Source organism: Nicotiana sylvestris, chromosome 3 (assembly GCF_000393655.2).
Source record: "Nicotiana sylvestris chromosome 3, ASM39365v2, whole genome shotgun sequence".
Taxonomy (NCBI): Eukaryota; Viridiplantae; Streptophyta; class Magnoliopsida; order Solanales; family Solanaceae; genus Nicotiana; species Nicotiana sylvestris.
Window position 1 is genome coordinate 211,604,091 of NC_091059.1, and position 67,111 is coordinate 211,671,201.

The 67,111-nt window shown below is 38.1% G+C and overlaps 3 protein-coding genes across 4 annotated transcripts; 2 read left to right on the forward strand and 1 right to left on the reverse strand.

The window, feature by feature from the left end:
* The first annotated feature begins 32,789 nt into the window (after window positions 1-32,789).
* Window positions 32,790-37,107, forward strand: LOC104242422 (pentatricopeptide repeat-containing protein At1g80880, mitochondrial). Of its 2 annotated transcripts, XM_070171448.1 has the most exons (4): window positions 32,790-33,445; window positions 34,082-35,661; window positions 36,177-36,436; window positions 36,524-37,107. In XM_070171448.1, the coding sequence occupies exons 1-2, from the start codon at window positions 32,847-32,849 to the stop codon at window positions 35,124-35,126; spliced, it is 1,644 nt and encodes a 547-aa protein (XP_070027549.1). In that variant the 5' UTR covers window positions 32,790-32,846; the 3' UTR covers window positions 35,127-35,661; window positions 36,177-36,436; window positions 36,524-37,107. The 2 variants fall into 2 exon arrangements, with proteins under 2 accessions (XP_070027549.1, XP_009795772.1); XM_009797470.2 differs by having other exon boundaries at window positions 34,082-36,436.
* On the forward strand, window positions 36,283-36,870 carry LOC104242412 (early nodulin-like protein 17). The gene is made up of 2 exons (XM_009797463.2): window positions 36,283-36,436; window positions 36,524-36,870. Exons 1-2 carry the CDS (start codon window positions 36,283-36,285, stop codon window positions 36,868-36,870), a joined length of 501 nt encoding a protein of 166 aa, XP_009795765.1.
* A 7,233-nt stretch (window positions 37,108-44,340) lies between the features above and the next one.
* Window positions 44,341-46,947, reverse strand: LOC104242404 (putative receptor-like protein kinase At1g80870). Its single transcript, XM_009797452.2, has one exon. The coding sequence runs from the start codon at window positions 46,592-46,594 to the stop codon at window positions 44,465-44,467; it is 2,130 nt and encodes a 709-aa protein (XP_009795754.1). The 5' UTR covers window positions 46,595-46,947; the 3' UTR covers window positions 44,341-44,464.
* Between the last annotated feature and the right edge of the window lie 20,164 nt (window positions 46,948-67,111).

Below are 67,111 nucleotides of genomic sequence, written 5' to 3' on the forward strand. Positions count from 1 at the left end.
TCACATGATTTAATTAATGGCCAATTTTCTGCAATGTTCCCTATCTCAACAATTCAAACAGTAAATATCATCACTAGTCCTCAAAACATATAAGATTATCGTGGAATTTACTACTCCAGAAGGTTAATTAGTTAACAGTTTATCATGTCAAGTATAATACTATACTAACCAATTAAAACAAAACTGAAACTTAAACTAATAAAATTTAAATGAGTAGAAGACATCCTTATAATTCCAAACTTCATTTACTTGCCATGTTGAAGCTTTTCATGACATGAATTTACAGATATGTACCTGATATTGGAAGCAAAAGAAAATGATGATGAGAATCAGCAGCAATAATAACAGTACAATAGCAACAACTGCCCAGCAACAGTAACAACCCAGTAACAGACCGGTGGAGTAGTAATCCCAAAAACAAAAGCTTTAAGCTTTAAATGAAACAACAACCATTAATACTAATTTCAAACAAAGAAAGAAAGCAGTAGATTTTTTTTAGTTTTATTTTTATTTTGAAAGCTTAAATATTTTTCAGAATTTTTCTCTCTTCTATTCTCTGTCCGTTTTTTCTCTCTATCTGTATGTGTATTTTTTTTCGTATCTCTCTCTATTTCTGTTCTTGTCTTGTGTTCAAGACTTCATATATATATAATCACATCCCATAAATCTTTTAATCAATTAAATCAATACTTTTTCTCTACCCAACCCATTATCTTTCCACTCATCCACATTACATTAAATAAACATATCACACCACCCCATTATATTTTGTCCCCCATGCTTCATTTAAAATAATGCAAGATTCCCCCTTTAAATTAAATTTTGTCCCCCCTTTATATTAAACAACTATGTCACAACCCACCCCATTTCATTTTGTCCCTCATGCTTCAAATAAACAATTACAAAATGTACAATTCCTAAACTACCCCCTCTGACCTTACTGAAATTACCAAACTACCCCTGAACGTACTACAAATTTACCAAACTACCCATCAGCTATAACACATCAATTAATCAAACTTAACCAAAATATAGACAATATGATCAATTTCTAACAATGTTCAAACAACAATATGAACACGGATGAACATCATAACAACAATATCACATGAACATGATTTTAACAACATTTCAACAACAAATCACATGAACACAAATTGAACAACAAAGAACAACTAAAATTTGATTGAACAATATTTTAGCAACAAACAATCCTATTTTCGGATTCAACACCAACAACAAACAAAGTATGAAGATTTCTAAATTCAATCATATTGAACTTAAAATCAACTCTAACAACATTACAACAAACAATTCTTATATTAAACTTAAACAAGATTATGAGACAAATTCAAGAAATAATCATAAGTGATAAACAAGAAATCAAACTATACAAATTTCGGATTCAAGAACAATCAAACAAAGTATGAACATGAATGAGTCTATTTTAACACAACAAACATGACGGATTAAATGATTAAACCAACATTAATAATTTCTGGAAAATATATAACAACATGAAACAAATTGAAGAAATAATCAATTAAATTTCAATTTGAATCTAACAAACATCAAACTAACAAATATTTATTCTAACAACAATACAAACATGAAATAAACATGAAAAATAACTAATTAACTTCCATTTGAAATATAAAAATTAATTTAACAAAACATATGAACATGACTAAAAAAAATATATCTAACCATAGACATGAACAAAACAAACATTTGCCGATTTTAGATTCGAAAATATCAAAACAAAATACGGACAAAATAAAACTCAAAATCTACCAACCGGATTGAAACGACGAACAAACGACCAACCAACAACGAACTCGAACAGTGATCGACGACATCGACCAAAACTCATCCATGTACGCGAACTCGACTGGAGTTGACGCCGAAGTGAAGCAATAGTCGATGCAGCAGCGTGGTTTGTTTTCAACTGTTCGACGTGCACATAGGGTCGTGTGGGCTGGGAGCAGCTGCTTAGTATAAGGAGGAGAAACAGCATCAACGAGCCTCGATGAAGGCAGAAACAACAGTAGCTCGACGGAGGAAGTAGCGGCGATAGCCGCGGCGACGAAGAGAAGACGTAGTCGCGGCAGTAGCCATGAAACGCGAGAAGCAGTAGAAGAAAGTTGAAGCAATAGCAGCGACAACCATGGCAGCAGCACGATGGAGACGATCCGAAGCAAACGAAGAAGATGAAGAAAGCGTTGGACGTAGCAAGGTCGACGGACTGTGGCGGACGCAGCTGAAGCAGCTATGGTCGTCGACCTGCTGCTGTGTTCAACGACTAAGGTCGTCGATGAGGAACAGCAACAGTCGACGCAGCAGAAACTGTGCTTGAGCAGCAACAATATCCATGGCCGACGATGAGGAAGGTGAAGCAGAAGCAGCAGTGCTTGGTTCGTTTTTTGTCCGAGTTTCAGGACTATTTGATGTTGATTTTCAGCTGAGTCTTCGAGTCTTCGAGTTTTGGGTTCATTTTAGTGATGCTTTGGAGTAGAGGAAAGAAGAAGAAACGAGGTGGAGGAGGGCAGTCACGGACGTCGAGCTCAAACTCGAGCTTGGCGTCGAACGATGAAGATGAAGTCGCGATGATGGTCGTTTGGTCGGAGGCAGAAGCAACTGGTTGAGGGCAGCCATGGATGGGGTGTGAAGAAGCTTGGAGAAGAAGAAGCAAAGGGAAGGGGGGGCGGATTGGTTTAGTGTTTAGGGTTTCTTGTCTTTTAATTTTTTGTTTTGTTTTGTAAAATGTAAGACAAAGGGGTTTAGGTCTTTTGGGTTATGGACTGGGTCGACCCAGTTCGAAATGGACTGGGTCGTAGTGAAGATTGGGCCATTTTTTGGGCATGTGGCTTGAAATTGAAGAAGAGGCCCAATTCCGACTTTCTTTATATTTTCGCTCTTTTTTCTTCTTTTATTTCTCTAAAACTAAATTATAAAAATACTTAAACTATTATTAAGAATTAAATTAAGTTATAAAAGCGCAAATTAACTCCCAATAACAATTAACGCACAATTAAGTAATAATTAAGCATAAAATTGTATATTTGGACATTAAATGCTAAAAATGCAAACGATGCCTATTTTTGTAATTTTTAATTTTTGTAAAACAAATTTAATTAGTAACAATTATAGAATTAAATCCTACATGCAAATGCGACATATTTTTGTATTTTTTATTAATTTAACAAATAAACAAACACAGACAAATACAAATAATTATCCAAAATATCACAAAATCTCACAAAATTTCACACCAAGGAAAATCATTTTATTTTGAATTTTTTGGGAGTAATTCTCATATAGGGCAAAAATCACGTGCTTACAATTGAAAGAGAGAAATCAAATATCAAAAGTTTTGGAAGAGGAGTGAGTAAGCGGGATTTTTGGGTTAGAAAGATTTTGGGCATCAGTGGGTAAGGGAGAATTCTTACGGTGGATAAGTACAAATTTGGGTAATTGTTAAAGAAAGAGAGAATATGTTTTTTTAATCCTTTGGAAAAGGAAGAGAATCTTAAACGTAGGGGGATTATGTGAACTGATATGCTATATTTAAGGTATGTTGCATTTTCTTTTCTTATGATTTTGTATATAACTAGTAAATATAAGTATATAAAGTAAATAACAAGGAATCTAGTAAAGGTAGTATATATGTTTCTAATATAGTATAGCTAGGTAAAAGTCCCATCTTTTTTCCTTCTATCTTTTTCACATCATCTCTTTCCTTTTTCCCATAGTAAAAACTAAGGGTGTCTAACGAGCCGGGTTGACCCGTAACCGGACCGGCCCAGACCGGAAAAAAACGGACCGGCCCGGTACATAGGGGACGGGTGGGGCTGGGTAGGAGGGGTAGAGAGGGTTGGTCCGTTTATTTTTTTTAACGGTTAATCGGACCGGTCAAACCCGGTCCACGTGAACAGTACCGTGTACCGGTTTAACCGGCCCGGACCAGACCGGTACAACGGCTAAATCTTTTTTTTTTTAAATCTGTGGAGCCGACTAACCGTTGGCAACGGTCACTCCTGGCAGGGATCCGTTGCTTAACACCCTTAATTACATTAATAGCCTCTTTTTTCTTTAAAATTTAACCTTTTTTCAATTTACAAAATTAACCTTCTCTAAAACTATAAATACCCTGTGAGCACGTGATTTTTGTTTCTCGGAAGCTATTCCAAAAGAAATCGAAAAATAAATAAAACAAGTTGCTTTCGGGTACAATTTTAAGAATTTGCGTGACATTTTGATAATTGTTTTGTCCGTAAATGCTCACCTTGATATCGTCAAAAAATACATGTAGCATGCATTTAGGAAAATGGTACATTTGGGAATTAATCAACCGCTATCTGGTTTTTAAAAGCGAAAATCACAAAAATAAGTGTTTTATTCTATTTTGTTGTCATGGTAATTTTATTGAATGCTTAATTCGTGCGATAATTGTTGTTTGGTGTTAATTAATATTTATGTAGTCTACTTTTCGTTTTAGGAATTTTTTTGGGTTTAATTATAAGAAAAAAATACCCGTTTTGGGCCAAAAAATGCAACCCAAATCCAGGCCCAAAACAACTAGACCCGGTCCAATTTGGTCAGACCGTGAGACGCCCCAAACGACATCGTATCAACCTTCTTTAATCAAAACCGTTGGTTTAAATCAATCCAACGGCCAGGATTCCATCTCCATACCCATTTCAAACCCGACCTACTTACTCGGATCAACCCGGCCCTTCATTAAAACCAAACGACCCCGTTTCTATACCAAACGACCCCGTCCTGTCCCTCACCAATTAATCTAAGCCGCTGAGATCATTTGATCTAAAAGCTCAGATTAATTACCACACTCCGTATATAAGCCTCTCATCACACCCCACGCCCCCATCCGAACACCCTCCCTTCATCGTCCCAAACACAAACCCAAACCCTCAGTCCGAACCCTAGCCGCCCCTGTGCACTCTCACCGTGAACCCGGAGGCAACGACGCTGGTGACCACCAAAGTAACACCCCTGATGCACCTCACCACCCTGAACACGGATCCGTTACCCCTTGCCTCGAATCATTCCCCATCGTCTCGAATCTTCGTTTGAAGGTTCGAGCAAAACCCCGATCTACACCAACCCACCCCAAATTCACACCAGCCATTACCCTAGCCTCACTCGTGACTAAACCAAGCTTGGTTTGGTCTGAATCTACCCACAAATACCAAAACCCCAAATCTGACTGTTCGAACCCTAGAACACAAGAATTTTTGGAATCCGGTCAGATTAAACAGAAGGTCGGGGTCTAATAGACCTTAATCGAAGTGTTCTCGGTCGAGAACACCTTGATTAAGATCTGTTTGACCTCAAATGGGCAAATCCAGCTCGGGCCTGGGTCGTCTGTTTTTAAGCTTTTCAGAATAAGTTCACTTTTCCTTTTCTGTTGTTTGTTTTAGTTTATTTTAGTTTATCGGCATGGTTAATTAGTTTGTTTGTTTATTTCTGGGATTTTCTGTCAGCTGTTCTCCATCTCCGTAGGACCTTTTATTCGGTCGATTGTTATTCTGTTTATGGTTGAATACGTATAGTGATATACATATTTCAAATTGATTAATATAGTCGAATTGATAATGCATGTAGTTTCCCTGTATCGTGTAAAATTGTCAACGACAGTTGATGCCTTATTTGTGTTGTTTGTTTGATCGACTGTTTGTTCTATGTTATGATTAGTGTAGTCGATTAGATAAATGATGTCGATTAGTTTCATAAGACTGAATGTACAAAGATTTTGATTTGTATAGCTTCATATGACTGATCGAATCATTATCGTTTAGTTGATTGCTTGACATTATCTGTGAATGGATTGTAGCTGCACTATAATAACTAGAAATTCAGTTTGGGGCAGCTTGAATTTGAACTTGCAAAAGTTCAAAATGTCCCACTGCTGCAGTGGGGTAATACAATAATAATTAGGAGCTAACAAGGGTAGTTTGGGGTGGGAAAAAAGCAGAAATAAGTAGTTTAAGATGGGCTGACAATAGGGTACTAAAATAGCATTAAACTAATACCATAGTGGGGAACAAAACTTGATAGCATAGGTTTAATTTAAAGGCTGTCAGCTGCCCATACCATTGAGGCACAAAACACTTGTTAATGGGGTATGGGAAGAGTTAAAGAGCTGGAGGAAACGAGGCAGCCTGGGGCTGGCTTGTATTCAGCCTATAAAAGGGCTCATTTAAGGGAGTTTGAGGGGTTAGAGATCAAAGGTTAAAAAAGGGTTAGACATCAGAGTTTAAGGGCAGAAAAATCAGATATTAAGGTAGAGGAAAAAGACTTCAGAATTGAAAAGGAAAGGAACAAGAGTGTGAGGGCTGTTTGATCCTCATTCTAGGTTAAGCTTTACATCAAAAGCTTCAACTTGTCTTTGACTTTGAGTGTTTAACAAAAATCAGAAATCCCTGTTGCTTGCCCCTGTTTAGTTTTCTGCTTGCTGAGTACTGTTCCATTAGGTTACTCCTGGTTTTCTGTTTTTGGTTCAAACCTGTCGTTGGTTTCCCTGTTTGGCTGTCATTGGATTTTTCTGGCTGGGGTTTGTCTTTTGGTTCTTGAATCTGCCTACTGGGTTTGTTTGGTTGCTGAGTGCTGCTTGTGTTGTTGTTGCATTGCTGCTATCACTACTGACTTCTTTTCTACTGTATCTTTGTTCTTCTACCAGGTACACAACTTTATCATGGCTGTTGTAGGTCTGAAAATTTGAAGCATGAATATGAGATGAAGAACTGAAATTTTAACGTTTGGTTTCATGTATTCTGAAATTTTAAGTTGTGTAAAAGGATATATAGTTTCATTTGTTAGAAGCATGTAGTAGTTTTGCTATGTACAATTGAGTATCAAGCAGTAATAGTATATAGAACTCCTCGCATGTCATTCTACAATAACCAATAATGTAATGATAGCATTCTGTTATTTCAGCTCATTTCTGTGCAAAGCATGTTTCAAATACGTATAAAGGCTTTAGGCTAATTAATCAGTAGTTTAAACTGTTTTAATTAACAGGTTTGTTTATTTAGAGGCATAAAAGGAGTTTTGTAGTTGTCGATTCCATTTCTGCCTTATTGTGAATACTAAAAATGTAAAAGTAAGCCGCAGGTCGGACGTAAAAAATATATATATAGAAATGGCCCCGGTCCAGTTCCGTGCCCGGTATGCTGGACCTGGGCCCCCAAACTGTGCTAGCCCCCATATTCCCGTCTATCTTCGATGTTAACTATTTAGGTTTGAAATTTCTTTTAATAATAACTCTCAAGCATGTAAATAAATTAGGTATCTTTTTCTTTCATTATTAGAGACAAATTCAACAGAAAACATAGCCACTATAGGACGACCTTTTAAATAAAATGAGACGAGCCTCGCCAAATAAAAATGCTAGTCGCGGGGCCCTCAATAATTGGTCAAAATAAATACTTAGAATTTGGGATGGACTGTTTAGTGAATTTCACTGTTTTCCCCAAAGATAATAACGCGCTAGACTCTTTAGGCGCGATTTAATTAATCTTACCTTCTTAAAACTCGGGTGCGCATTTCATGCGACCCAAATCCAAATCCCAAAACATTGAATAAAAATGTGTTCCGGATTGCGGGTGCATTTCATGTGACGCAATCCAAAGACATGTTTTAAACGATGTTCACATTCTTTTTTTTTAAAAAAATATATAATAATAAAAGCGGTAAAGAGTAAAAACTTGCACATGAACGCATAATTATATATAAAATCAGATAAACAAGCCGAATATGATAGTTGAGCGATCGTGCTAGAACCACGGAACTCGGGAATGCCTAACACCTTCTCCCGGGTTAACAGAATTCCTTATCCGGATTTCTGGTTTGCGGACTGTAATACAGAGTCATTCTTTCCCTCGATTCGGGATTAAATTGGTGACTTGGGACACCCTAAATCTCCCAAGTGGCGACTCTGAAATAAACAAACAAATCCCGTTTCGATTGTCTTTTAATTGGAAAAACTCCTTCACCCCTCGCGGGGGCGGGAAAAGGAGATGTGACAGCTCTGGCGACTCTGCTGGGGACTTCGACCCAGAACCACTGGTTCAGGGTTAGAAATCGAGCTTAGAATAAATTGTTATGTTCAGCTTTATCTGATTTTGTTACATGATCTGTGCTTAATGTGCTAACTAACTGCTTTTACCGCTTTGATATTTTGTGAACTGTATATAAATTGTGCCGAAACCCATATCCTCTCCGTGTCTTCTGAATCATGAAGAAGGGTGTACTTCGTACGACTTCTTTTCTGTATAGTGTCAAATCCCAATTTAGAACGAGGTTCGGACAAGTTGCTAAGCCGGTAAAGCTTCTGTATTCCCGGTACGCTGCCCCCCCCCGGCTCGAGCTGTCCGCTCGGGTAAGCCAGGTCTAGAACAAACACCTAGGTTCTGAACCTAGTATAACAAAGTCACATGCCGGATCCCTAGTAGGAACGCTTATCTGCATCATGTGCATTTTTGACTTAGGGGACTCAACACAGGGGTTGGGTCCATCTAGGAATAGCAACCGGAAACATAAAAGACCATCCTGGTGCATCTTAGTCAATGCTGTGCATTTATTTGTTTTAGACTTGCATGACGACCGGCTTTGAATATTGAAAAAAAAGGAAAATAGCAGTGTATAAGGTTAATCTTCTGTTTTGAAAAAAGAACAATGTCCAAATAGTGTCGAAACTCTGACGAAATTTTGAGAAAAATATTTTATTTTTAATATAGTTGTTTTATTCAAAAAAAAAAAAAAGGGTCTATCATTTTTTAGTTTGTCTGGTCTGCAGAAATGGAAAATGAAAAAATAATTTGTTCTGTTATGGGAAAAGAGTCTTGATTTTTGTTTTAGTTTATTTGCCAACGAAAGCGAAAATAGTTTTTTTGATAGTTTGTTTAATTGGTCGAACTACGCCGGTTTGATTCTCACCAGGTGTGAGATACATAGGCAACCCTCATCGGGTCCAACCTCCCCTTTTGCTAAAAATAACCAAATCATGTCAAATGTTAATTTCATCAGAAAAATAAATCAAGTCAGGCTGTTTCGCCATAAATTGCCGAGTATTTCCGAAAGGGACGCCGGAAGGCTGAATTTGCACAAAAAACGGCCATTTTTGCGATTTTGACCGGTAGACCCACACAACCTTAAAATCTTCGTCCCTGAAGTGCTGAAAGGCCGTATTTGAAAATCGAGTCATTCATCTTCAAAATTCAAAAAACAATCGAATATAGATAGTTCTATTTTGAGTCTAATAAAAGTTTTCTTTCTTTAATTACCTTAATAAATGTGCAGGATGAGCACAAATCGAAATGAACCGTTCTCAGTCTTTAGCGAGGTCCCTCTGCAACTCCACATGTGGTGGAATGATCTGGAAGCCAATAGTAAAGAGATAGTGGGAAGAGTATTGGGAGGTTTTGTCAATCTGCTGAATATCAAGCCAAGGACAGATATCCTCGAATCTCTAATACCGTTATGGGACCCAACCCGCAATGTATTCTATTTTGTTGACTTTGAACTTTCACCTACACTAGAGGAAGTCGCCGGATATGCGGGGTTGAATGGGAAACTAAGAGGGCAGTATTTACTTTCACCAAGACCAGTATCTCCGCACGCGTTCTTGGATTTGCTAAGCATTAGTCGGAAGGTGCAGAATGATGATTTGTCGAAGGGATGTTGTACTCTCCAATTCTTGTATCAACGGTACGGAATTCCTCAGGGTTTGGAAGAACCAAACCTCGGATTAATTCACACTGGGAACAGAATCAAGTGGGAAGCAAGACGTACTTTGGCATTTATCACAACATTTCTGGGAGTTGTGGTCTGTCCCCGCAAAGATAAAAAAATAGAGATAGGCCTTGTAGGGATGGCCGATGTTGCAATCAAAAGAACCGACAGTACTGTGGTTCCTTTGATTTTGTCCGAAATCTACCGAGCTTTAACTATATGCCGAGAAGGAGGCAAGTTCTTTCAGGGATGCAATCTGTTACTCCAGCTGTGGATGCAAGAACACCTCCATCACCGAGTGGGATACATGAACCACGGGTTGACTGAGAGAAACTGCATTAGCGGCTTTGAGAAACGAATGACAGGCGTCATATTTCCCGAAGGCGTCGAAGCATGGCTTGCACAATTGAGGTCAACAACAGCCGACCAAGTTGAATGGGCATTTGGGTGGTTGAATGATACTGAGGTAATATACATGGCGGCCGAGGAATGTCATGTTCTTTTGATGGGACTTCGTAGCATCCAACCATATGCTCCTCATCGGGTACTGCGCCAACTAGGAAGATTTCAGGTAATTCCCACTGATGAGGATCTAAGCAAGCACGCCATTGAGTTGAGTCCAGGAGTCGTGTTCCCCGAAGGAAAAATTAGAAAGCTGTGGCACGAATGTAGATTCCTTGAACCCAAGACTATGGTTCGAGAGCTGGCTAAGGGTGAGGTAGACCCAAAATACGATGTTTGGTTCGAGAGAAGGTTCCAGATTTGTCAGAGACCTGCTAAAAGAGCTCATGTCCAACAATTTACGGATGATTCGCAGGAGCAGTGAGGCTGGTTAAGGAAGGGGGAAGGATACCGGGCTGAAATCGGGAAGCTAAAGCGACAAGTTGAAAGGCTTACATTTGAGAACAACGTGCAAGTCACCTCTGAGCAGGGTGAAAAGAACAAATTAGCCAAAGAAAACCAGACACTAAAAGCCCGCATTCGCCAAGTCAGTAAGAGTAACAGCGACCGACAGAAATGTCGCTCCGACGAAAGATTGATAGCAGAGTTGAGAAATCAGGTCAGCAAAAGCCGAGAAGAATTAGAGAGATCGGAAGCTTGCATAGCAAGAATAAAGGTCAGATGGGCAAAAGGTACAATGGCCCGGAGGAAGCATCTGCAACAAGTCATAAGGGATTCTGAAATGAGCATCGGGATATTAAGGAAAACGAACTCCACTCTTCAGGAGCGGATCTTCAAACAAGCACGAGATGCCCAAGCTGACAGAAGGCGCTGTTACGATGCGATGACCAGAATGGAAAGACAAATGGAGAAGTTCCAGGATCGACTCGCCGACAATGCTCAAGCACTGGGATTAAAGAACCGGCGAATAGAGCAATTGTTCGTTGAGAGGGACAACATTCGAGGAAGGATTGATGATATTGGGCACTACATCTACAGGAGATGCCTAGCATGTGAGCAAATACCTCGGGATACCCTCCTTGCTTCCACCATGGGCTACGTCCACCGGATCATGAATGAGTTGAAGAGCTTGCAGAGAGGCCTTACACCAAAGTCTACGGAAATGCCGAACGATGCCTCGCGAGCCCCTAAGTTGGAATTTTAATGTATCCCTAGTTCGAGTCTTATTTGTTGGCTTTATTGTCTTCCCATATGTTGTTTTCTTTTTCTTTTCATCGAGTCAGGTTAAGAATTTTGGAATCTATACTATTGTTGTTCTTTGTTTAAGATAAGTAATTTGTAATAGCAAATTTTGGTGATGAATTGAATGATTCCAAAAGAATTTTTGTGTCTTTACTTTGGGGCAGAACTACGCCCGGTCTGATTCACGCGGGGACGTGATACGTAGGCAATCCACATAAGATTCGACCGCCACTAAAAGAAAAGAAAGGAAAAGAAAAAAAAAGGAAAGAATAATGGAAAGAAATATAGGGGTTCCCAAAGCACTTTAAAGGTGCAAATAAGCAAGCCGGGATGACGCATGTGTTTGAAACAAAGCATGTTAGAAATGGTTAACTGCCTAGGAGCATTGCATCCCCAATGTGCTATTATCAAATCTGTTAAACTCTAACGCTAACAAGTTTGTTGTTTTCCACAAATACCAGACAGTTAGTTATTAAAGCATTCTAGCAACACACCCTTATCAAACCAGATCCAAAGGACCAGTACCAACAAGCATGACTACTTCAGAAAATAGTACCGAGGAAGAAAGGCCGGTAAGCCAGTTGTTGAAAGAAGTGATGGAGAAGATAGAAAGGATGGGACTGGAGATGAATGCAATGAAGTTAGCTTTGGCCAAAGCACAAAAGAGCCCTGAACCACTAGGGCATATGCCGGAATACCCTCACTCTGTCCCTTCAATAAGCCTCCCGAATCACCGCTATCATCAGGAGAGAAGCCCCCATGATTCCCAAGCTCCACCACCCCATCAACCTCGCCCAACACCAAATGTTCCCACTTTTATGGGACCCACATCAGCTACCCTGCAAAGATCAACCAGCGAGCCGTTGTTTCAGGCTCACGATACACAATACTATCCCCCTGAACCCACATTCAATGCACCAGAACCCCATACCTACAATCCGCACTTGGAGGTACCGACTGAGATTGAAAAGCCGGTTAAGGTCCCAAAGCAAGATGAGGTAATGAGGAAGTTCAAAAGCCTGGAGCAATCCTTTAGGAGCCTGCATGGATTGGGCAACTAGGTCAGCGTGGCCTACAAGGATCTATGCCCTTTCCCGGACGTCCAACTCCCGGCTGGGTTCAAGATGCCTAAGTTTTATTTATATGAAGGGCACGGTGATCCTATGGCACATTTGTGGGGCTTTTGTAGCAAAATGAGGGGGGCAGGCGGAAAAGATGAGCTACTGATATCTTATTTCGGTCAAAGCTTGAGTGGATCGGCATTGGAATGGTATACCAGGCAGGATTCCAGCAGATGGTACACTTGGGATGATCTAGCGTAGGCTTTCGCGGGTCACTTTCAATACAATCTCGAGATAGTCCCCGACCGTCTCACATTGCTGAGGACCGGAAAGAAACCTGGGGAAAGCTTTCGTAAGTTTGGTTTCTGCTGGAGAGAACAGGCAACCAGAGTTGATCCTACCATGAGAGAGGGAGAAATGGTGGACTACTTCCTGCAAACGCTAGATCCAACTTACTTTGGTCACTTGGTGACGATCGTTGGAAAATCCTTCAATGAAGTAGTAAAGATAGGGGTTATGATCGAGGAGGGGCTGAGGTCTGATAAAATCCTGAATTACTCAGCACTCAAGGCGACGACCCAAGCTATTCAGAACGGCACGTGAGGTGCGCTGGGAAGGAAGAAGAAAGAAGAAGTCGCCACGGTTGAGGCAGGCCGTTGGTCCAGGTCCGGCAAACCATACTACAACCAACCCAGACCCCACAGGCCAAACTACCCATACAGCCCACCACAACACTACTATCCACCTCAAGAACCACACTTCTCCGTGCACCAAGCCTAAACATACACTCAGCCTCCGGTTCGCCCGCAATGGCGTGCGCCGGCTCCCCAAAACACATATGCACCCCCACAAAGCACCTACCCTCCACCACAAAACACCTATCCTCCACCAAGAGGATACAGGAACCCTCCAGGGGCGGGCTTTCGAGGAAATCACGCTACTAGAAATGACAGGTTACAGAGACAGAGAGCTTTTACTGAGTTGGGAGAGACCTATACCGCCGTGTTCCACAAATTGAGATGGCTAGGTTTGGTGAGTCCTGTTGATCCTAGAGAGCCAAACCCCCCACCCCAAAATTTGGACCGATCGATAAGCTGCAATTACTGCTCGGGAATGCTGGGGCATGATACCGAAAAATGTTGGAGGTTGAGGCAGGCAATACAAGATCTTATTGATGCCAACAAGATCGAGGTCCAGGCACTGGAGGCACCTAACATCAACAAGAACCCATTGCCAACACACCACGAAGCTTACATGATCGAGTTGGTGTATGAGGGAGGAGAGCCGAGGAAGCCCTCACAGACAGTGATGATGATCCAGGCCGCTCCAAAAGAAGAATCGACCGGCAGAAGACCATGGGTACAGTTGAAGAGGGAGGTGTCAAGCCAGTGGTGATATTGGGAAATAGTCCATCCACCGCAACAAAGAAACCAGATCCAGCCAAATTGGTAATATCAGGGACATCACCCACACCCGCAGTTGTGTTGAAAGGGGTATGCAGGGAACTGGTCACCATAAAGCCGGTAGTCCAATTGCCAATGATTGATAGCAAGGCCGTACCTTGGAAGTATGAAAAGGCAGTGGTGATGTACAAGGGAAAACAAGTGGAGGAGGATAGTTGTAAGGCGCAGGGACTGACTCGATCAGGATGGTGTTTTGCTCCAGTGGAGTTGAGAAAACCCAACCCAGCTGCAACAAATAAACCTGTGTCAGAAGAAGAAACTGAGGAATTCTTGAAGAAGATGAAAGTGCAGGATTACTCTGTGGTCGAACAGTTGAAGAAAACACCGGCCCAGATCTCGCTGTTATCATTATTGATAGATTCAGATGAACATCGTCGGACCCTGATGAAGATACTGAATGAAGCTCATGTGCCTAACGAGATTTCAGTAAACGACCTTGAAACGATTTCCAACAAAATTTTTGAGGTGAACAGGGTAACATTCTCAGATGATGATCTGCCAGTGGAGGGAACGGAACATAATAAAGCTCTCTACTTAACTGTCAAATGTGAAGATTTGGCAGTTACTCGGGCATTGGTGGATAACGGCTCAAGTGCCAATATTTGTCCATTATCCACCCTGAACCAGTTGAAGATCGACCATGGAAGAATCCACAAGAACAACATTTGCGTCCGAGGATTTGACGGAAATGGAACAGCCACCATGGGGGATATTATACTTGAGTTGACCATCGGTCAGGTCCAGTTTACCATGGAATTTCAGGTATTAGATGTCGCGGTATCTTATAACCTTCTGTTGGGACGACCGTGGATCCACGCAGCTAAAGCAGTGCCATCCACCTTGCATCAAATGGTCAAGTTCGAGTGGGATAGACAAGAGGTCGTACTGCACGGCGAGGACACTGCCTGCACCATGGAAGGCGCCATTGTGCCCTTCATAGAGACCAATGATGACAAAGGTCCCTGGGTTTACCAGATTTTCGATGCAGTGTTGGCAAACAAGATTTCCGAGGGTGAGATCATTCAGCACCCTAGGGTAGCTTCCGCAATGGTCATGATGGTTTCAGAAATGCTGGGTAATGGGTTTGTGCCGGGAAAAGGCCTGGGGGCTGAGCTTCAGGGGATTGTCCAACTTGTCTCCTTGCCCAAGAATTTGGAGACCTTTGGACTGGGGTTCGAATCGACTGCGGCAGATGTAAAGCGAGCGCGGAAAATGAAGAAGAGAGTTTGGTTTCTTCCCAAACCAATACCGCGTCTCTCAAGATCCTTTATTAGAGCAAGTGCCAAGGGGTCACCGGTCCCAAAAATTCTTGGACCATTGATTGGGATGGACGGGGATTTGAATTAGAGTTTCAAAAGGCTGTTCGCTGATGTCAATATGGTAGAAGTTGGAGAGGGTTCCAGCAGAGCAGACATACAGTTTGTGGGGCCTGGGGCCAAAATCAACAATTGGACGGTTACTCATCTTCCTATCCGGGGGGAGTCCTGGTAGTAGGCTTTGATTTTTGCTTTCTTGTTTCGGATTATTCCAGGGTGTAATACAAATCTCATTTTATTTTGTAAAAGTGTGAACCCTGTTATCCCGCATTTTTAATAAAATTCTCTTCTCTTGTCTCATTTTAATTTTGTTTTGTTCTTTTTTCTTTCTGAACAATTCTCTTTTTACTGGTTCTAATGACATGGAATGCACAGCGGATCTTCGACCTAGTCTAATAAATCAATCCGACTCCGACTTAATGATACAAGAGGTCGATTGTGACGATGAGTCTGAATATGACGAGGATGAAGCCTTCGAAGAAATAAACCGAGAACTGTGCCAATTTGAAGAGAAACCCAAGCCTAATCTGAATGACACTGAGTCTGTGAATCTAGGGGATGCAGATAATGTCAGAGAAACCAAAATCAGCATCCACATTGAGCCAAACGTCAGGGAGGAATTAATCAAAACCCTCATGGAGTTCAAAGATGCTTTTGCATGGTCATATGATGATATGCCGAGATTAAGCACCAATCTAGTGGTTCACAAATTGCCCACTGACCCGGCATACCCTCCGGTCAAGCAAAAGCTGAGAAAGTTTAAAACAGAGATGAGTGTGAAGATCAAAGAAGAGGTGACTAAGCAGCTGCAGGCGAAGGTTATTCGGGTCACTCGATATCCCGATTTGTTGGCCAATGTGGTACCAGTGCCAAATAAGGATGGGAAAATCAGGGTATGCGTCGACTACCGCAATCTCAACAAAGCAAGTCCTAAGGATAATTTTCCATTGCCCAACATCCATATCCTGATCGATAATTGCGCTGGGCGCGAGATCGGATCCTTTGTGGACTGCTATACAGGATATCATCAGATCTTAATGGACGAAGAAGATGCGGAAAAGACAGCTTTCATTACACCATGGGGAACTTACTGCTACCGGGTAATGCCATTCGGACTGAAGAATGTTGGGGCAACGTACATGCGAGTAATGACTACTGTGTTTTACGACATGATATACAAAGAAATTGAAGTGTAGGTAGATGATGTGATCATAAAGTCTTGGCGTCAGGAAGACCATGTAGCATACCTAAGGAGATTTTTTCAAAGACTTCGAATGTATGATATTAAGCTCAACCCGGCCAAATGCGCCTTTGAGGTTCCATCAGGAAAGCTGTTAGGATTCATCGTCAGTCGATGAGGTATTGAATTGGATCCATCCAAGATCAAATCCATCCAAGATTTACCACCGCCAAAGAACAAAACAGAGGTAACGAGTCTGTTGGGGAGACTAAATTACATCAGCAGGTTCATCGCTCAACTCACGGCGACTTGTGAACCCATATTTTGGCTGCTGAAGAAAGACGCTGCGGTAGACTGGACGACGGAGTGTCAAGAGGATTTCGACCAGATCAAAGGGTATCTGTTCAATCCACCTGTGTTGGTTCCACCTGAGCCAAGGAGGCCATTAATTCTTTATCTGACGGTCCTGGAGAATTCGTTTGGCTGCGTGCTAGGGCAACACGACGTTATAGGAAGGAAGGAGCAGGTCATTTATTATCTTATCAAGAAGTTCACAGTGTATGAGGTCAAGTACACTCAACTCGAGAGGACATGTTGCGCCCTAACTTGGGTGGCTCAGAAGTTGAAGCACTACTTGTCTTCGTATACTACTGATCTCTTCTCCCGTTTGGACCCATTAAAGTATATTTTCCAGAAACCTATGCCTACATGGAGGTTAGCAAAATGGCAAATTTTGCTCACAGAGTTTGATATCGTCTATGTGACGAGGACGGCCATGAAAGCCCAAGCGTTGGCCGATCACTTGGCTGAGAATCCCGTTGATGAAGAATACGAGCCTTTGAGGACGTATTTCCCAGATGAGGAAGTAATGCACACAGGTGAGCCGGAATTACCCGAGGAACCAAGCTGGAAGCTTTTCTTTGATGGAGCCGCAAATGCGAAAGGGGTTAGAATAGGAGCAGTACTCATTTCTGAAACAGAACGTCACTACCCTGTTACAGCTCAGCTATGCTTCTATTGTACGGTACTTCTACCTTTCGGAGTAGGGGTAAGGTCTGCGTACATACAACCCTCCCCAGACCCCACTTGTGGGATTATACTGGGTCGTTGTTGTTGTTGTTGTTGTTGTTGTATGCTTCTATTGTACCAACAACATGGCAGAGTATGAAGCATGCATTTTGGGTCTGTGACTAGTTGCAGACATGGATGTCCAGGATGTTTTGGTCTTGGGAGACTCGGACCTCCTGGTGCATCAGATTCAGGGTGAGTGGGAAACACGGGATTTGAAACTCATACCATATCGATAATGTTTGCACGATCTGAGCAAGCGATTTCGATCAGTGGAATTCAAACATATCCCGAGAGTTCATAACGAGGTTGCCGATGCATTGGCCACCTTAGCATCAATGTTACACCACCCCGACAAAATGTATGTTGACCCTTGCACATCCAGGTTCGTGATCAACATGCTTATTGCAGCATGGTAGAAGAGGAAGTGGATGGCGAGCCATGGTTTTATGACATAAAGGAGTACCTCAAGATGGGGATATATCCAGAGCAGGCCACTGGGGACCAAAAAAGAGCCCTTCGGCGTTTGTCAAATGGTTTCTTCCTCAGTGGAGGAGTGTTGTACAAAAGAACCCCAGACTTGGGATTGCTAAGATGTATAGACGTCGGTCAAGCCACGACAGTTATGGCAGAGGTGCATGCTGGAGTTTGTGGGCCACATATGAGCGGATATGTATTGGTAAAGAAGATTCTTCGAGTAGGGTACTATTGGCTCACTATGGAGCATGACTGTATCACTTTCGTGAGGAAATGCCGTCAGTGTCAGATACATGGAGATCTGATTCATTCTCCGCCGACAGAGTTACATACGATGTCAGCACCCTGGCCGTTTGTGGCATGGGGCATGGATGTCATTGGGCCCATCGAGCCGGCAGCATCCAACGGTCATAGGTTCATTCTAGTGACCATTGATTACTTCACCAAATGGGTTGAGGCTAAAACCTTCAAATCAGTAACCAAGAAGGCAGTGGTGGACTTTGTTCACTCCCATATCATCTGCAGATTTGGGATCCCAAAAGTGATCATCACGGATAACGGTGCGAATCTTAATAGCAGCCTGATGAGAGAGGTATGCCAACAATTCAAGATTACACACCGCAATTCCACCCCATATCGTCCCAAGGCGAATGGAGCGGTCGAAGCAGCCAATAAGAACATCAAGAAGATACTGCGGAAGATGGTGGAAGGATCTAGACAATGGCACGAGAAACTAATTTTTGCTTTGTTGGGTTATCGCACTACAGTCCGGACTTCCATAGGTGCAACTCCTTATTTGTTGGTATACGGAACTGAAGCAGTAATACCGGCGGAGGTTGAAATTCCATCCCTCCGAATTGTCGCTGAAGCCGGGATTGACGACGATGAATGGGTCAAAGCTCGACTAGAGCAGCGGAACTTAATAGATGAAAAAAGATTGGCAGCAGTGTGTCATGTCCAGTTGTATCAGAAAAGAATGGCAAGAGCATACAATAAGAAGGTGCGCCCCAGAAAATTTGAAGTAGGGCAGCAAGTATTGAAACGGATCCTCCCGCATCAGATCGAAGCAAAAGGCAAGTTCGCCCCAAATTGGCAAGGGCCTTATATCGTGACCAGAGTGTTGTCCAACGGTGCTTTGTGTCTAACAAATATCGAGGGAAGATGTGTCGACATGGCTATCAATTCTGATGCAGTCAAAAGATATTATGCGTAATTTCTTTGATTATGGTAGTTATTGGTTCATTTGTTTGTATTTGGTACTTATTGGATAATGAAATGACGGAGGCAATTCTTTCTTCTATCCAAACACTTTTAACCTTTGCTTCCCCCTTTGAGCCTTAGTTATTCTTTCATACCCCTCTTTTGGAATCACTAATGGGAAAAAGATATGAAAAAAAAGAAATTAAAAGAAAAATGAAAACAAGATAAATATCATAAGAAAAACAAAGGAACCGTAGGAACTACGTTTTATCTGATTCCTCAAAGAGGATACGTAGGCGCCTCACGGCTCGGTCATAGTGCACCGTAGTGTGCATAGTGTGCGTAGCTCAACATAGTGTAAATATAAAAATTCCCCAAGCAAGAAAATCGGGGCAAGAGTTATGTTTTTAAATCTTCAAAAAAGGTTTGATTCCAAGAGTTATAACATTTCACCCATCAAAGTCACGTTAAATATTTGATAGCCTTTCCCTTTTTAACCCACACAAAACCAACATCGATGTCCAAAAAAGACCTCCCGATCAATATCCGAAAGGTGCCAAGTCAGGCCAATGGAAGTCAAGAATAATACGCTGATCCCCAGCAAAGAAGGGGATCATAAACTGGAAATGAATTGATGGCCAGAAAGAATCTCCGAAAGAGAGAGTCATGTCGGCAGCACCCCAATTCCCCGTTGAAGGGCAAAATGAGAGAGTTTTATCGGTAAAAACCTTCACAGGCACCATAAGGCGACGAAAGATGAGAGAAATAAAATGAGAGAGTCTCATCGGTGAAAACCTTCACAGGCACCATAAGGCAACGGGAGCTGAGAGAAATAAAACGAGAGTCTTATTAGTGAAAACCCCCTCAAAGGGCACTATAAGACGACAAGATACATTGGCAAGAAGGATCCGCATTTGCGAAGAGGTGGGCACCTATTTATCCCCAACAAGTAAGGCCATCAGGCAGATTGATTGATACAAATAGACTGGGTCGGGTAATCCGTAATGCACGACATGATCATAGGAACCAGTCATACCATCCAGATAAGTTCTTTCCTTTTCTTCTTCCCCCCCCCCCCAGCATTTGTTCAGAAAGATTTTTTCTCTTTTCTATCTTTTTCGTTTCTTTGTCTAAAAGACTTTTCCAGAAATTTGTTTTGAGAAGGACCTTTCAGAGTTTACTACCAGGGGCCAAAATGGTACAAAGCAAAATGCGAAGGGCATAGGCCAAAGCCAAGGCAATAGGACGGAAGGCGTTCGTTGCAAAACCAAATGACAAACTAGCTTAGAAAGATAAGGGGAACATGAAGAAAACGACGGTTGAAGGACTTGTGGACCAAGTTCCAAAAGATCCCCAGCAAGAACTGCAATAAATCACGGACCAAAGTCCAAGGTGGTCAAACACCACGGAAAGGGAAAAGGAAGAAAAGGGAATTAATCTATAGCAAGATAAACCTAACCATCCTATCCTCAACAACGTTATCCCCAGGTGATAACATGTTATGTCCTGCAGGGTTATGAGAAAATAAACGCTTAAGGGAGTAGTTTTGAAGTTGAAGGAGACGCCCACAGCATGTTGTGAAACAAAAGAGCGGGGAAGGGATAAATGGAAAACCATCCCCAGCAGAAATTCATCCCCAGCACACATATCATCCCCAGCAAGCAACTTTATCCCCCAACCAGTTTTTAGGAGCACAGAGCAAGGGAAAGGGAAAGGAACGATCATCCCCCAGCAGGAGTGACACGATCACCCACCATGTTAAAACTAACAAGATTCTCTTTGATTTCTATAGGAAAATAAAGGTTGATGATGGCAGAAAGACACGCCACAAGAAAGGTCACCAAAACCGGGGCAGAAAATTTTCTGTCGTTGTCCAAAAATATTTCTCGGAGGAACGAGGAAACAAATTCATATGCATTTCTGTTTTCATTTCATTGTCCTAGGTCGCCCACCAGTATAATGAGGGTATACATTTCTGTTTTCATTTCATTGTCCTAGGTCGCCCACCAGTATAATGAGGGTATGCATTTCTGTTTTCATTTCCTGTCCTAGGTCGCCCACCAGTATAATGAGGGTATGCATTTCTGTTTTACATTTCATGTCCTAGGTCGCCCACCAGTATAATGAGGGTATACATTTCTGTTTTCATTTCCTGTCCTAGGTCGTCCACCAGTATAATAAGGGTACACATTTTTCATTTCATGTCCTAGGTCGCCCACCAGTATAATGAGGGTACGCATTTTTCATTACATGTCCTAGGTCGCCCACCAGTATAATGAGGGTATACAATTCTGTCTTTACATTTCATGTCCTAGGTCGTCCACCAGTATAATGAGGGTATGCATTTCTGTTTTCATTTCATATCCTAGGTCGCCCACCAGTATAATGAGGGTATACAATTCTGTCTTTACATTTCCTGTCCTAGGTCGCCCACCAGTATAATGAGGGTACGCATTTTTCATTCCATGTCCTAGGTCGCCCACCAGTATAATGAGGGTATACAATTCTGTCTTTACATTTCCTGTCCTAGGTCGCCCACCAGTATAATGAGGGTACGCATTTTTCATTCCATGTCCTAGGTCGCCCACCAGTATAATGAGGGTATGCATTTTTCATTTCATGTCCTAGGTCGCCCACCAGTATAATGAGGGTACACATTTCAGTCTTTACATTTCATGTCCTAGGTCGCCCACCAGTATAATGCGGGTACACATTTTATTTTATTTCCATGTCAGGCGCCCACCTGTATAATGAGAGGAATACTTTTGAGTCTTATACTTCAGATCTTGAAATCAGTAACCCCACCGGAAGGCAAAAGGTTACAACAGGAATCCCCAGCAGGAAACAATAAAAATCCCCAGCACCGGAAAGCAGAAGGTGGCAACAAGAGGTCCCAGCACAAATTCAAGCGCATGAGTCAAAAGGAAGAAAAGCACGCGTCTTGAAAGAAGCGGCATGTGAACATTAAATTATGTCCAGCATAACAAATCCGATGAAGAGAGTCGTATCCCTAGAGGAACCGCCGAAAAGCTTAATGAAAAAGCCATATCCCCAGCGGACCTAACAAAATGAGGAAAACTGGTATTCAGAAAAGCAAAAGGCCAGTGTCATCCCCAAGTTCTCGGAAGAAAAGCACCGGAAGAAACACAAGCCGACAAGAAAGCAAGACAACAAGAACAAGTTGAAGATAGATGAGATCTCATGATCCGTAGTCTAGCCTAGCTTCTTGTTTTCTTTTAAGCACGGTGTAACAAGGAGATCGGTAAGCACTGATAACAGCATGCAGCAGCAGCAACATTGCAGTCCCATGGTAGTCCCAGCCACCAAAACTTCCCGAACTATATTAACCTGATTCCCCTTTTGCCAGGGATATGTAGGAAACCTTCGAAGCAAAGGTTCGGTTAAATCTTTTTCAAAAAATGCTTCACACAGGGTATTCCAACGGGCAAAAATTGCTCGTATCCGCTCACTTTATCTTTATATGAAAACTCTTTGTATTTTCGGCCAAAGAGGGGCAGCTGTGAGCACGTGATTTTTGTTTCTCGGAAGCTTTTCCAAAAGAAATCGAAAAATAAATAAAACAAGTTGCCTTCGGGTACAATTTTAAGAATTTGCGTGACATTTTGATAATTGTTTTGTCCGTAAATGTTCGCCTTGCTATAGTCAAAAAATACATGTAGCATGCATTTAGGAAAATGGTACATTTGGGAATTAATCAACCGCTATCTGGTTTTTAAAAGCGAAAATCACAAAAATAAGTGTTTTATTCTATTTTGTTGTCATGGTAATTTTATTGAATGCTTAATTCGTGCGATAATTGTTGTTTGGTGTTAATTAATATTTATGTAGTCTAATTTTCATTTTAGGAATTTTTTGGGTTTAATTATAAGAAGAAAATACCCGATTTGGGCCAAAAAATGCAACCCAAATCCAGGCCCAAAACAACCAGACCCGGTCCAATTTGGTCAGACCGTGAGACGCCCCAAACGGCGTCGTATCAACCTTCTTTAATCAAAACTGTTGGTTTAAATCAATCCAACGACCAGGATTCCATCTCCATACCCATTCCAAACCTGACCTACTTACCTGGATCAACCCGGCCCTTCATTAAAACCAAACGACCCCATTTCTATACCAAACGACCCCATCCTATCCCTCACCAATTAATCCAAGCCGTTGAGATCATTTGATCTAACGACTTAGATTAATTACCACACTCCGTATATAAGCCCCTCATCACACCCCATGCCCCCATCCGAACACCCCCCTTCATCGTCCCAAACACAAACCCAAACCCTCGGTCCGAACCTTAGCCGCCCCTGTGCACTCTCACCGTGAACCCGGCGGCAACGACGCCGGTGACCACCAAAGTAACACCCCTGATGCACCTCACCACCCTGAACATGGATCTGTTACCCTCTTGCCTCGAATCATTCCCCATCGTCTCGAATCTTCGTTTGAAGGTTCGAGCAAAACCCCGATCTACAAACAACCCACCCTAGATTCACACCAGCCATTACCCTAGCCTCACTCGTGACCAAACCAAGCTTTGTTTGGTCCGAATCTACCCACAAATCCCAAAACCCCAAATCTGACTGTTCGAACCCTAGAACACAAGAATTTTTGGAATTCGGTCAGATTAAACGGAAGGTTGGGGTCTAATAGACCTTAATCGAAGTGTTCTCGGTCGAGAACACCTCGATTAAGATATGTTCGACCTCAAATGGGCAAATCCAACTCGGGCATGGGTCGTCTGTGTTTAAGTTTTTCAGAGTAAGTTCACTTTTCCTTTTCTGTTGTTTGTTTTAGTTTATTTTAGTTTATCGGCATGGTTAATTAGTTTGTTTGTTTATTTCTGGGATTTTCTGTCAGTTGTTCTCCATCTCCGTAGGACCTTTTATTCGGTCGATTGTTATTCTGTTTATGGTTGAATACGTATAGTGATATACATGTTTCATATTGATTAATATCGTCGAATCGATAATGCCTGTAGTTTCCCTGTGTCGTGCAAAATTGTCAAAGACAGTTTATGCCTTATTTGTGTTGTTTGTTTGGTCGACTGTTTGTTCTATGTTATGATTAGTGTAGTCGATTAGATAAATGATGTCGATTAGTTTGATAAGACTGAATGTACAAAGATTTTAATTTGTATAGCTTCATATGACTGATCGAATCATTATCGTTTAGTTGATTGCTTGACATTATCTGTGAATGGATTGTAGCTGCACTATAATAGCTAGAAATTCAGTTTGGGGCAGCTTGAATTTGAACTTGCAGAAGTTCAAAATGTCCCACTGCTGCAGTGGGGTAATACAGTAATAATTAAGAGCTAACAGGGGTAGCTTGGGGTGGGAAAAGAGCAGAAATAAGTAGTTTAAGATGGACTGACAATAGGGTACTAAAATAGCATTAAACTAATACCATAGTGGGGAACAAAACTTGATAGCATGGGTTTAATTTAAAGGCTATCAGCTGCCCATACCATTGAGGCACAAAACACTTGTTAATGGGGTATGGGCAGAGTTAAAGAGCTGGAGGAAACGAGGCAGTCTGGGGCTGGCTTGTATTCAGCCTATAAAAGGGCTCATTTAAGGGAGTTTGAGGGGTTAGAGATCAAAGGTTAAAAAAAGGGTTAAAAATCAGAGTTTAAGGGCAGAAAAATCAGATATTAAGGTAGAGGAAAAAGACTTCAGAATTGAAAAGGAAAGGAACAAGAGTGTGAGGGCTGTTTGATCCTCATTCTAGGTTAAGCTTTACATCAAAAGCTTCAACTTGTCTTTAACTTTGAGTGTTTAACAAAAATCAGAAATCCCTGTTGCTTGCCCCTGTTTAGTTTTCTACTTGCTGAGTACTGTTCTATTAGGTTACTCCTGGTTTTCTGTTTTTGGTTCAAACCTGTCGTTAGTTTCCCTGTTTGGTTGTCATTGGATTTTTCTGGTTGGGGTTTCTCTTTAGGTTCTTGAATCTGCCTGCTGGGTTTGTTTGGTTGCTGAGTGCTGCTTGTGTTGTTGTTGCACTGCTGCTATCACCCTTGACTTCTTTTCCACTGTATCTTTGTTCTTCTACCAGGTACACAACTTTATCATGGTTGTTGTAGGTCTGAAATTTTGAAGCATGAATATGAGATGAAGAACTGAAATTTTAACGTTTGGTATCATGTATTCTGAAATTTTAAGTTGTGTAAAAGGATATATAGTTTCATTTGTTAGAAGCATGTAGTAGTTTTGCTATGTACAATTGAGTATCAAGCAGTAATAGTATATAGAACTTCTCGCATGTCATTCTACAAGAACCAATAAGGAATGATAGCATTCTGTTATTAAAGCTCATTTCCGTGCAAACCATGTTTCAAATACGTATAAAGGCTTTAGGCTAATTAATCAGTAGTTTAAACTGTTTTAATTAACAGGTTTGTTTATTTAGAGGCATAAAAGGAGTTTTGTAGTTGTCAATTCCATTTCCACCTTATTGTGAATACTAAAAATGTAAAAGTAAGCCGCAGGTCAGACGTAAAATATATATATATATATATATATATATATATATATATATATATATATATATATAAATGGCCCCGGTCCAGTTCCGTGCCCGGTATGCTGGACCTGGGCCCCCAAACTGTGCTAGCCCCCATGTTCCCATCTATCTTCGATGTTAACTATTTAGGTTCGAAATTTCTTTTAATAATAACTCTCAAGCATATAAATAAATTAGGTATCTTTTTATTTCATTATTAGAGACAAATTCAACAGAAAACATAGCCACTATAGGACGACCTTTTAAATAAAACGAGACGAGCTTCGCCAAATAAAAATGCAAGTCGCGGGGCCCTCAATAATTAGTCAAAATAAATACTTAGAATTTGGGATGGATTGTTTAGTGAATTTCACTGTTTTCCCCAAAGATAATAACGCGCTAGACTCTTTAGGCGCGATTTAATTAATCTTACCTTCTTAAAACTCGGGTGCGCATTTCATGCGACCCAAATCCAAATCCCAAAACATTGAATAAAAATGTGTTCCGGATTGCGGGTGCATTTCATGTGACGCAATCCAAAGACATGTTTTAAACGATGTTCACATTCTTTTTTTAAAAAAATATATAATAACGAAAGCGGTTAAAAGTTAAAACTTGCACATTAGCTCATAATTGTATAAAATCAGATAAACAAGCCGAATATGACAGTTGAGCGACCGTGCTAGAACCACGGAACTCGGGAATGCCTAACACCTTCTCCCGGGTTAACAGAATTCCTTATCCGGATTTCTGGTTCGCGGACTGTAATACAGAGTCATTCTTTTCCTCGATTCGGGATTAAATTGGTGACTTGGGACACCCTAAATCTCCCAAGTGGCGACTCTGAAATAAACAAACAAATCCCGTTTCGATTGTCCTTTAATTGGAAAAACTCCTTCACCCCTCACGGGGGCGGAAAAAGGAGGTGTGACATACCCCCCCTCCTCTTCTTCATTTCTTCACTCATCTCTCAATTCTCATTTCTCAAATCTCAATTCAAGTTAAATCATGTCATGTACTTCTAGAGTGCGCTCATATGTTTGGCAACACTTTGAGGTGGTAGAAGAAAATGAAGAAGGTCAGAAAGTAAAGGGCAAGAACTGTGGTCAAGTCTTAAATCTTCGTTCGGGTCTGGCACATGCAGTTTAAGGAGGCATATAAAGTATTGTCTTGAGCGTCCTCCGGAAATTCGTATTTAATATTTTAAGACAATTTGTGTTATTTTAAAATTATTAGACGTATTTATGCTTAATGTTTTAGTTTGTTAGATTAATATGAAGTACTATTAATTTATTATGCATGAAAATTTAGTTTTACTATTTTTTTGTTAATTTAATTTTTAAACGCAAACTTTAATTTTGTAATTTTGAAATAAATGTAGTACTTGCAATTTATAAGTGCAATTTTTTCTCTTCTTCCTTGTATTCTTTATGTTAATACTTTGTATTAATAATTTACAATAGTTATACAAAATACAAAAAAAATTAAAAAGTACACTAAACCCGACCCGACCCGCCCCCTCAACCCGTAACCCTTACAGTTCAATTTTTACCCGGATAAATTCGAACCCGTTAAACCCGATAAGATGCAACCCGTAACCGGTCGGATCATAACCCGTACGAGCCCAAAAAATCCCAACCCAGCCCGGCCCGGCCTACCCGGTTAACACCCTTAGTAAAAACCAAAATAAAAGGTTATTCGAAGGGCGAACGACACAAATAGCCACTAAAAGTAGTGGCTTTTATTTTAAAGCCATTGTTTTCAATGTATTTAGACTTTAGCCACTCCTTTAAAAAACTTATACCTGACTGGACGAAAATACCCTTCTGGTATAACTTATACCTACGCTATCAACACAAGCAGCAGTTACATAAAGAGAAGAAACGAGCAGCAGCAGCAGTTACCACAGCGGCGATCAACTGAGGATTGATAAAGTTATAGACATCGTCTCCTATGATTATTCTGTATTCCGGACATAGTGTCTTCATTTTAGAAATTGAATTCAAAAAAAAAAAAAAGAACACTATGTCCTTAACTTTGATTCTATTGGCCTCATTTTGCAAATTGAATAAAAAAACTTAAGGACAAAATGTCCTTCACTTTGTTGTTGTTCTTCTGTATACAAAGTCCTGTAGCTTGAGTTTCAAATTGTATGTTTTAATTTCTGGTTCAAATGTTAAGGACTGACAGTCCTTAACTTTTAAATACATGTTTAAATGTTAAGGACTAGCAGTCCTTAACTATTAATTCCATGTTTAAATGTTAAAGGACAGACAGTCCTTAACTTTTAATTTTTTGTTCAAAAGTTAAGGACTGGCAGTCCTTAACTTTTAATTCCATGTTTAAATGTTAAGGACTAACAGTCCTTAACTTTAATTACATGTTTAAATGTTAAAGGACATGCAGTCCTTAGCTTTTAATTTCTGGTTCAGAAGTTAAGGACTGACAGTCCTTAACTTTTAATTCAATATTTAAATGTTAAGGACTGGCAATCCTTAACTTTAATTATATGTTTAAATGTTAAAGGACAGACAGTCCTTAGCTTTTAATTTCTGGTTCAAAGCCTTAACTTTTAATTCCATATTTAAATTTAACTTTAATTATATGTTTAAATGTTAAAGGACAGACAGTCCTTAGCTTTTAATTTCTGGTTCAAAAGTTAAGGACATGCAGTCCTTAAGTTTTAATTTTTGGTTCAAAAGTTAAGGACAGACAGTCCTTAAGTTTTAATTTATTGTTCAAAAGTTAAGGACTGAAAGTCCTTAACTTTTAATTCCGTGTTTAAATGTTAAGGACAGACAATCCTTATCTTGGTCTTGCAATTACAGTACACATGTTCTTAATTCTACAAGGATTAAGGACTGACAGTCCTTAACTTTTAAATACATGTTTAAATGTTAAGGACTAGCAGTCATTAACTATTAATTCCATGTTTAAATGTTAAAGGACAGACAGTCCTTAGCTTTTAATTTCTTGTTCAAAAGTTAAGGACTGGCAGTCCTTAACTTTTAATTCCATGTTTAAATGTTAAGGACTGACAGTCCTTAACTTTAATTACATGTTTAAATGTTAAAGAATAAACAATCCTTAGCTTTTAATTTCTGGTTCAGAAGTTAAGGACTGACAGTCCTTAACTTTTATTTCCATATTTAAATGTTAAGGACTGACAGTCCTTAACTTTAATTATATGTTTAAATGTTAAAGAACAGACAGCCCTTAACTTTTAATTTCTGGTTCAAAAGTTAAGGACATGCAGTCCTTAAGTTTTAATTTTTGGTTCAAAAGTTTGTAAGCACGTGATTTTTGCCCTATATGAGAATTACTCCCAAAAAAATTCAAAAATAAAATAATTTTTCTTGGTGTGCAATTTTTGTGATATTTTGTGGTATTTTTGTGTAATTATTTGTATGTTTGTCTGTGCATGTTTATTTGTTAAATTAATAAAAATAAAAAAATATGTCGCATTTTGCATGTAGGATTTAATTCTACAATTGTTAGTAATTAAGTTTGTTTTACAAAAAAATAAAAATTACAAAAATAGGTATCGTTTGCATTTTTAGCATTTAATGTCCGAATATACAATTTTATGCTTAATTATTACTTAATTGTGCGTTAATTGTTATTGGGAGTTAATTTGCGCTTTTATAACTTAATTTAGTTCTTAATAATAGTTTAAGTATTTTTATAATTTAGTTTTAGAAAAATAAAAGAAGAAAAGAGAGCAAAAAATAAAGAAAGTCGGAATTGGGCCTCTTCTTCAAAATTCAAGCTACAGGCCCAAATAATTGCCCAACTTTCCCCATGACCCGGTCCACTTCAAACTGGGTCGACCCGGTCCGCTCCATTAACCCAACACCCCTTCTTCATTTTTATCCAACACAAAACAAAACCAAAAAAATAAAAAATAAAAGGTGAATTATCACTATTAATAGTTTTATTTTTTGTTTTTTTTTATATATAAAAAATCCGAAAATATTTTTTTTATTTTTTTTATTTTTTATTTTTTTAAAAAAATATAATAATTTCGGGAATGATTTAAAAAAATAATAATAAATAAGAAAAAGGGAAGTATTGAATAAAAAAAAATATAAAAGTAAAAATAGGTGAAATTCTCTCTTTTTTTAAAAAAAAGTAAAAGAATGTAGAAAATTTAAAAAAATAAAAAGTTTTGTGGAAATTTTTAAAAAATTTAAAAGTAAAAGAAGATTGGAATTAAAAAATAAATATAAAGGTATCTGAAAATTTAAAAAATTTAAAAGTAATTGAAAGTAGCATTTTTGAAAGAAAAAGAAAAGATAGTGGTTTGTTTTTTAAAGAAAAGTTAAATAAAGTGAGATTCTCTTTTAAAAAAATAAAAAGTGGTATTTTAAATAAGATAAAGTAATTAAAGTTGGAATTTTAAAAATAAAAGTAAATAAAGGTGGGATTTCTTTTTCTAAAAAAATAAAAGCAATTTGTAAGTGGGATTTCTTTTAATTAAAAAAATAATAAAATAATAAAAAACAAATCTGAAAATTTCGAAAATTTTGCTATAAATAGAAGAGAAAATTTAGTAAGAAGGGGGTGGAAAAAAGAGGAAAAACTAGATAGAGAGAAGAAGAAAAGAGGGGGCGGAGAGAGCAGTATACACTCGATATACACTCTGGATACACAGAATATACAGGGACAGAATTCATTTTGGAGATAGTAAAAAAGATATAACCAAATTTTCTGAAATATTGAGAGCGGAAGAACACCATAGAGAGTTCAAATCTAGAAAGAAAAACAAAGAGAGATTTCCGCACTATTTTTCTTCTCCATTTTTACTAGTTTTCTCCGTGTTGCTGGGATTTCTGGATTGAGGTGTTGAAGCTACTGTGTTGGGCTTTATGCTGCTGTATGTTGCTGTGTTACATACTACTTTGCTGACCTTCTTCTTCTTGTATTGACAATACCAGGTACACAAACGATACACTGGTTCATCTTGTAAGCTACTCGAAACATGAATGCAAAAAATGAGAAAGATTTGAAGTTGTAGTTTAATGTAGTCTTTTCTTTCTTTTACTGTATGTATGTAGAACATTCTATGCGCTGCCCATGTAAACTCTTTAAACGACTCACTTTCGAAACTTAACTATAATAACTCGAAAGTATGTAAATAAAGTAGGACATTTTTCTTCATTTATTTTAGAGAAAAACGAAAAATAAAAAATGTAGTAATTCTAAGATTATTTTTTTAAAATAAATAAATAATGAGACGAGCCTCGCCAAATAAAAATGCAAATTGCGGGGCCCTCAATAATTGGTCATAATAAATACTTAGAATTCGGGATGGACTGTTTAGTGAATTTCACTGCCTTCCCCAAAGATAATAACGCGTTAGACTCTTTAGACGCGATTTAATTAAATTACTTTCTTAAACTCGGGTGCACATTTATGTGACCCAAATCCAAATCTCAACGGAGTCGAAATGTGTCTCTAATCACGGGTACATTGATTGTGACGTGATCCGAGATGCATGTCCATGACGTTGCAAATTCCTTTAAAAAATAAGAATGAGATGAGCCTCACCGAATAAAAATACAAAATTGTGGGGCCCTCGGTAAATATTTGCTTTAAAATTGCTTAGACTTCGGGATGGACCGTTTAGCAAAATTTCACGGCCCTACCCAAAGTAAATGATACGCTAGTCGCTTTAGGCACGCCTTTTAATAATTTAATTTTCTTAAAACTCGGGTGCACATTTATGTGACCCAAATCCAAATCTCAACAGAGTTGAAATGTGCCAACAACCACGGGTGCATTGATGTGACGTGGTTGGAGATGTATTTCCATGATGTTGCAATTCTTGAAAAAATATATAAATAATGACGAAAGCGGTTAAAAGTTAAAACTTGCACATTAGCTCATAATTGTATAAAATCAGATAAACAAGCCGAATATGACAGTTGAGCGACCGTGCTAGAACCACGGAACTCGGGAATGCCTAACACCTTCTCCCGGGTTAACAGAATTCCTTATCCGGATTTCTGGTTCGCGGATTGTAATACAGAGTCATTCTTTTCCTCGATTCGGGATTAAATTGGTGACTTGGGACACCCTAAATCTCCCAAGTGGCGACTCTGAAATAAATAAACAAATCTCGTTTCGATTGTCCTTTAATTGGAAAAACTCCCTTGTCCCCACGCGGGGGCGAAAAAAGGAGGTGTGACAAAGTTAATGACAGACAGTCCTTAAGTTTTAATTTCTTGTTCAAAAGTTAAGGACTGAAAGTCCTTAACTTTTAATTCCATGTTTAAATGTTAAGGACAGACAGTCCTTATCTTGGTCTTGCACTTACAGTACACCTGTTCTTAATTCTACAAGGATTACTTTATAATGTATGTCCTTTGTTTCCCATTTTTTTGACTTGTAGGATGGAAACAATATGCATAATAGTTGCTTTTAATTGTAGATGGACCAAACACTATAAATATCTAGAAACAGAACATAAATCATGAACTAGCAAATGAAAAAGTACCTAATGCCTCGAGTGCCACCAGTTACAAGAGCATTCATGCCATAAAGGGACCATCTATTCACTTTTCCACTACACTTAGTGGCAGTGGCAGTAGTTGTGAGTCGAACTGAACTGCAATTCATCCATGGGTTTATTATAAAGTTTCTGGATTTTGAAAGTTGAAGTTTGTGCTTGAGAGAAGCAACAACAGTGTGTGAAATGAAGAGGGGTTCCGACATTTTCTTTTAGAGAGAGAAAGAGACAAGGGATTGAGGGATTGATGTGCCCAGATAAGGGATTGAGGGATTGATGTTGTTGACCAAGCATGGAGGAGGCCGACCATGAAATCACCTTGGGTATTCCAGATGAAAATGCAACGCGAAAGAGAGGAAGAAAGGGTAAAATTGTCTTTTTTCTATTAGTGGTGGCTATTTTTGCTGAGCATTATAATTAGTGGATAAAAATTAAAGACACCCTTAATTAGTGGCTACTACACGCCATTTTTACTTATTCGAAAAGTCAAACAGTAATCCATGGGCCTGATCAATTTGGGTTTGGGCTTAGAATAATGGCGTCCAATTGTAAAATCATATGGCTTCTGTAGACTTGAGCTAACTGAGGTTTGTTGTTTCCACAACAGTTAAAACAGCAGAAGGAAAATGGAGATTTCTCCGGTTTAACTGAGAAATAATGCGGTTGCTCTCTCTTGCACGAAGGCTCTATAATGCTCGCCCTCTCGCTTCTAAGCATATAATTGGCTCTATAGCTCCTCAGCCTCCTTGTTTGTTTGCTTCAAAACCGAAACTAAAGCGCCATTTCTTTGGGACATTTCGTCAACCATTTGGCAGAACTTGTCATATTACACCATCCAAGCCCGCTTTCTTCAGCTCCGGCAATTTAACTTGCTACGAAATCATCAATTTCGGTAAGCATGTGGACACTTTGCGCGAAAAATCTCAACTTGATGTTAGCCAATTTGTTGGGATTATACAAAAGGCCAATGATTTTGATTCTGGTGATGAAGCCATGTTGTTTCTTGATGAATGCTGTGTTAAACCAAACAAAGACTTGGTCTTTTTGGTGATTTGGGAGTTGAGAAAGCAGTGGAAGTTGGCCTATTTGCTATTCAAATGGGGTGAGAAATGCAAATGCCTCGAGGAAAACACGTGGTGTTTGATGATATGGATTCTGGGCAACCATGGTAAGTTCAGTACTGCCTGGTCTTTGATTCGAGATCTTCTTCAGATGTCAATAAATATTCAAGAGGCGGTCCTCCTCATGATTGATAGGTAAAAACTTATCTTTTATTTTTTGGTTGATTTCCTTTTCCCATGTTTTTGACGCATACCATTGAGTGAAATGTGAAGTCATTCATTTTCATGCAGAGTAACCTTTGTAATATGATTTCTGTAATTTATGTGAGTTCATCTACATAATTGCTGAGAAGCAACTGTTAACTAGATCGTTGAATTCAAGCATTAATTTGTAGATATCAGTAGTCTCACAAAAAATGTTACCTTTTAATTGCTCTATCTAGCTAGAAAAGTTGTTTCATAATTTTTATAGGCCTAGTCATTCATGTTTCTTTCAGAATTAAGGTATTCATTACGTAGTGATATTCAGAGGCGGATTCAGAATTTGAAGTTTATGGATTTTGACGACCCCTTGCTTGCCACCGAACCCACAATCCATTTATCCTACTGGATTCACAGTTTTTTGTATGTACATATTTAGTGGATTTCTCAACACATATATGGGGTCTAGGCTAAAGCTTCTGGGTTCTGCTGAACCCGTGCCATAAATTGTGCATCTGTCCCCGTGATATTCCCAATAAACTACTGAGACAAATGCTATGCATTAACTTGAGTAAGATGATTAATTGCTTGACATGTTGTTTGACATAGTAATTCATGATATTCTTACAGATATGCTGCTGCCAATAATGCTGGCAAAGCTATACAGACATTCCAGATAATGGAGAAGTTCAGTATGTCTCCTGATCAGAGAATATTCCTGACATTCTTGAATACTCTCTGTAAGCATGGGTTTATTGAAGAAGCTGAAGAATTCATGTTTATTAATAAAAAGCTATTCCCCTTGGAAATTGATGGTTTTAATATTATCCTTAATGGATGGTGCAATATTATGGTTGATAAATTTGAAGCCAAAAGGATATGGCGAGAAATGTCCAAGTGTTGTATTGAACCAAATGTTACTTCGTATACCCACATGATTTCCTGCTTCTCCACGGTTAGAAATTTGTTCGATTCACTTAGACTTTATGATGAAATGCAGAAACGCGGCTGGGTTCCTGGCCTGGAGGTGTATAATGCTTTGATTTATGTACTGACTTGTGAGAATTGTGTGAAGGAAGCTCTTAAAATTCTTGATAAAGTGAAACATATGGGTCTGCGTCCTGATTCTAGTACATACAACTTGATGATACGTCCTCTGTGTGAATCATCTAAGTTGGCTGAGGCGAGAAGTATATTAGCTCTGATGGAGAAAGACAATATCAGTCCAACTATTGAAACATATCATTCATTTCTTGCAGGTGCAAGTCTAGAAGGAACTATTGAAGTTCTTAACTCTATGAAACGGGCTGAAGTTGGTCCAAACAGGGACACCTTTCTCTTAATTCTTGATAGTTTTTTGAAGTTGAAGCAGCCGGAAAATGCATTGAAGATATGGGCAGAGATGAAGCAGTATGAGGTAGTGCCCCAGTCTGCACATTATTCTCTTTTGGTGGGAGGACTTGTGGAGTGCAGGTTATTCTCCCAGGCGAGAGAGTTATATTCAGAGATGAAATCCGGTGGAATTCTTGATGACCCAGGTCTCCTGAAGTTCTTACAGCTACCAACTGGTCCAAGAGGCCAACGACATGTGAGAGATCCTAAACATACTAAAAAGGGGAAACCGACAAAGCATCCGACGCACAGGGTGATCAGAAGTGAAAAAGGTAGAAGGTAACTAAATGATGCTTGAAAGACTCTAGCTCATCCACGCCTGATGGGTGCCTTTAGAAGCTACCCATAAATCTTTGACCGTGCAAGCTATGTAGATTTGTTTTGCTGGGACCGGGTTAGCATCGGTCTTGGTTGCTTCTAAAGATAATTGCCCGGAGTCCAATTCATGCTAGAGTATTCTCTAGATTCTTGATATGGCTGCCCGAGTGGCCTAGTAGGGATGTGTTTGGGACGACATGGATAACTAAATTCATGCTATATATGGTTTGCCATAAGAACGTGTTCCAAGAACATTTCAGCATTGCCAAATCTGTTACATTGTCAATCTTGGCAAAATCTCGGTCACTGCATTGCCTTTCATATTGATTCATCAACATCCGATATGACAAGCCATGCCTCATATAAGTGACATTTTGTGTTCATTCTCTATGTGATTTTGCTTCAGTAACTGATGCCAGCACTGGGCCATGTCTTCGGGTCTGCGGTCTTCATATAAATCCAAGAATGAAGTTCAGATTGTTGTAGATAAATGGCATCAGGTGAATCCTTGCTGAACTAATATACCATGCAGTTGAATCAGTTTAGGTTGCTAGGATGCTAAATTGGATATAGGTATATAATCTAAGTTATCCTACCCAATTCTTGGGTATGGAGTTAATTAGAAAGAGTGCACATCGAGATACGGGGACAGACTTCTCATTGCTTTTGCGAACACATACAGCAGATTGCGGTATTTGTGTAATCGGAATTCTAGTTCGTTTATGTTACTGAGTTCTAAATTAACAATTTATACATATTCAATGAATTTTTTAACACAAATATAGATTTTAGACTAAAGTTACTAGGTTCAGCATGATTCCAAATGTTTTGGTGGTCTCCAGAGTCTAAAAGGAGTAAAACAAACACTACTTTTGGAAAGAAAATCAAATATATACGAGAATATACATCATAATTTATAGAAACTATATTATTTATTTCCATAAAAATAACAAACGGATAACGGTCATCTAATTTGCTTTGGATGTGTATATAATGGTGGCTGGGCCAAGTACAGTCATAAAGTAGGACTAGCTCAGTTGGCTATTTCCTCAACCAAACATTAACCAGTCACGTCCAGCTCATAGCTTCTGTCACTCGGGCTTATCAACATTTCTCTGAACATGGCTCTCTCTGTTCTCTTTTTCCTACTCCTCGCCGCCGCTGCCACCGTTAACGCCACCGACCATATCGTCGGAGCTAACAAAGGCTGGAACCCTGGCATCAACTACACCCTTTGGGCAAACAACCAAACCTTCTACGCCGGTGACTATATATGTACGTATTACACTGTAAACAAGTACGTTAGTACATATTTTGCGTTTTTGTTACTTCTCTAACTTTTCTTTCTTTGTTGGGTGACAGCATTTAGGTATCAGAAGTCACAGTACAATGTGTTTTTAGTGAACAAGACTGGATATGATAACTGCACAATAGAAGGTGCACTTGGGAATTGGACCGGCGGAAAAGACTTCATTATGCTGAACAAGACCCAGAGGTATTACTTCATTTGTGGCACTGGCGGTTGCTTTAACGGAATGAAGGTTTCGGTGGTTGTTCATCCTCTTCCATCTCCTCCGAAGTCAGCCATTTCTGCTGAGCATTCCTCCAAAAAGTCTGCTGCTCCGGTGGCGGCGCGTGGTTTTGGGTCACTACTAGCTACGGGCTTCGGTTTATTTGGATTGATATTATATGATTCAATTTGGACCTAGCAAGTTCTGATCTTAATTTCTTGTTTGAGATTGTTGTGCTACCGTAGCTCGATTAAATTCTCAAACTGCCACAACCACAAGTGTCAAGCGTGTATGTCATTTTGATTTTTTGATTATGTCATTCGTCAATTCAATTTTGTTCTTTTACTTTCACTTTTATCAGGTTTCTCTTGTAATTTGCGGTTGTTTCTTTTAATGCCAATTTTACTGCATTCTCAGTAACTTCAAATCAACAAAGTGCGATCTACTAATTATAGTTAGAATTCTAAAAAATCTTTGATTCAGAGTCAGCGTATAGGCCGACAAAAAATGCTTTCCCGTTCAGAAATCTGAATCCTATCTGTGGGGCCTCCCCTTCATGTCTACGTGAGGACTGAAGAACGAGTGAATCTTGTTTTAGGGTTTATGCCCATTGCCGATCATGTGGTCAGTTTCCCCGCTTTCGAGGGTAATGATACACCTGTGGTTGGACTCTAGGCTTGGCCCATTTCAAACATTCATATGGGCCTAGATCCCTATAGAACGGGACAAAAATGACCAGATTTACAACTGGTCATTCAAAAATAGCATAGTTTTAAAAGTAATAAAAATTTAGTCATTTTTCATTGTAAAGATAAAACTGAGTGAAAACTCTGTTCAAAACCCGAAAAATACGCAAGTATATTATATTATGATGGAGTTCCAGGATAGGTGTGCTGGAACTCCAGCATAATATGATGGAGTTCCAGCATACGTACATTAGAACTCCAACATAATATACTGGAGTTCCAGCAAATATAATTGTCCAGTATAATATACTGGAGTTTGAAGCACCGGTGCTCCAGTCTCCAGTATATTATACTGGAGTCAGCAAAGTATACCGGTCCAACATAATATGCTGGAGTTCATACACAGGTGCACCGAACTCCAGTATATTATGCTGGACCGGTCTCTGTTGCAGCAAAATAGCGGCTATTTTTCATTGACTTCGTAAACGCCGACTATTTTTGAATGACCAGTCCGAAAACTGGCTATACCGTGCTATTTTTACCTATAGAACCTTCGACAAAAGGCTTGGCCCATTTCAAAAAACGCTTTTTTTTCTTTTCAAATTTCAGTTTTTTTGTCACCACCCACCCTACTTACCCCTCCCCCGGGCAAAAAACATTATTTTTTTTTGTAATTTTAAATTTTTTTTTTTTTGTTTTTCTGCACCATCCACCCCTCACCCCCACCCCTCACCCAAATTTTAGTCTGACCCTAGTCCATTACAAACTAAGCTTACCTACAAATCCAAACTATTACTCTCTCCATTCTAGTTTATATGACATTAAGAGTGTATTATGGGCCGGGACCGGCCCGGGACCGCATGCCAAATGGGCCAAACGGGCCGGTCTCAAACGGGTCGGTCTCAAACGGGCCGGTCTGTAGTAGTGCAAAAGCCCATAACGGGCCGGTCCTTACCATAAAGCCCGTGAGCCCGGGACAGTTTAGCCCGAGACCGGCAGGCGGGCCGGCCCAAACGGGCCCAACAACTAATTTTTTAAAAAAAAAAAATTAAAAAGGGACAACGGTCAGATATTTAAAATGTAGTTGTTGGACTGCATTTTTAGCCGTTTGGCACTTTCAAAAATAGCCATTTGGCTCCCAAACTTTGTTTTAACCCCAAACTTTTTATAATTACACTTTCCCTATTCTCAACTATAAATACCCCCTCATTCTTTCATTTTTACTCACAAATTAATCAATCTCTCTCATTTCTCAAACTCAAATTGAAGTATTCAAGTCTTCACTCATCTCTCATTTCTCAAACTCCAATTCTTAATTCAAGTTAAATCATGCCCGGTGATTCTAGATTGCACCCATTTATTTTGGAACACTTTAATGTGGTAGAAGAAAATGAAGAAGTTTACATAATAAAGTGCAAGAACTGTGGTCGAGTCTACACTCGTCGTCGAAAGGAGGGCACAGACTCTTTAAGGAGGCATATAAAGAGTTGTCTTGCGCGTTCTCCAGACATTTGTATTTAAGATTTTAAGTTGATTTGAGATAATTTGTGTTATTTTAAAATTATTAGACGTATTATGCTTAATGTTCTAGTTTGTTAAATTAATTTGAAGTATTATGTTGAAGGTATTGAACTTTAATTTGAAGTATTAAATATAAACTTTAATTTGCAGCTTTGATACCGAGTATTAAATGTAAACTTTAATTTGAACTATATCTATAGCTTATATATATTATATATACTATATCTACATATTGGACTATATATATATATATATATATATATCCAATACATATAAACTATATATATCTAATACATATAAGCTATATATAAGGCACTATCTATATATCTAATACATATAAACTCTCTCTCTCTCTCTCTATATATATATATTATAGATATAGATATAGTATATATAATATATATAAGCTATATATTATATAAGACAATATATAATTATATATACATACTATATATATTTATATAGCTATATATAAGCAATTTATATTAGTATATACATATATAGTTTATAAGAAATTGCCTTAGATAAAAAAAATAAAAAAATAGCCCGGAACGAAAAAATCCGGTTAGGCCCGCGGGCCCGATCCATTTAGTCCAGGACCATGTGGGCTTAGGACCGCAGTGAGCCGGTTCCACTCATTTGGCCCGTTAGGCCCGAGACTGTTTGGTACGGGACCACCAAAGCCCGACCCGCCAAAGCCCAGGCCCGTTTGTCCCGTTTAGGCCCGGACCCGGACCACAATACAGCCTTAACATTATCTTTATCATTTCATCCTAAAAAGAATAATACATTAATATATTTAAACAGTTAAGTTTACACTCTTCATTTCATCTTTAGTGATATATCTTTGTAGTAACACCAATGTTATAGTATATTCAAGATCACAAGTTTAAGAAAAGAATCGCCACACAAATGCTAGGATACGTTGAAGACAACAAATTTCAAAACTTTTTTATTTCTTAATTTTAATTAAAACGGAGGGAGTAACACATGATCTATGTCCTAGCTAAGTTAAGCGGGTCCCAACTCATGAATAACTTAATTGTTGGGTGCCTAACTTATGAGATTAGAGGGGAAAAACATATCAGGAAGGGATAAAGTATTATAATTAGGCAAATTATCTAACATGTTGGAGATGAAATGGAATAAAAAAAAGTATAGATTATTTAGTAAATCGCAAAAGTCCTGCTAAAGATCACAGAATCTCAAGGAATCCTCTTACCATATTTGAAAAGACAATCTACCCACTTTTTGCTAATTCCATAGTTTGGATTGTACAAGGGAACTCCAATGTGCGTACCAATATCACAAAAAAATCTGCTTAAAAGATTTTAACTAACTAATTAATCAGATTTTTGTTTGAAAATATCTATTCATTGTTTATTTAAAGCCAGTGCACAATATATTTAAATTCCATTGACATTCTCTTCTGGAAAATGAGAAGATAACACATGTAAAGTCAACATTGAAATTTCACTATCAATAATAAGAATATACTTTCTAGCGAATATTTCTCTGGTAAGGCGTTGCATCACCCTACGGATGGTCTAAAATATTTAACTAATCAACAATATTTTTTGCAATTAATAATGCGCTAAGGATTGCGATTATGTATAACCATTTTACTAATCTGTAGTCTTTCCCCAGTTCACACTCCTTGCGGATATATATTTTTTTTTTTGAAAAAAAAAAGAAAGGGAAAAAGATATTGTATATCTATATCTATATCTATATCTATATCTATACTTTATTAAAAGCACGAAGGCCCCTAGCGAAATATCATTCGCCTTTTTTGCCCTTCATAAGTATATTTTATGTTGGATAAAATTATAATATGTAAATATAATAAACCAAATTTTCAAAATTGAACCAGGAATTAATGTCAATTCTGACTTAGGATTCTTTTACCAAAATTGTGCCAAACACGTAATAAGTGGGTAACTTTAATCAATATGGCTAACAAATAGTGTCCAAGCAATTACGCTCACTTAGATTTAAGATTCTTCTTCCAAAATTTGCGCAGCAATTAATGCTCTAGAACTAGGATTCTTTTACTAAAATTTCTGTATAATATCACTTTATACAGAACATGTTGCTAGACGAGACTAACAACTTGTTTGGATGGTTGTTACCTATTGTATTGTATCGTACTGTTATTTTAAATACGATGTTTGTTTTAATTGTTACTTAAATTTTATAGTATTATATAGTTAAATTTGTTATTACGTAGCGATGAAATATATAGTATAGTTATTATACTATAATATATTTGTATGATGAGGCACGTATCGAAATAAACTAAAGTAAGAACCACTCTACCCGAATTCCTAAAAAGGATTAATGTTTATCAGTTTTAGGAAGACACCATTTTTCAATAAGTTTTATTTTATAACGCAAACACATATTTTGGATATTATTTATATAATTCTAAAAAAATTATTATTATTGACACATAATACAAGCGCAACGCGCGTACCCAAAGATTAATATTTTTAAATTATAAGAAGTTAGGTAATCGAATTCTTTTAGAAGTTATTGCGCAGTAGCCCGGGAGAAAGACTTGAATTATGGTCCGTCTGGTAACTACCTAAGGTTGCGGTGGCGTAAAGACGGATCCCGAATTTAAATTGAATGAGTTCAAAGTTCAAACTTGTATTAAACTCATTATACTACTAAAGCTATGAGTTCAAATCTAATATTTGGTAAAATTTTAATATATATCTATATCTATATCTATATCTATACTATATTAAAAGCACGAAGACCCTTTGTGAAATGGCGTTCGCCTTTTTTACCCTTTAAAAATGGATTTCACATTGGACAAAGTTGTAATTGTATTTTAATTATTTTCCTAATATGTAGGACTTTAAAATCAACTAAATTATTGTGTATTAAATCCTTCCTTATTTGAACTATGCAAAAATTCCTAATATTTAAGAATTTAAAATTAATTAAAATTTTACTTCTATAAAAAATTTCCTTATTCAAATTATATGACTGTCACGATTCTAAGTTTTTAAAATATCAAGAACAATAATGAAAGCTTTTCTTCAAAACATTTGTCTTAGAATTAAACACTTGAGAATTGTGAAGTATATTTTTAAGAATATCTTGTATTATTTTTTTAATATTTAGATATTAGTTTTTAATCAACTTTAAGAAATGCTGTCCATCAAGTATAAAATTAATTTTGGAAAGAATCACTCCAGCAAATATGAAACCAAATGTCGTTAGCCTTTTTTACCCTTTAAAAATGAATTTCACATTGGACAAAGTTGTAATTATATTTAATTATTTTCCTAATATGTAGGACTTTAAAATCAACTAAATTGTTGTGTATCAAATCCTTCCTTATTTGAACTATGCAAAAATTCCTAATATTTAAGAATTTAAAATTAATTAAGATTTTACTTCTATAAACTTTTTCCCTATTCAAATTATATGACTGTCACGATTCTAAGTTTTTAAAATATCAAGAACAATAATGAAAGCTTTTCTTCAAAACATTTGTCTTAGAATTACACACTTGAGAATTGTGAAGTATATTTTTAAGAATATCTTGTATTATTTTTTTAATATTTAGATATTAATTTTTAATCAACTTTAAGAAATATTGTCCATCAAGCATAAAATTAATTTTGGAAAGAATCACTCTAGCAAATATGAAACCAATTGCGATAGCTTTATTAAAATTAGTGTATTACCATATGTTATAATCTTTTATAAACTTTATTTTAGATGTATTAAATTATATTTTATAACTTTTGTAGTGCGGGCAATTATTTTAGACATATAAATTTTAATATGGTCTAATTATCATTTTTTATAGGTATCACGTACCACTTGTCACATTTTGCGAGCAAATAATTAAAAAATTAGAAAGACTTGAATATAATCGATGAGCACGTCTAAAGAATATTTTCAATTCTAAGCCACTAAATTTTATTAAAATCTAAAATTTAAGGAGCTTAGCAGGTGAAGAAAAGAAAAAAAGAAATAATATTCACTAAACATGCCTTAAATCATTAGAAGCATAAAAATAAAATAAATATAGTAGAGAAGGGAAAACTAAACTTTGAGAGGGAGATAAAAGTACTAATTAATAAGAGAGAAGAAAATTTTATCATAATTTATTTACTATTCGAACAACCTTAACTAAATCCAAAAAAGCATATAGCTTAGAACACTGTACTAAGGATAATCATACATACTATATGGTATATATAATACTTAATTCTTGAAATAGTATTTTTTACTCCAAGAACAACGTCTATAAAGAGATATTAGGTCAGATACAAGATATAACATATCATATTATCTTTATAAAAATATATATAAATACAAAAGTTATATAATTAACCTAAATAAATTTTTAATCTTTGTAAGTTCAGAAGATACCCAATAACTCCGCATTCAACTATTTTGCCAATGTAACATTTATATTTCAATTTAAATAAATATTGTATTTATCTCGACGTCAATTGTTATTGCACATAATTTATTCTTGTTCTCAATTTTATTCACTTTTTTTAATAGACGCAAAAAACACGTACACCGCACGTACACTAATGCTAGTGTGTGTATATATATACTCTATATCGAAAATTATGGGTTCACATGAACCTACAAACTCTAGACTACATCCGCCTCTATGGTAGGATGGCAAGTACATCTTCATTCCTAACAGCAGGTCTCGAATTGAGTTTTAAAATATAAATTGCCTTTTCAAAATGTAAATCCGAGCCACAAAGGATTGGAAAAAGAATAGTGGTCCTGTCTGGTCCAAGCAAAACTGAGTTATTGTTCACCAAACAGCTGAGGTTTTTATGAAGTGGACCAAACTATCATAATGAAGAAGGGAGAAAATATTTAAATTAAGTCAAAATAGAAGCTAATAATGTTTTCTTCCTTTCTGTTTTCCCTCCATATACAACTTGAAGTTTTTATGAGTTGAAAAACTGCCTATATTGGTGAGATTTTTATGAAGTGGACCAAACTATAACATCATAATAAAGGGAGAAGCATTTTGGTTTTTAAACCAAGTCAAAGTAGAAACTAACAATATCTCCTCCTGTTTTCCCTCCATATACAACTCCCTCTCCTCCACTAAAAGACCTTTTCTTTTTCTTCTTTAAAATTACAGCATCATGAGGAGTCTTGTTTTCCTATAGAGGAAATTGAAATTTTAACATGTTACAAGTATCAAAATGCACCTGCAAAAAAAAGGCAGTCCAGTGCACAAAGCATCCCACAGGGTCCGAGAAAAGGCTGCATCCCAATGGGTGCAATGTAAGCAAGTATTAGTGGCTACTTCCACGACTACGAAATATCAAGAAAACCATCTATAGATAAAAAAGTTAGGAAGGTTTACATGTTACCACTATGTTGCTAAGGACAAAGAGGAGATTTCTTTTGAAGGACTAAAAATATGTCATTGTTAGTATTGGCAGTCTGCAGTTGGTAATCATCAGAAAGACAGTTAAAAAACAATCACCTTATTTACATAAAAAACAACTGATTCAGATTCTAAACATACACCCTTGTGAATTTTTCTCAACATAGACAAGTAATTTCAAAAAGGAAACCTATTCTGCGCAACTCTTCTGTCGTCTCCTTGATCTACTGAAATTTCTCGAAGGCGGGGAGGGAGAGAATTCAAAAGGAAGAGATGGTAACTCCATCTCTCCTTTCAAAATCTTAACAATGTCACTAATGTCAGGCCGCAATTCAGGCATTTTCTGTAAGCAAGCAAGTGCTAAGTTAATGCAAAGACTTGCCTGTTCTTTGTTGTAGTCATCTCTTAGCCTCTCATCAACAAGTTCTAACACATTTCCAGCATTAGCTAACTGCTTACACCAGCTTATCAAATTTGCTTTCTCAAGTTTCATTGGTGAATTGAGAACATGTAAAGGCCTCCGACCGGAGACTATTACAAGGATAAGAACTCCAAAGCTGTATATATCAGCCTTTTCCATTAAGTAACCACACCCTCCATATTCTGGTGCAACATAGCATAATGTACCTCTCATGCTTGTCGTGCTGCTCAACTCTCGACTGAATAGATCACCGCTCCACATATCACTACCAACTGAGCGCGAATTCTTTCTCCTCCAACCTTTCCTAAAACTGAATTCTGCATCCGGATCATCTACATTCTGGTTCTGCATTCTGAAATTTCTCTTTCTCTTGAATCGAAAGCGTTTACCAATATCAAAATGAGGAATCTTGAACCTCTTTTTACAGTAATGTTCTAGCCTCTTGGCTTTCTTACTCTTCTTGCTTAGTTCATCAAGGTGCTCTTCTTTCCACCACTCTTTCATCTTCCTCGGCTTCTTGTTATGCGTTTTCCCCTTTATCTCCTTCTCGGACTCTTTCTTGGGAATCTCTATCTCTTGTTCATGTAATGTGGTTTCTTGGACTTCCTCAAATTTACTCAGAGGTGCTGAAATATCCAAACTGGTTTTCTGAGGAGAGCACTTTTTTTCTAAGTCCCACTCAGGATTAGTTGATGGGCAAATTTGGCTTCCAATCCATTCCATCACATAATCTTTGCTACATAATTCACCACTACCATCTTGTCTCCACCACCAATCTTTACCCCACTGTTTGACATTTCTTGCTTTATCATCTCCACTTAAAGCAGCACCCAAATCCAACTTTTTACTATTGTCAAAACTACTAAGCTCCTCTTCATAACTAGCTACACCATTTTCAATAACTGAAACTTCCTTTCCTTTAACATTCCTAGATGTGGCATCATTTTCATTAAAGAAACTTAAATTATGGGTCACAGAATTCAAGCCAAAAGCTCTAATATTTTGGAAACTTTTACTACCTTTAGAAGAAGAAGAAGCCTGTAAAGCCATAGCAAAATCTACCTCATCTTGACTTTCCATAGGTGTCCCAATAGGTGTTGGAGTCTCAGTTCCTGTAGTCATAACCCCTAAATTCCCAGAAAGATCTTGACTTTTCCATAGTTCCTGACTCTTACCCAATTCTTGACTGAACAAATCAACACCAAATTCTTCCTCAAGTTTCAATCTTGACAACCCAAAATCAGAAAGCTTAGCTCTATACTCAGAATCAAGCAACACATTGCTAGGCTTCACATCACCATGAATTACAGGTGGGTCACAATCAATATGCAAAAATGCCAATGCTTTAGCAACATCAAGAATGACATCAAATCTTCTACTCCAATTCATACACAAATTTGACTCAGAAAAAAGGGATTCTTGTAAACTTCTATTAGGCATATATTCATATACAACAAGTCTTTTACTTTTCTCTACACAATAACCAAGAAGTGAAACTATAAGAGGAGATTTTATCCCACCAAGAATTTGAAGCTCATTCTGAAATTCCCTTTCACTTTGGAATGAACCAGAATCCAGTAACTTAACTGCTACTAATTTCCCATCTTCAAGAATTCCTCTGAATACAGTTCCTGATCCACCTTTTCCAATTGAAGTTGAATCACTAAAACCTTCAGTAGCTGATTTTAGCTCTTTGTAACTGAACCTGTGGAGCTTAACAAGAGGTGTATTGGAATCAAAAGGGTTAGTACGAGAACGGTGTACCAAAGAATACCAAAGATAGTAAAGAAAATAAAGAATGGCAAAGAGGATTATAAGTGAAGCTAAGGTTGTAATAATAAGGAAAATTGTACTTGTCATATGTCTTGGATTTGAAGGAAGTGGCTGTCTTGAAGTCATTGTATTCTCTAGTTTAAGGTTCTAACTCACTTGAGGCAGAGAAGTTTCAGGAAAATGAAGGAGAAAGTTGAGGACTTTGCTAGGTTCAACTGGTTTTTGTTAAGTTCATTTTTTCTTCTTATGATATTTGTATTTTTTTTTTAGGGCAGCTTTGGAGTAACTAATAAAATTGTTGTATCAGGAAGTTACGGATTCGAGCCACGAAAAAAGCTTATTAGAAAAATGCATGGTAAGGCTGCGCACAATAAATACTTATAGTCCGGCCCTTTCCGGATCCCATACAATGAGAGTTTGGTGCACCGGATTATTTTCTTTTGGGAGGGGTGGATCTTGCTTTACAGTTGGATAATCATTTGAGGATTAGTACAATGTTTTTAATAGATCTAATGGAATACTACTAGTATTTTTACTGCTAGTAGAATAATAATAAAGAATCTTGAATATTTGTTGTGTAGTTCTGTAAGTAGCAGTACTATTTTAATGATGTAGATTTGAGTTGAAGTTGGAGAGATGATAATGATTAAAGAAATATAGGGGGAATTTGGGAAATACTGAGATAATGGGGAGTGGGGGACCCAAAAGGCCAGAAATGCTTTTGACTAAGGAAGAAGAATTTGCAGTATCTGAGGGAAAAGTGAATGTGGTGTTGGAGTACAGTGCTGCGTGTAGGTTTTGGATTTTTGTGATTTGTTTAATTTTGTTTGCAGAGAAATATGGCCTACCTACCATCTTGATTCTAGGGAGAGTTACAAAATGATTCCTCCAAAGGGGCTATTTAGTAAGTAGTAACTAAAATTATTATATATACCGCAACGGGTGGTCGAGTTGGTTAAGTGAGTAGTTTCTCACATTGGAGATTTGGGATCGATTTTCCTTACCAATAATATTCTAAGTCAGAGCGCGTCGCACTGGACTTGCCTAATGCAGTTTACATATTCGATGTGATTTGCGAACTGACTTCAAGGAAAGAAAGGATGGAATAATTTTACCTGTTCTAGAACTTACCTTGTTATTAAGGAGAAAAAGAAGTGTTTCTTCTAGAAATAGAGGTTAGTAAGGTAAGTGTTATAACCTATAAGGATGACCGAGTTGGTTGAGCAGGAGATCCTCCAGATGAGAGGCTATAGGTTCAAAACCCCCTGTATGCTTTTTTGGTCGAGCTCGTCGCGTTTCCGTACTTAATGTAAGAACTAGTAAACTCGAAAGATGAAGGATAAATCTGTCTCGAAATTCCAGTGGCATTTAGTAATCCCCTTTCAAGGGGATTCGAAACCCCCTGCATGCTTTTTCGATCGAGCTAGTTACGGTTCCGTACTTAATGTAAAAGTTAGTAAACTCGAAATATGAAGAATAAATCTATCTCAAAATTCCAATGGCATTGAGTAATCCTCTTTCAAGGGAATTATAGTCCATTAACCATACTATATTCTAGTTGCGAATCCTCACTCTAAAAATCACACCAAATGGGAATACTCGATAGTATTAGTTTCAAATATTTGTAAAAGAATCGTAATGACAAAAGTTGAGGCTTTAAAGGTAGAGCCTTTTGAAGTAACCTATAAATCTAACTTTTGAAAAAGATAGAAGCCCCTCTCTTGTTTATTGTTTAAAATCTAGTCACTACAAGCTGCTTTCCCTATTAAGAAAGCAAACTACGACTTAATCAGATCGAGACAAGAATTATAATGTAGCAAAGCACCTTTTTAAGATTTACAAGCATACAAAGTGATATTGTTTCAACTTTCATTTCCTTTGGAGACGAATTTATTAAATAAATATTTACACATGATATAAAAGGTTCTTTCTTGTATATACTATTACCTTTTAAACACAAAATTTTCTTTGTCCTTGGTGTTGTACAGTAGTTATGGCACCCACACTATCAAGTTTGAAATTCCAAAAGTGCAGAGAAACTAGTTCTATTTGAGTGTTTTCATTTATTCTCATTAGTTAGTCATAGTTGCACAGCCACATAGGATATAAATATACTGAAGTGAAAGATGAAATGGTGAAGTGCAACAATAGTTACTTTTAAGCCCGTTATTTAAAATATATTCATAATTTATAATGTATTTAAAGATTCTTTAATTCACCAAAACTTCAGGATTAAATATCTTGAATTTTGAAATTCAAGACTTAGTGTCCTGAATTTTTTAGATGCTAATCTGAAATTTAGGATTAAGTGTCCTGAATTTTTGAACTACTAATTTAAAATTCAGGATATAAGATGTTTACCTCGAAATACGAGTAACAATTAGACTTGTAATGTGGTAATAAGGATACGTGATCTGATTTAACGCCAATTGATAGATGACAAGACAAATAAATGAATTAAATGATTTAGATAAATCAAACCAGTGTCATTGCAAGCAGTATCGTCCTCGATTGGAACATGCTCGAGATCAAACGTTAAGAACAATAAGAATAATAGTAAGTTATAAGCAAGTAAGAGAGCATCATATTGTTATTTCTCAGTCAGTGTTGCCTTACAAATGAACAGGGTTCCTCTTTATATAGTAGAGGAATCCCAAATAAGGTATAACTCTAATTTCGGAAGTAAAATCTATGATTGGTATCAATAACCATTAGCGGTTCTGTCGGTTCCGAGATTCCCGTCGAGATTTGTGGTCGATCACTGATATCTCGCTATTCTGTTGCTCGATATTGTTCTTGCCCGATCTCGATCCTTCGGTCTTCGTGTCTTCGAGCTCGAGCTCGCTTCAATATGAACTTAACCTCGAGGCAGACCCTCGAGCCCATAAAATTGGATATGCTCGATTTTAATTGTATACAAATAGTCCTCGCATTTCTTAGAATGAAATGATAAGAAACGATTTGAGTCTCGATTCCCCTGCACCTCGATCACGACGTCGTCTTCATGATATAAGCGATGGATGTGACCGAAACGTCCCATTGGTTCGGTTCCCAAAACCATCAATGCATGTCAGTCGTCGGTCGGCCATTCCGAGGTAGTGGTGCACATTCCCGCACCCGAAGAGAGCATCACCACACATGTGAAGGGGGTTCTTAAGTGTTTACACTTACCTCTTCATGCTGGGTCCCGTCGATCCCATGATTTTCGACTTCTGCAGAAGGTACAAAGTCAACCTCGGTCAGATCCATCCCTCACTTTGGCGTATAGTAATCATGTTGCGCTTTTTCTCCAGCGAGGCAAGGGGTTGGAGTTTACTTTGAACCACCTCATACGGTTGTATCGGCCTCGACTCTATCGAGGGCTGATTAAGCTTCAATGTCGGGCAACAAAGACTTTATTCTCGAGCATCGACGAGGATAAAGATCGAGGTTGGATGAGCCATTCATACGGGTGATAACCTGTGATATAATATCGAAGTAAAAGATGTCATTCCTTGAGGAATGGAACCTCTATCGTAAGTGAATCTTCATATCTCGATTCTTATGTTTCTTTTAATTTTGTCTAACATTTATCCTTAATCATGTAGCTGTCTCTTGGATGCCTCAAGCGGTGCCCGATTTTGAAGATTGGATCCGAAAATTTGCCTCTACTTTCACTCGTGCTGATCGAGCATGGCGAGATTTGGCTAAGGGTCGTTGGGAAGCCAATCATGGTAAGGGTCTCTTCCTCTGTATTCTAAAGAAACTTCATATTTCATTTATTACTAATTTTCCTTCATGCAGGCTTGACCAAGGATGCCATTCTGAGGCCTCCAAGTGAAGGAGGAGAAGCCAAGTCCCCGGCTCCAAAGCCGGAGGAGTATAAGAAGAGAAAAGATGTCTCACAGTCCGAGGTGTCAAAACCCAAACTTTGAAGGGTGAGGAGAAAAATGGTCGCTCTCTCGGCGGATACGGTTCAAAAGTTGAGAGATCAGGCCGAGGAAGAATAAGAAGACACTTTGGTGCTGGTGGCCCACTCCAGGAAGGCCGTCGAAATCACCACTCCTTCCGAATATCCACCTGTTGTAGCTAAGCCTAGTATCAAGGAGGTTTTGAAGAAAAAGTCGGGCATGAACCTTGAATCTCCAGAGGTCGAGATCATTTCTCAATCAACACCTTCTACACCGGGCGGGACCGGTTCTGAAATACAGAAGATCGGACAGAGTGCCCCGAGCGATTTGCTCGGGGCCATGACAATAGGTCAGCTGCCTTCAATGCCAGTCTTTTTTGAAGAAACAATAAGGGAGGCCCGAGTGCTAAAAACTCTCGATATCGACGGAGGCTCTAGCATAAGTGATCCTTTCCGGGATTGCTTCGTGGGGGTCGATAATGCCTATGATATTAATGATGCTTCGATCCTTATAGCTGAAGCCCATTGTCTTTTTTCTAAGGTAGGTACCAGTCGCTTTTTGGTTACTGTTCTTCGTCTCTGTCTTTACAAATCTAACTTGTGTTTTCTTCTTTGTATAGGCCTCTGCCAAATTCCAAGCTGACCTTAGTCAGTGTGAAGCCGAACTCCAAAGGATCTCGGAAGAGAGAAACGCCCTGAAGATACTTTGTGACCAAAAGGACGAGGTCATAAAAGATCTTCAAGCAGACCTGGCCAAGGCTCGTGAAGAGGAGGCCGAGTTAGACAAGCAGGTAACCGCCTTTCTAATAAAGTATGGAATCAACTCGATTGTGCAAGCTAATACTTCGCTATCTCAGTTGCAGCAGAAGATAGATAGGATCGAGCTATCCGAGTAGTGGTCGATCAGGTTAAGGCCGATTGTGATTGGTGTAAAGAGAACATGGACCGCCTTGCTACGAAAAAGGAGGAAGCCTTGGCCATACTATATTCAGCTGAGGCCCAACTTCAAAATTGTAAAGAGAAGAGCTCGTCTCAGACCAAGAGGGTCGAAGAACTTGAAACCAGGCTTGTTGAGGCCAAGGCGAAAATCAAGAAGACCAAGGTCATGGTGGACAAGTCCATCGCCATATACCGGGCTAACGCCGAGGCCGTTCAAATATAGCTAAGGGAGGCCTACGACCGGGAGCGGTAGAGCAATAATTTGGCAAAGTGCCAACGCGGAGGAAAACCCTCAAGGAAATTCATGCTCGAGGTTTTGACCTTTTCAAGGAAATTACTCGGGCCAAAGAACTTGAAGCTGAAGCCAGGCGGCTTCTACCCTCCGATGATGAGGATGATGACGAAGAAGGCAGCCGAGGCGGGTCTAATGGGGGGCCTGAAGGAGACATTGCTTCTGAAGAGGCTGCTCGAGAGGAAGTCAATCCCGAGGGTGCTAGCCCCGATCGTAGCTAGATTTTAATTTCTCTTCTTTTTTGTAAGGCCTTGACTGGCCTTTTGTACATGTTTTTTGATATATAGAAATTTTTCTTCGAATGCCTTCATAAATTTAAAGTTCAGATATGCTCTCCATCTTTATTGAAAATGCTAAAAAATTTCATGGTTGTAATTCCACTAACTTCAGTTCATAAAGCAAACTCTTAAGTTTTTCGTTTATATAAGGGTAAGTCCTATAGTTTGAAATTTGTTCGAGACCTTATCTCGGGGGTGGCTCGATCGAACTTATAGACATGTTATCTTTACAACCAAGTTTGAATGAATCTTGAACTTAGGATAAAGTAAACCCTTAGGTTTTTATCAAATGATTGTTAAGTTTTTCGAGCTCACAGTAATATACCCTTTAGGGTTTTTGGGTGAATCTTTGAGCTATAATTGAATTTTAGCTGAGCTAGGAATAGTAGAACCCTTGGGTTCGAATCGAGTGAGAACGAGGTCTCGAACTCTAATTGTATTGGCCCTTAGGCTTTTTAGATTGGCCCTTAGGCTCCTTAGATTGGCCCTAAGGCTCTTTAAATTGCACCGATTCGGCCTCTAAAAATGCCAGTTATTTTTCCCTTTTCGGTTAAAAGACTTAGTGAAAATTTCCTTATGCCTTAGCATGTGTTTTTTATACCCATTGGGTTTTTTGAGGGTCCGATGATTGGAACCCTATTTCTCTTTTTTGTGTCTTAACGTGTTTGTGTTAAGATAATTTGATACCCCTTGAGTTTTTTTTCGAAGGTTGATATTATCGAATCCTTTTAATTATTCGAGGGCTGATTTTATCGAAGTCTTTTTTTATTTGCTTTGCCGAGGGTAGCCTTATTTAACCGATTTTTCAAAATATTTGAAGGCCTTTTGTTTATAGCAGAAATCGAACGTCTTCGAGCCGCATTATTTTGGCCGTAGACTTTAATATGGTCGTAGCCTTTAATGTGGTTGTAGCCTTCGGGTATGCCTCTTGGACTTATTTCCCGATAACATTTTGAACTTGTTCGAAATGTTAGTCCCCGAGTATGGTAGTCTTGGCCTATATATCGAGGGGGTGCCTCTTTAAGGTCTTACAATTTCGAACTTAGGTAGCTCAAGTGTGCAGTTCTCGAGTGTTCGAAGTATGCTTGTGTTACACCTCCTTTTTTCGCCCCCGTGAGAGGTGAAGGGGTTTTTCCAATTAAAGGACAATCGAAACGGGATTTGTTTATTCATTTCAGAGTCGCCACTTGGGAGATTTTAGGGTGTCCCAAGTCACCAATTTAATCCCGAATCGAGGAAAATAATGACTCTGTATTACAGTCCGCGAACCAGAAATCCGGATAAGGAATTCTGTTAACCCGGAAGAAGGTGTTAGGCATTCCCGAGTTCCGTGGTTCTAGCACGGTCGCTCAATTTTACAGGGAATTTCAACGTTGTGAAAATGTATTTCGAACCGCGTCACAATCAATGTACCCGTGATCGTCGACACACTTTGACTCCGTTGAGATTCAGATTTGGGTCACATAAATGTGCACCCGAGTTTAAGAGGATTAAATTATTAAAGGCGCGCCTAAAGTGACCAGCGTATCATTTACTTTGGGTAGGGCCGTGAAATTTTGCTAAACGGTCCATCCCGAAGTCTAAGCAATTTTAAAGCAAATATTTACTGAGGGCCCCTCAAATTTGTATTTTTTATTTAGCGAGGCTCGTCTCATTATTTTTTTTATTTTTATTTTAAAAAAAAAGATAATCTTAGAATGACTACATTTTTTTCTATTAAGTTTAGTCTCTAAAATAAAGAAAGAAAATCCTAATTAATTAGGAGTTAGAAAAAAATAAGAACATGTAACACTAATTTCTAGATTAGGACCAATATTAAATGAAAGAATTTTAAGGAAAAAATTCGAAATTATAAATAAAATAAGAAATTCGACAACTAATATTCAAAAGAAATCAAATATAGGTAGATTGAAGCTCGCATTGTTATATAAAAAAAACCACTATTGGAATTAATTATTCATAACCATTTGAAACTAGATTTAACCACAATTACTAAAGTTTATTAGAAAGATTATTAAACTTAAACATTATCTAGTCTTGTTTGGCTTTAACTAAATTTAACTATCCATTCATGATTGACCTACTGTTGACCGTATTAAAACTTTCATAGCTAGTGAATTAACCCATTTTGCCAAGCTGATTCACTAAAGACCAACTTATGTTATTTTTCTCTTATTCCAATTATTAAACAGTAATACATGAAATAGCCTAAATACAATCAGTAAAAGAAACGAAGAAAAAGCGAAATTAAAACTTCAAAGTTCCATTCTTCATGTATTCATGCTTTCACATTTTTCAGCTTGCAATAGCTAGTATTACAGTCGTGTACCTGGTATTTGGATACAAGGAAAGGAAGAATAGGATCAACAACAGTAGAAACAGCGCAGCAACAACAAACAACCAGCAATCAGAAAACCCAGCAGTAGACTTGAAAACCAAACAGAAATTCCAGCAACCACTCAATAAAGCAATAACAAAGGACCAACAGTTAACTCAAGAAGCCAATTGAAAATCCCGGAAGCAAACAGTAGGCAGAGATCACACTCAGGAATACACGGAAATAGTATTCGGATAATTTAGAAAATCCTCTTCTTCAAGATTAAAAGTATGTCCTTATCTCCTCTTTAGTTTTGAAATTTTTATCTCTCCCAAAATTCTCTCCCCTTTTAAGTGTCAAATGAGTCCTCCTTTTATACCCAAAACCAAGACTCTTTCTTTTTCTTTTTTTACCCCATTCCTTTTTACTATTTTTTTTAAAACCATTATTACTACCCTTTTTACCTCTTTTACTTTATTAACCCAATATTCTTTTAATATGTGCACCCTTTAACTTTTTATTATTACTTGCACTTTTACTTTAGTAAAAGTAGTCAACGTGGCCCCCCCATGTTCCCTCTTTTTGAAAAGAAGACATCATTATCAACCTTTTCCTTTTTGCTTTTATTATTATGTCTTGTCCCCCACCATAATTAAATAATCCGTAATTGGTTAATTCCCGTTTTATCCCTAAAACTACTGTTATGCCCTGATTCAAAATCTGTTCAAACTTCAAAATTATCTAAGAACCTAAAATTAAATTACCAGCTATAACCAATCTCTAATCCAGTTCAATCAACAAATTCAAACTTAAACGATGAACAACAAATCAACAATCGGAATTATTATGATTGAACAATATTTTTTAACAACAAACAAACATACTTTTAGATTCAACAACAACAACAACAAACAAGTATATTCAGATTTCTAAATTCAATAATCATTTGAACTTAAAATTAAATCTAACAACATTACAACCAACAATTTCTATATTAAAACTAAACAAGATCATGAAACAAACTGAAGAAATAATCAAAAATGATAATCAACAAACAAGAAGATCAAACTTATACTAATTTCGGATTCAAGAACAATCAAACAAAGTATGGACATAAATGAAAAGATTCAACAACAATAACAAGCAAGTTTTATTCAAATTCGAATTAAACTCGAATTAAGCTTAAACAAAACAAATAAACATATTCAAATCACTAAACTTCAAATAATCAATTGATCTTTTTAAATTAAATCCAACAAAATTATAACAAAGATACATTGAATCAAAAAATTAAAAACCAAAACATAACTTCACATTAAATCACTGAATTAAAAACGAACTTCAAACAAAATGAACACGAATTAAATCTATATTAAACAACAAACAAAACGGATTCAAATGATTTAACCAACATTAACAATTTCTGAAAAGAATACATAACACATGAAACAAACTGAAGAAATAATTAATTAAACTCCAATTTGAATCTAACGACATTAAACTAACAATTTCTCATGACCAAACTAAAAAATTAACAAAACAATGAATACGAACAAAACAAAAATCAAACATTTACCGATTTTAGATTCGAGAATATCAAAAACAAAATACGGACAAAGTGAAAATTGAACCTACTAACCGGATCGAAACCACGAAGAACTTGATGAAAACAAATCTGCCCGAAAACCTTGAAACCAACATAACTCGAATCTGCCCGGCATATATCTTGGCGAGCAGGAACGGGGTTTGTTTCGAATCAAATGCTTGACGAAGCAACAACAACACAGCAGAAGCGATGGGGTTTGGGTTTAGACGTGATGGACATGGTTGGATATCGCGGAAGCAGCAGAAAGATCTTGGTTTTGGGAGTAGCCGCGACGACACAGAAGGGCGTTTGGTTGAAGACGGTGGCAATGAGGTGAAGAAGAAGGAGTAGCAGTCGAGGCAGCTGGTCGTTGTTCATTGAGGAAGTAGGAGGTAGTAGCGGCGAGCATGGGATGGTTGTTGGCGGAGCTACTATTCGTGTGGAGGAGATGAAGCAACGGCCATGAGAGCTCACACTCGAGCTCGAAGAAAATGGTGAAGGGTTCGCCATTGTAGGAGCTTGGATGAGGCAGAAGATGGAGCAACGCAGAAGCCATGGGTCCGTTTGGACGTGAAGGAGAAGGTGGTGGAGGGTTGTTGGTGCTGCTGCCATGGACGTCGATATGGAGCTCGAAGGTGGTTGTTGCCATGGATGTCGATATGGTTTCGACGAGGACGGAGGCTGGGCGAGATGGACCTCGAAGGTGGGTGCGTGTGTGTGTGTGTATCGACGTGGGGGAGGGGGAAATGGCAGCAGCCATGGCTGGTTTTTTTTTCTTTGGGAGTGTTGGAGAAGAAGAAGAAGGAGGGGGTGGGGGCGGATAGGTTTTTTGGTTTTTTAGGTTTTTTTTTTTGGTTTTTTTGTTTTGTTTTGTGTAAGATAGGGGGGTGTTGGGTATTTGGGTTATGGACCGGGTCAACCCGGTTTGAAATGGACCGGGTCATGGGGAAGGTTGGGTATTTTTTGGGCTTGTGGCTTGAATTTGAAGAAGAGCCCAATTCCGATTTTCTTTATATTTTTTACTCTCTTTTCTTCTTTTATTTTTCTAAAACTAAATTCTAATAATCCTTAAATTATTATTAAGTTATAAAAGCGCAAATTAACTCCCAATAACAATTAACGCACAATTAAGTAATAATTAAGCATAAAATTGTGCATTTGGACATTAAATGCTAAAATGCAAAAGATGCCTATTTTTATAATTTTCAAATTTTTTAAAACAAACTTAATTACTAACAATTGTAGAATTAAATCCTACATGCAAAATGCGACATATTTTTGTATTTTTTATTAATTTAACAAATAAACATGCACAGACAGATACAAATAATTATCCAAAAATGTCACAAAAACTCTCAAAATTGCACACCAAGGAAAATCATTTTATTTTGAATTTTTTGGGAGTAATTATTTCATAGGGCAAAAATCACGTGCTTACAGCTGCCCCTCTTTGCCCGAAGACACGAAGGGTTTTCGTGCAAAGATAAAGTGAGCAATTTTTGCCCATCCGAGTACTCCGTGTGAAGCATTTTTTTGAAAAAGATTTAATCGAACCTTTGCTTCAAAGGTTTCCTACATATCCCTGACTAAAGGAGAATCAGATTAATGTAGTTCAGGAAGTTTTGGTAGCTGGGACTACCATGGGACTGCAATGTTACTGCTGTTGCATGCTATTACCACTGCTTACCGATCTCCTTGTTACACCGTGCTTAAAAGAAAACAAGAAGCTAGGCTAGACTACGGATCATAAGATCTCATCTATCTTCAACTTGTTCTTGTTGCCTTGCTTTCTTGTCGGCTTGTGTTTCTTCCGGTGCTTTTCTTCCTAGAATTTGGGGATGACACTGGCCTTTTGCTTTTCTGAATACCAGTTTTCATCATTTTGTTCGGTCTACTGGGGATATGGCCTCCTTTATTAAGCTTTTCGGTGGTTCCTCTAGGGATACGGCTTTCTTCACCAGATTTGTTATGCTGGGCATAATTTAATGTTCATAGGCCGCTTCTTTCAAGACGCGTCTTTCTTCCTTTTGACTCATGCGCTTGAACTTGTGCTGGGACCTCTTGTTGCAACCTTCTGCTTCCCGGTGCTGGGGATTTTTATTGTTTCCTGCTGGGGATTCCTGTTGTAACCTTCTGCCTTCCGGAGGGGTTACTGATTTCAAGACCTGAAGTATAAGACTGAAAAGTATTCCTCTCGTTATGTAGGTGGGCGCCTGAGACATGAAATGTAAAGACTGAAAAGTATTCCCCTCGTTATACATGTGGGCGCCTGATTTTAACAACAACTTTGAAAAATAAAATGCCATTCCTTTCTTTAGGCTGGCGAGATTTCATCAACTTTTAAAAATACAACGCCTTTCCTCTCTTCAGGCGGGCTTCTGACTTCAACAACATTTTTGAAAATAAAATGTCATTCCTTTCTTTAGGCTGGCGAGATTTCAACAACAACTTTTAAAAATAAAACGTCTTTCCTCTCTTCAGGCGGGCTCCTGACTTCAACAACTTTAAAAATAAAATGCCATTCCTTTCTTTAGGTTGGCGAGATTTCAACAACTTTTTTTAAAAATAAAACGCTTTTCCTCTCTTCAGGCGGGCTCCTGACTTCAACAACTTTGAAAAATAAAACGCCTTTCCTCTCTTCAGGCGGGCTCCTGACTTCAACGACAACTTTGAAAAATAAAACGCCTTTCTTCTCTTCAGGCGGGCTCCTGACTTCAACAACTTTGAAAATAAAATGCCATTCCTTTCTTTAGGTTGGCGAGATTTCAACAACTTTTACAAATAAAACGTCTTTCCTCTCTTCAGGCGGGCTCCTGACTTCAACAACTTTGAAAAATAAACGCCTTTCCTCTCTTCAGGCGGGCTCCTGATTTCAACAACAACTTTAAAAAATAAAACGCCTTTCCTCTCTTCAGGCGGGCTCCTGACTTCAACAACTTTGAAAATAAAATGTCATTCCTTTCTTTAGGTTGGCGAGATTTCAACAACTTTTACAAATAAAACGCCTTTCCTCTCTTCAGGCGGGCTCCTGATTTCAACAACAACTTTGAAAATAAAGTGCCATTCCTTCCTTTAGGTTGGCGAGATTTAAACAACTTTAAAAATAAAACGCCTTTCCTCTCTTCAGGCGGGCTCCTGACTTCAACAACTTTGAAAAATAAACGCCTTTCCTCTCTTCAAGCGGGCTCCTGATTTCAACAACTTTGAAAATAAAGTGCCATTCCTTCCTTTAGGTTGGCGAGATTTAAACAACTTTAAAAATAAAATGTCATTCCTTTCTTTAGGCTGGCGAGGTTTCAACAACTTTTTTTAAAAATAAAACGCCATTCCTCTCTTCAGGCGGGCTCCTGACCTCAGCAACAACTTTGAAAATAAAATGTCATTCCTTTCTTTAGGTTGGCGAGATTTAAACAACTTGAAAAATAAAACGCCTTTCCTCTCTTGAGGCGGACTCCTGACTTCAACAACTTTAAAAATAAAATGTCATTCCTTTCTTTAGGCTGGCGAGATTTCAACAACTTTTAAAAATAAAACGCCTTTCCTCTCTTCAGGCGGGCTCCTGATTTCAACAACTTTGAAAATAAAATGCCATTCCTTTCTTTAGGCTGGCGAGATTTCAACAACTTTTAAAAATAAAACGCCTTTCCTCTCTTCAGGCGGGCTCTTGACTTCAACAACTTTGAAAAATAAACGCCTTTCCTCTCTTCAGGCGGGCTCCTGATTTCAACAACAACTTTTGAAAATAAAGTGCCATTCCTTCCTTTAGGTTGGCGAGATTTAAACAACTTTAAAAATAAAACGTCTTTCCTCTCTTCAGGCGGGCTCCTGACTTCAACAACAACTTTGAAAATAAAATGCCATTCCTTTCTTTAGGTTGGCGAGGTTTCAACAACTTTTTTTTAAAAATAAAACGCCTTTCCTCTCTTCAGGCGGGCTCCTGACCTCAGCAACAACTTTGAAAATAAAATGTCATTCCTTTCTTTAGGTTGGCGAGATTTAAACAACTTGAAAAATAAAATGCCTTTCCTCTCTTCAGGCGGGCTCCTGACTTCAACAATTTCTTAAATTTTAACACCTCCATTCTCCAGGCGGGCTCCTGACTTCAACTCTAATATTTTTAAAAATAAATCAAGCTCCTTTCGAGCTTTGGAGAAAGATTCATCGGACTAAGATTTGATATCTCAGGAGAAAATTTCATCAGACTAGGACTTTTATCCTAGGAGGAAAATGTAAAGATCAAAGGTTTGAGAAACTTACCTTTGTAATTCCCTCTTTTCTTTTCTTTTCCCCTTGTGCTGCTTTGTTCCTGTTTCAACTCTCAAGCAAAGAAAATTTTATCAGTTTTTAAAATGGTGGCCAATTTGTGGCCTTGCTGGGGATGATTTTCTCCTTTAAAAGCTCGTGTTGTCTTTCCCCGAGACTGCTGGGGATAACACTGCTGGAGAATTATTTACTTACCTGTTGGGGAATAATATTATTGGGGAGTCTCCTTTCTTCCCCTTTTCTCCAAAGCTACTTCCTTCAAAACTTTTCTCTCTCAACATTGCTGGGGATAAAATGTTATCAGCCGCGGATAACGCTGTTGAAGATAACACTGCTGGGAGATTTTGATTCCTTTAAAACTAGTGTTTCACTCTTCTGAAGGCTGATGGGAATGATACTGGCCTTTTGTTTTCCGAGCACAAGTTTCATCCTTTTGTTCTGTCCGCTGGGGAACAACTTCCTTTATTAAAACTTGTTATGCTGGGGGTAAAACTGGTTCAAAGACCACTTCCCTTGAGACTGGTGCTATCCTTATTCTTCCCCGAATGGGTATCTGACTTCCAGAAAATTTTCTAAATGAAAGGAAAATTTTCTGCCCCAGTTTGACAATCTCCCTTGTGGCATGCCTTTCTGCCATCAATGCCATTTCCTTTTAAGATTTAACTGTGGTGGTTGGCTGTGATACTCCTACTGGGGATGGATTTTCCCTTTCTCCTTCCCTGCTCTGCGTTCCAAAAACTTGCTGGGGACGATATTATTTGCTGGGAATGATCACTTTCTGCTGGGGATATCCCTCTTCTTTTGTGGCATAGTTCGGAAACTGTCATTTTCCCGACCTTTTAGTCTCGCATGAATTTCCCAAATCATGCTCATTGCTCTTGTCCATGGGTCTTGGCCTTGAGGTTTAATAACCTTTGATTTCGGCAAGGATATCCCTCTTGACACTCGTCAATCCTTTTGTCAATCTCCTTTTGCTAGGGATATCTTTCTTGACACTGGCTTCGCGCTTGTTCCTTCCTGACTTAGACCATTGGATCTTCTAATCAGATCTGGTCTTGCCTAATTGGAAAGCTGATGGCAGATTTTGAAGTCATTTCTCACTTGTTCTGACCAAACAGACTCTACTGGGGAATTTTCTATGAAAGGAGAAAGATAAACAAAAAGGGAACCGAATAAAAGACAAAGGAAAAAGATGACTTTTTAACAAGAGAAACTATAAATAAAAACCTATCAAACGCAGATACCGACTCTAATGGTCATGACATGCGCATGTGGCCTATCCTCTACCGTCAATCGTCTTTTAAGATCTTCATTTGGCGATTCCCCATCTGATTCTCAATCTTATTCGACTTGTAGTGCCCGAAGGGTTTTCACTATCAAGCCTCTCTCATTTTGGTTTTTTTTTCCAGCTTTCATCGCCTTATGGTGTCCGTGAAGATTTTCACCGATAATACTCTCTCATTTGTATCACTTTCCAGCTGGGGATTTGGAGTGTTGCCGATATGACTTTCTCTGCTGGGGATTAGAGTCCTTTCTGCTGTGGATCAGAGTGTTATGTTCATCGGTAAGACTCTCATTTGTCTGACTTGGCATCTTTTGAAGACTGATTAGAAGGTCTTTCTTTGGACCGTAATGTGAGTTTTTGGATAGGCTAGAAAGAAAGGGTATTAAAGGCTCAAAAACAAATCAATTTGAGGTAGAACATTACAACCTTCGGAACCATATTTGTTTACAACAAGCGCAACCCTTGCCCCAGTTTCTTGCTTGGGGATTATTTTTATTTTTTTATTTTTTACACCATGACCGAGCCGTGAGGCGCCTACGTATCCTCTTTGAGGAATCAGGTCGAACGTAGTTCCCAATTCCTCTGTTTTCTTCTGACTTTCTTTTGTTTTTTGTTATCATTTTTCTTTTCTTCTTTTTTTCATTTTTCTTTTGTCGTTTTGTTGATTTTTTTTTCTTTTTCTTTTTGTGTTTTTTTTCTTATCTTATCTTTTTATGTTTGTGTTTCTACTCTTTGCTACTGATTCCGAAAGAAGGGTATGAAAGAAAACAAATAAGGCTCAAAGGGTTAACGAAGGAGAAAGTGTTTAGATAGCAGAATAAAATGCCTTCGTCATTCCAATCTTCAAAACACGCCAAGTACAAACAACACCATTAAATATTCGCCATATCTTCTGATTGTGCCGGACTTGATAACCATGTGCATACATTTGCCTTTTTCTTTCGTCATTTTTAAAGCACCGTTGGGCAATACTCTCACTCTCATTATGATGAAAGGCAAATCTTGCTTTTAACGGTTTTCTTTGTGTTTTACTTGCCCTAGTTCCGTATGACTCGAGCTCCGAATAATCTCAAACCGTCTTTATTCCTTTTAAATGTTCTGATCACCTCCCAATGGTTTTATGATTATCTTTTAAGATCAGGCCCAAACTGTGTGCACATGTCATATCACCAGAATCGGTGCTGAACAAAAATGATAAAAGGACCAAACAAAAGATGACGGGAAATAATAAAAGACCGGATTTTGCATTAGATTACCGGTGAAATGGTTTGAATAACAAAACAAACGAAACAAACCAGAATAAAATCCTAAAATAGCCTGGACAAAACTTAAACAAACCGCTATGACAAAATGGAAAGATAAGAAGGTTTGACACAAGACAAAATCCGAATTACAACCTTAATAATCCGGAGAACAGAAATGACAACAAAATAAACCATCAAAAGCTTCTCTCTTGATAACCAAGGAACGAAGCGCCCTCCCAATTATCAAACCTGGCATCTTAGCCACTGAGCTTTGCATCAATACTGCCAAGACCATTACCAGCTTCAACATCATCAACCTCCGTCAACAAGTTCTCGATAGGGTTCGAGTGCTCCATGTCACTGTTATTGATCACAATCCGCCCTTTTTGGATCATTTTCTCTACTTCCCTTTTCAGATTACGACAAATCTCAATGTTGTGCCCTCTAACATTGGAATGGTATGCGCATCGTGCTGCCGGATCAAAGTTTCTTGCACGTGGATCTGGAGTATATGCGTGGAGCGGCTCAATCAGGCCAGCATGCCTTAGCCTTTCAAACAGACTTGCATAAGATACTCCGATAGGGGTGATAGCCTTTCCTTGTTTCAGCAACCTCTCGTTCCTAAATGCTTGATTGGGCCGAAAACCTGATCCAGGGGGCTTCCGGTAGGTTTGTGAGGGTGGATAGGCCTTTTGTGGAGCTGGGTATTTGGAAAGTGAAGCCCGTCTTTGGGAGTCTCGTGGAGAGAAGTAGCGTTGGGGAGGGGAGTCGCGTTGACGAGTGATGGAGCTACTCGGGTAGCTGGGGAAGCTGCCATAAGTGGGTTGGGATGGAGAGTATGAGGGATCTTCCGTTATGGTGTTGGGTGCTTGAATGACAGAGTTCAAGAGGCTTGGCGGTGGAGGGGGTGGTGCTTTCCCAGTCATCCATGCCTGATACATGTCTGCCACATGCTGTCTCAGCATTTTCACTTCTTCTACTAACCTGTTGTTCCGTTCGACCAGTTGTTGTCGGTCATCAGTACCGACCCACTCGGTTCTGCGGTTCTGAGTCATTGTCCTTTGACTTTGCTTTGCAGGGAGGAGTTACCACAACCAACCACTTTTCTATATATGAACAACAGCAAAGTGAAGCCATCACGTTAGTGTTAGGGCATTTGACAGATAATCATATATCAGAGATACAGTGCCCCTAAGCAGTTAGACCGTTCTATCACGCATTCACTTCAGTTATGTGCGTCGTTCCGGCTTCTTGTAATTGTGCCCCCTTGAAAATCTCCTACACTTTCATTTATTATTATTATTCCTTTTTTTTGGTGGTCAAATCTTATGGAGATTGCCTACGTATCATGACCCCGCATGAATCAGACCTTGCGTAGTTCGGACAAAATGAAAGGTAACAACAATGAGACATTTTTTTCTTTATCAATTTTCATAATAAAACAAACTGGGTTTCAAAGGTTGAAAGATGACCAACAAACTCAAAAATCAAACAACCCACATATTCTAGTCAAAAGATTTACAACCTCAAAACAAAAGGCCAGCTCCCTTTCTCCGTTTGACAAAAGCAACCAAACGGTTATTTTTTGCAAATGTGGCCTCTTCCAAATTTCACATGAATTTTGAGGTCGGGGAGGATTATTTTATGACACTTTACAAACTTGTCCGTTCTTTTACGAAAATAGCCTTTCGACAACTGAAAGATACTCTAAGGCTATTTCGGCAAGAACGGCTTAAGACGCTGCCAAAGCTGGCTCGACTTATTTTGACCAAAAACCCAAACGGTATTCACCTGACCGCTGACTCTTTGTTTTTTTTTTCGAATTACAATAAAAACCTGGTGTTGCAAACACGGCCCTTCAGCGCCTCGGGGACGAAGATTTTTAAGGCTGTGTGGGTCAACTGGACAAAAATACTAAAAAAAATGACCCAAAGGTGGCTGTTTATGCAAAGTCAGCCCTCCGGCGTCCCTTTCGGGAACATTCGGCTATGTTTTGACAAAACAGCGTCACCCGACTTCTTTATTACAAAATGCTTCCTTTCTTCTTTATAAGTCTTTCCTTCAAAAAACAAAATTTTAAAAAAAAAACAAAAAAAGTTAGTTTATTCACTTGAATTTCGAAAGAAAAACTTCTAAAGAAGAAAAAAAATATTTTTGGAATTTTACTTTTAATGAAAGATATGCTTACAAAAATATTTTTGAATTTTGAAATTTCTTTTCAATTAAAAAGACTTTTTAAAGAAATCAATAATGGAAAATAAAGATATATATATATTTTGCAAGACATATCTTTTTGGAATTTTACTTTGAATTTTCTTGGCAAGACAAATACTTTTTGCAACAAATAAAGATATATATATATATATATATATATATTTTGGAAATAAAGAAAAATACTTTTTGGATTTTTATATATATATTGCAACAAATAATAAAACCACGTTCAACGCACGACTCTTTTTATTTTTATTTTTGGCATTTTCTTAAACAAATAAATAAATAAAAAAAACCATTTTAAAAACAAGACTCTTTTTCATTTTCATTTTCCATGGCAAGACAAACTATTTTTCTTTTTCTTTTTTTTTTCATTTTGAAAACGATACAAAGTGAAGATTTTTTTTCTTTTCGTTTCAACAAAATGACCAACTTATTCTTCAACCTAAAAATAAGAGACTCTTTTTTTCTATTTTTCCTTTGCTTTTTAATAAAACAAACTAATAGGACATTTTTTCTCATTTACTCAAAATTTCGGCAGAGTTTTGACAGTATTTGGGCATTGGGTTTTTTTTTTCAAAAATAAATAATTAATTCCCTAAACGCTATTTATTTTTTTTTTCTCTTTTTTTTAACTTCACAATATTCCTAATATTCGAAAGCCGGTCAATACACAAGTCCGAATCAAATAAACGCACAAGTAGCAGCAAGTAAGATGCATCAGGATGGTCATTTTTATTTTTTAGGTCACCTGTCCTAGACAGACCCAACCCCTGTGTTGTGCCTCCAAAGTCAGATGCACGTGATTCAAACAAACGTTCCTACTATGGATCCGACATGAAGCTGAGTTATTCTAAGTTCATAACCTGAGTATTTGTTTTAGACTGTGTACCCGAGCGGACAACTCGAGTCGAGGAGGGGGCTACGTACCGGGGACCCGCGGGATCGTCCGGCTTTGTAACTTGTCCGGCCTCTTTCTTATTTCAGGTATTGACACTAACAGAATAGGGAGTCTCGACCAGCGAGCTTCTCCCCGGAGGTAAGAAGAGAAGGGTTTCGGCACAGTTTATATACAGTTCAGATAATATCAAAGCGGTAAAAGACAGCATTTAGCACATTATGCAAAAACATGTAATAAAGATCAGATAATAAAGCCAAATATAACAATTATTCTAAGCTCGAATTCTGAACCCTGAACTAGAGATTCTAGGTTTACATCCCCAGCAGAGTTGTCAGAGCTGTCACACCTCCTTTTTTCGCCCCCGCGAGGGGTGAAGGGGTTTTTCCAATTAAAGGACAATCGAAACGGGATTTGTTTATTCATTTCAGAGTCGCCACTTGGGAGATTTTAGGGTGTCCCAAGTCACCAATTTAATCCCGAATCGAGGAAAATAATGACTTTGTATTACAGTCTGCGAACCAGAAATCCGGATAAGGAATTCTGTTAACCCGGGAGAAGGTGTTAGGCATTCCCGAGTTCCGTGGTTCTAGCACGGTCGCTCAATTGTCATATTCGGCTTGTTTATCTGATTTTTTATACAATTATGAGCTTACGTGCGGATTTTAACTCTTTACCGCTTTCATTATTATTATTATTATTATTATTATTATTTTACAGGGAATTGCAACGTTGTGAAAATGTATTTCGAACCGCGTCACAATCAATGTACCCGTGATCATCGATACACTTTGACTCTGTTGAGATTCGGATTTGGGTCACATAAATGTGCACCCGAGTTTAAGAAGATTAAATTATTAAAGGCGCGCCTAAAGTGACCAGCGTATCATTTACTTTGGGTAGGGCCGTGAAATTTTGCTAAACGGTCCATCCCGAAGTCTAAGCAATTTTAAAGCAAATATTTACTGAGGGCCCCGCAAATTTGTATTTTTTATTTAGCGAGGCTCGTCTCATTATTTTTTTTATTTTTATTTTTAAAAAAAAGATAATCTTAGAATGACCACATTTTTTTCTATTAAGTTTAGTCTCTAAAATAAAGAAAGAAAATCCTAATTAATTAGGAGTTAGAAAAAATTAAGAACATGTAACATACTAATTGCTAGATTAGGACCAATATTAAATGAAAGAATTTTAAGGAAAAAATTCGAAATTATAAATAAAATAAGAAATTCGACAACTAATATTCAAAAGAAATCAAATATAGGTAGATTGAAGCTCGCATTATTATATAAAAAAACAACTATTGGAATTAATTATTCATAACCATTTGAAACTAGATTTAACCACAATTACTAAAACTTATTAGAAAGATTATTAAACTTAAACATTATCTAGTCTTGTTTGGCTTTAACTAAATTTAACTATCCATTCATGATTGA

Coding starts and splice junctions, on each gene's coding strand:
- LOC104242422 (XM_009797470.2), top strand. CDS start 32,847: ATGCGGTTGCTCTCTCTTGCACGAAGGCTCTATAATGCTCGCCCTCTC. Junction 33,446..34,081: donor GTCCTCCTCATGATTGATAG/GTAAAAACTTAT, acceptor ATATTCTTACAG/ATATGCTGCTGCCAATAATG.
- LOC104242412 (XM_009797463.2), top strand. CDS start 36,283: ATGGCTCTCTCTGTTCTCTTTTTCCTACTCCTCGCCGCCGCTGCCACC. Junction 36,437..36,523: donor CTACGCCGGTGACTATATAT/GTACGTATTACA, acceptor GTTGGGTGACAG/CATTTAGGTATCAGAAGTCA.
- LOC104242404 (XM_009797452.2), bottom strand. CDS start 46,594: ATGACTTCAAGACAGCCACTTCCTTCAAATCCAAGACATATGACAAGT.